Here is a 62,904-nt window from a genome sequence, read left to right as displayed (position 1 = left end):
TATATTTTTTTTTTTTTTTTTTTGGCTGCATTGGGTCTTCGTTGCCGTGCGTGGGCTTCTCATTGTGGTGGCTTCTCTTGTTGCAGAGCACAGCCTCTAGGTGCATGGGCTTCAGTAGTTGCAGCACGTGGGCTCAGTAGTCCAGTAGTTGTGGCGCATGGGCTCAGTTGCTCCTTGGCATGTGGGATCTTCCTGGACCAGGGATCGAACCTGTGTCCCCTGCATTGGCAGGCGGATTCTTAACCACTGCGCCACCAGGGAAGTCCCTTTTTTTTTTTTAGCTAGGTATATTTAGAATGGGGAAGGGGAAATCCTGAAAGCTTTTTGCTCTCTTCCTTTCTTTTTTTGAACCAAACATAATCTTTACTTTGAGTTTTATTTTCGTCATGATACAGTTATTGCTCAAAGCAGGAACTGATGTTCGTTTCAAAGCCTTTTACCAGTTGCCCCCTGCCCATACTCGTACGCCAGACTTCACATGGGTAGCTCCACTGCTTGCTCTTCCTGCTTTTATGCTTTCACACGGGCTTTTCTTCCTGCCTTGATGCATCTCGCAACCTTCTTTAATATTTACTTTCTTCAGAAGGTCTTTCCTGATTTATTCTTCCTAAGGTATTAGGGCATAGTGATTTATGTTATTTTGCACTTACTGCTTTATGTGTACTTTTCCTTATACAGTTTGGTAGATGTTCTGTTTCCCTCTCTCCTTCCCTAAAAAATAAGAGGAACATAACTCCTATTTGTTTTACTCATCAGCTCTTCTAGCGTCCAGTACAGGGTTTGATGTCAGATCTGGATTTGAATTTTAGCTCTGTCGCTTTCTGTCTGCATTGCTCTTGGACAAGTTATAAAATTTACCCGTGCCTGAGTTTTCTCATCTGTGAAGTGGAGATGCGAATAGCCACTTCACAGGGTTGTTATCAGGATTAAAGGAAATGATTGCTATAGAGAGCTTAGCACAGTTCCTGACAGAGTAAGTGCTCTTACTCTGGCAATAAATGGCTGTTGTTACTGATATTTATTATTCCAGTTACCCTAGTTATGGCAGTAACATCTTAATGTTTGTGAATATAGCTTTATATGGTCTCGATGTTTGTTTGCTTTTGTCTTTTGAGCAAGATAATTACCCAGGCATTATATGTCAGGCATTGAGTCAAAGCAAGATGGATAAAACATCGTGTTTCCCCAGGCCAGTAAGCTTGTTGTTCCAAAACACTATAAGAGTATTAATGGAAAAATAGAAAGATGAGCAAGGTTCCGAAGTGCTACAGAGGAGGAAGTGGATGGTTTTATCAGGAGGGTTTAGGAAAGGATGCATAGAGGAGGTGAAACGACTAGAACTTCATAGGACGAATAAGTTTGCCAGCGGACAAGAAGAGTAAGCGCTTTCTATGCAGAGGGAACAGCATGTGCAGAAGCACAGAGGTGTGGAGCAGTACGATGTGTGGGTGACCAAGGGCATGACTGGATTTGGAGTGGTTGACGTAAGAAGAGGCATGAATGGTTTTGGGAACCAGCTCATGCAGAGCCTTGAACGCCCTGCTGAGGAGCCTGGGCTGGAGGTGAGGGGGAATCTCTGAAGGACTTTAATCAGAAGAGTCCCACGATTAGACTTGAACTTTAGAGATCTCTTTCTGAAAGCTGTGAGGGGGACTGATCAGAGTGGCAGGGAGACCAGTCAGAACGCTTCCATAATAATACCCTTACCCAGAGCTGAGGAGGAACCAAACAGGGCAGTGGTAGCAGGGGTAATCTTTTGTGTATGTTCTTGTGACGTTTCTTTCTCATAACTGTATCTTGTCTCCTCAGTTACATTTGAAGCTCCCTAAAAGATCCCTCAATTTCCTTTCAAATGCTCCCCTTGCCAGTAAATGGTGGGTACCATATTTCAAATACAAAGTGTAGTTGTCCATTGTTTGCTTCAAAGCCCTGGGAGTTCCTGGAGGTTGGGAGCCTTGCCTGGCTGGCCACATCGTCTCCAGCTTCTCCCTTGCTGGCATCTAAAAGGGCTCAGTAAATGGGGTGGCCACTGCCAGGTGTTGGCTCAGTTAGGAAAGACTTGCACAGAACCAGCCACCCTCTCACCTCTAAGCCTCTTTTTGACCAGGAGGGGTTAGGGATAGCAGTTTCCTCTGTGTGCAGATAACTGTCCTGTAAGGTGGGGAAGCGTGCCTTGACCTTTCAAAGACAATGCTAGTGTAGCCAGGCCAATCTCGCAACTTCTGAGTAAAAGTATTGGCCTAGTCTCTGTCCCTCTGCAAGCGTCGCAGAATTTGCTGATGTGACCATAATTCATATTAAAATCTTTTCACTCACAGCTGCCTTAAAAATAGTCAGCAGAAATAAATAAACAAACAAACAAATAAGTAAATTTTTTTTTAATTGAAAAAAAATAGAGTCCGTGAGGTCATTAGTGGTCCCTCTTTCTTACTCTTGCTGGAGATGGCCTGGAACTTCTCTTACCTTCTTGGTCACTTGTTAATTTGGTTCTTGGATCACCTTATCCACCAGCCACCCCAGCCCCACCCTGGGGGAAGGTATTGGACAGATCCCAGCAGGCTCAGGCACTGTTGCCCACCTCTGTAGCTGGGGTTGTAAATAACGACCAAAACTAAACAGTCAAATAACTGCATTTTGAAAATTGCTAAAAGTAAAAAAAAAGTCACTCTGATCCTGATTCAGTAGCAGTTCTTCTCCCACTCCTGCCCTTCATCTCCCCCTTTCTTCCACTTATCTACCTCCCTTTCCCCATCCAAGCTCCCTAGGGAAGCCCATCTGAGCACAAAGCCCTCATACAATGAAGACATCCTTTTCCTTATTTGACAGGGCCAAAGCCTCCAGGGCTGTAGTTATAGTTACGCAAGCAATGTTGTTATGGCAGCAGAGGCCTCAGGGCAACATATGTTCCTGGGTGGTAATTGGGTTTGCTTTAACAGACTGTCTCTCCCTAGGTTCTCCATGCCCAAATTCACTTATCAAGAAAACCAGGGAGGGGGCTCCCCTGGTGGCGCAGTGGTTGAGAGTCCACCTGCCGATGTAGGGGACACGGGTTCGTGCCCCGGTCTAGGAGGATCCCACATGCCGCGGAGCGGCTGGGCCCGTGAGCCATGGCCACTGAGCCTGCATGTCCAGAGCCTGTGCTCCGCAACGGGAGAGGCCACAACAGTGAGAGGCCCGCGTACAGCAAAAAAAAAAGAAAAAAGAAAACCAGGGAATTGCTGTTATGGATGGGCCTTCTTTTTTTATTTTTAATTCTAGCAAAACCAGATTCTTTATTCCCCAGGATGGAATGTGCTCAGTGATCATGGGTTGAGACTTTTAGACTGCAGGCATTTTCATTTATTCATTCAACTTATGTTTATTGAGCATCTGATAAGTGCTAGGCATTGGGTAGGAGCTGAGTGCATGCTGTGAATAAACACACATGGTCTTTTCCTCCTCCAGCTGATGATTTAGGACAAGTGTGTATAGGAGGGGGCTGGGGGAGTATGATGTTCACCGGCACCAACCCCCTCCACCTTTTCAAAAGTTACTAATGCAGTATAATAACACTAAATAAGTGTCTGAAAAAATAAAGGACATCCTTAATCTCACTGGTGCCAGAGAGCTATTTTTATTTTTTGCATATTGCCTTCCAATTTTTCTCCACATGTGTACATTTTATTACATGTACACGTTTTTTTGTATAAATGCACTCATTGTTTACATGAAATTTCATAGTTTTTACACATTCTCAGTATTTCCCATGTTTCTCTGTAGTCCTCATAATTGTAATTGTAATTGCCGTGTGACATTGCAATGTGGCTCTGTGACATAATGTGCTCTTACTCCCTATTTGGGATTATTGAGCATCTTTTAAGTCAAATAATGCTGCGGTGAGGGTCTGCATGCATCTGTAGCTCTCCTGTTTTTATTTCTGCCTCTTATACATTGCTTTATTTCTTTCCCCAAAGACTTGCCCAAATTTAAAGTGTCACCATCATTGTGGGAGGATACCAATTTTAAGATGTTCCCAGAACTGAGTGTTACCACTTAATAAAATCTTGCAAGTTTAGTAAAAAATGAAAACTGCACCTCAAATGTGCTTTTCATTTTATTTCTAGTTAGGATAGACTTCAGTCTTCCATGTGTTTCTTTACTAGTCCTGTTTCCTCGTCCATGAAATCCTATGTGTTACTCATTTCTCTACTGAGGTCTTGATGATTTTCTTTTAAGTTTGTATGAAAGATGCTTTGTCTGAGCCACATTCAGCTATGGAATCAGTGTTACTAAGAAAGCAGAAGATTTGCTTCATAATGATTTCTCTAGTAGTTTCTCCTCACTCTTTCTCTCTGGCTTCCCTGTTACCTCTAGTGGTAAACTCTCTGTCAAGTATGCATGCTATTAAGAAGGAGAATGATATTATGAACAGAATGTGTAGGTGACATGGATGAGAGCAGTGGGGAGGCAGGTTATGTCTTTCCTCAGCAAGAACCGAGGGGCCGCTTTAAAAGCTGCAGTCACTCTTGCCCACTATAGAAACTTTGAAGATGGTCGTGTTGACACTATTTTCCTGATGACCTAGGAGAAACTGAGTACTAGGAAAAAAATTCGCAAACCAGTCAACTTCAGGAGGATGAAAAATGACCCTGCCTTCTGCCGTTTGTAAACTGAGGGTCATTTCATTTGTTGGGAGATGCTTTCCCAGGAACTGGGGCCAGGAATGGTTCTCTCTGAGTCACTTACACATGCTCAGTCTCCCTTGTGACTAACTGTACCCAAATGTGAATCAACTGCCAGGGTGAGGGATGCGAGCTACAGCTAGGAAAATAATTTCTCTATTTAAGGTAAATCAGCACATAACATGGTCCAAACTCACAACCCTGCTCTTCTTAGTCTTGCTGTAACCAACTGAGGTTACTGACCCAACCCAATCTCAGGGGTTAAGGATGATTTTCTTACTAGTCTGGAAATTACTTGAGGATGAGTGGGCATCTGGTCCTTTTTTTTACCTGCCTAGCCTTGCCAGTAGATGTCACTACACCAGACCACATTCTCCAAAGATAGGCCTGGAAGGAAAGAGAGGGCTTCAGAAAGGCCAAGTCCAGCCATCATGACCCTATTCTCCCATGGCTTCCATTAATAACTCCAAACTATCAGGGATATGTGTATACATGGTTCCAGACAGTACTAAGGCCTGAACTCAGAAGGCCAAGACCTCAGGTTCTGGACAGAGTCAGAGTTCTTATCCAGAGGCCTTCCCCAGATTGGGTGGGGCACACAGCTGCTGTAGGAAGGGTGGCAGGGTGAGAAGACCATTTAAACGGGGGCGGGGTACACATGATAGACTTATCAAGGAACAAGAGCCATAGGCTTGGGGCTGTTCCAAATGTCACTGTGGGGCTGATACCTCAGGCAAAGCACTCCACCCACCCTCCACCCCTGCCCCTCTGTCCATACTGACTATGTCCATCCCTTGCCTGAGGGCTGCCAAGCTGGGGCCGGTTCATCAGCTTTGGGCCTCCCCAGGGCCAGCCAGACATAGCCACACCATGCCAGGAAACTGGGAAAGTTCCTAATAGTTCAGACTATCATTACTGTTCCCCTTCAAGACAAGTATAAGCAGCATTAATAATCTGGCACAAAAAGCTCTTCTGTAAAGACTTTGGTTCCATGATCTTCTGTAGGATAAAGATTGAAATTCTTACCTGGCCTGCAGTGACCTGCATGATCTGCCCTTTGGTTAATTCTCCAGCCCATCCCACGCAACCTCATTCTCTGTGCTTTAACCTCATTGACCTTCCTGCAATTCTCAGGCGTCCCCTGGTTCCTTCCACCTCAGGATCTTTGCACATACTCTTTACTCTGTCTGGAATGTTCTTTCCTCATTCTCTTCTTCACCTCTTTCCACTAATCCTTCAGATCTAAGGTCAAATGTCATTTCCTCAGGAAACTATTTCCCAAAGCTTCCAGACTAGACCAAAGCCCTTATTTCTATACTGTTACAGCACCCGGCGTTTTTCTTCATGACATTTGTCTCAGTTTATAATTATATATCTATTTGTGAGACTGTTTGGATTCTTTGCTTCTGTCCTCCCAACACATACCCAGACTAGGTGTCATGAGAGCAGTGTCCGTTTTACTTACCATTGCATTCTCAGCACTCAGCACAGTACATAGTGCTTAATAGGTGCTCAGTAACTATTGGATGTATGAAAGAATGGCAATAATGATAAATGAACGAAGCTAGACAACATAGCATTACTCTTGTACACACATTCATATAGCATTTGTATATGAAATATGGTGTCTAATTCTGGTCACTCAATGCCTAAGAAGACATACCAGAGTCCAAAGAAATTTATCTAAATTGGTCAAGGGGAAAATGGAGGTTACCATATGAGGCAAAATTTTAAAGACTGTGGCCTGGGACTGAGATCCATGCATATGAAAATATAAAGGGGGGCTTCCCTGATGGCGCAGTGGTTGAGAGTCCGCCTGCCGATGCAGGGGACACGGGTTCGTGCCCCGGTCCGGGAGGATCCCACATGCCGCGGAGCGGCTGGGCCTGTGAGCCATGGTCGCTGAGCCTGTGTGTCCAGAGCCTGTGCTCCGCAGCAGGAGAGGCCACAACAGTGAGAGGCCCGCGTACCGCAAAAAATAAAAATAAAAAAATAAAGAGGATAGATGCAGATTTATTTACCAAATCCGAAAAGTCAGTGTGAAGGAAAATCTTTCAAAAACTAGACTGTGGACTCCCCAGAGAAGAGACTGTGTGTTATTTATCTCTATATTCCCAGCATCTAGCACGATGCCTGGCACATAGTAGGAGCTCAAGAAATGTATGTTGAACTATTTTGTTGTTGAAGCTTAAAAGAGGTAGACTTGGGTCTGGGGATAAAGTAGAATATGATTTTCACTTGGGAAATCCCAGAGGCAGAAGAGTATGAATAGGGTCAAGAAGGGTTCCTTTACATGTATGGACAATAGCTATACAATAGACTATTTCAGGGACATTAGGGCTATTCAAGGCCCATCCCTTGACCTTTTGAGATCATCCTTATGGAGGGCAATTACCATATACTCTCACAAAATGCATCTTCTCTCCACCAGCAGGGACCAAACTCTAAACTATAAAAAGCACTGATCTCACCCTGCCTCACATTGTTATCTCCAGTGCCCTCCAGACTCTTGGGCACATGCCCCATTGGTTCACTGGGCATATTCTACTCAGGTTTTCACCAAAGAAGGGAAAATCCCAGAAGGTGGTGCCCTTCAATCAGAAGTAAAAATGGCTGCATCTCTCAGGGCAACCAGAGCCTGGAGCTGGTATTCCTGAGCCCACAGCAGGGAGGCCAATAGCCCTGGTTCCAAGAATCCCTGCAACCAGCCTCCCTGGCATTTAGCCTTCAATCCCTGGCACTTACCCGCCCCCCGCCCCGGCCCCTTAAGCAGGGACATTTCAAATAGTTTTTCTTAGAGCCATGGAGGGTTCATTAAAAAAATAAATCCTCCAAAAGCAACTATTGAGCTGCTCATCCTCACTTATTTCTTCCCTCTCCCAGCAGTGTGTGGCTTAAAGGTTGAGGATTTGGTTGTGTGTTCATTTCCAAGCCAGCTCTGCTGGTCTCTCCTACCTGGTACCAGAGGGGTAAGGGCTGTATCTTCTCTCAAAGATGGGCCTGAAGGCACAGGCATCAGGAAAATACTTAGACTCTTGTCAATGGTGTGCTGATGCATCATGGAAACTAGTCCCAGGGGCTTCCCCTGTCTGACATCACCCCCCCTCCCCTTCCAGCAGCCTATAAATCACTAAGGATTAAATACTGTCTGGAGGACCCTTCTCTCCCACCCCTATTCTGGGGCTCCCTGCCAGGCAGAAGGCTGCAAACTAAGCAGGGAGAAAAAAAGAGAATGGGCAGCAGGCAGGGGTGCCCATCATTTATCAACCAAATGCAGCGGTCAGTGGCTCTTTCCAGCAGCTCTCTGGCAGGCTAGGCAGGCAGTGCAGCCAGTGTTTTGTGTCAAAATGGAGAGCACAGTCCGGCAAGAGTTCCCCTTATTTGGCTGTCCCACCCCGGACGTGGGGAGTCAAGGGGTGAGCCCCTTTCTTTTTTTTTGGTTTTGGTGGGTTCAGAATTAAACCACACTTTTGGTCCTGGATAGAGTCTGACTTCCTTCCCACCCTTTTCTGCCAAGTCTTCCCTAGGGCCTCCTCTTGTAGCTCCTCTTTTGACCCCAAGAAGAGCTTTCTCACTTTACTTGGCACCTTACAGAAGTTTCTTGAGAGTCCAAGTTCCAGAGCTCTGGCAGCCTTTCTTAAAGGGCAGCACCACCGTCCTACCTCCTTTGATCATCTCTGGTTTCTCCTAAATGGAAATCTCCCAGCTTCCCCATCTCTCTCCTTCCCCAAGGTAGGAAGCTTGGAGAAAAGAAGTGCATTTAGTCCATGCTTTTTTCAAGGAGGAGTTCCAAAAACTGTTCAACTCCCTCACCAAGAACAGCTGGAACCTGCCAGACTAACCTCCATAATTTCTGAGCACTGCTTCTCTGCACTATAAACAAAATCAGAGTTCTAGAGAGTTTAGGGCCAGGGGAGGTGACGGGGAGGCAGGGAAGTGGGTTATAGGGTCTGGTCTGTATTCCTAACTCTGACCTTCAACTTCTGGGTAAGGGTGGACCTCTAGGTCTGCGTCCCTCTGACCTAGTCCACTGAACCCCCCAGTAGTGGTTATACAGTCTTTGAAAGCAGGTGAACCTGTCTTCTCTAGCTAGATAATCTCCAATACATTTCCTAACCTTTCTGAGCCTCAGTTTTCTCACCTGTGAATTGGGGATAGTTACACCAACTGGATAGGATATAATAACTAAGACTGAGGGTTAAATAATATTATATGTGCAAATTACTTAGCCTATAGGAAGCTCCCAGTAAGCAGAAGTAATCTTCTATGCTGTGTCGTTGGGGCACATGGTCTATAGCATCCTAACTATATTACCTTCTTTCCGAGGCCCTGATGTTAGTGTCTCCACAGGTGGCACAAGCTTCTTGGGCATTCTGAGGAATGCAGACCCACCACAGATTCAAAGATCCCAGGAAGAATTTTGGGGGAAGAATTCAAAATTGTGTGTATACGGCCAAAAAATTAACAGGGTTGAGATCTTGACCCTGACTTGACATTCTGGGTAAACACCCAGTAGGTCAGAGAATTGGATGGAGCTTCTGGGTGGGACTTCCAATGAAGGTGCCAACTTGTATGATACTATCAGAGTGGCATGGAAGAAATAAGACCAAGCTGCTTCCTACCCCAGCAGAATACATGCTACTTTGTAGATTACCAGGCCTTTGCCCAAGTTGAATAGAAGCAGGGGTCACAGAGGCCACTGGTGGAATGTACTGGAACATTCCAGGCCCTTCTGCTGCATAACAACACAACTCCTTGAGGCTTTGAGCCATCAGGGTCTTCCAGGAAGAATTGGATACAAGGTCCTCACCCTCCACCATGCATAGCAAGAAATCACCTGCTCTGAAAGGAGCATTATTCTAAGTGCCCCAAGTTACTAAGTGGGAGGAGTGTTAATCCAACCCTTTGGGACTTTTTCACTAAATAGAGAGACTTGGCTGCCAAGGCCATTTTGTTGAGCCAGAACCTTCTTGTGGAATAGATGTGCTGGGTACAGGGTATCCACAGGAAAAGCCAGGAATAGGCTCCTGATCATTCAGGGCTGAAGAGTTGGATGGGATGTAACCAGGCTTCATGTTTTTTCAGTTAGAAACAGATTTACAATGAAGCTAATGAAACGTAAGAGTCAGAGCCCCTCACTTGCACAGAACCCTTCCAAGTCTTTCTCCCTAATTCTATAATTATTTTACTATTTAAGTTAAAGAGGAACCCCCAAATTATATAAGTATTAGACCTCACAGAACCTGGAGCCTTCCCTACTTTTAGTCTGTAGGGCTTTTATTTATTTTTTTAATAGTGTTGCTTTATTTATTATTTATTTATGTATTTGGCTGTGCTGGGTCTTAGTTGTGGCACGTGGGATCTTTTAGTTGTGGCATGCGGGATCTAGTTCCCTGACCAGGGATCGAACCTGGGCCCTGTGCATTGGGAGCGTGGAGTCTTAACCACTGGACCACCAGGGAAGTTCCTGCAGGGCTTTTAGCCTCAGCCTTCAGGAGTGATCAGAAACATTAGTTGGAAAAACAACCAACATTGCCTCAACATCGCCGGACGCAGTGGCTTGCACTAGTAGCTGACAAGAAATAACAGAGCAAATGGGTCCCTTTGCTCAGAATTGGGGAGAAAGGACAGACATATATAAAATGACTGAAGAGGAATTATGAAGCTACCCATAAGGTAGCACAAAATAATGGGCTAAAAACCGAACACTTAAGTCCTGGGGGCATCATTAGTGCCTCACAGGGTCAGTTGAGGAATGCTAGAAGGACCTGAGGTCTGATTGGAAGTTGAAGCTGGTGATGAAGATGGTGGAATTGCAGGGAGGGAGGGGGAATATCACATCCAAGTTTCAGAAGATAAAACTGAGGATGCATCTGTGGTGATGTTTTGCAGTTGTCTCTTACAAAAGCCCTTTAGACAGTATTCTTGGCTCTGAAAACCAGTTCTGAACCTCTGCCCTAGGACTGAAGGAAATTAAACTACAGACCAACTTTTATATCACTTGTCCCTTCTGTTATAATATATTTGAACTGGCTTTCATGGTACTTGATTCCTGATTTGGCGCATGGTGTGCGGGGAAGGGAAAAGGATTAGGTGTGGAATTAGATGAAGAATGTTTAGGGTATTGTAGCTTATTTGCTCCAGGGGTCATTGTATTTTTTTTTTTTTTTTTTTTTTTGCAGTACGAGGGCCTCTCACTGTTGTGGCCTCTCCCGTTGCGGAGCACAGGCTCCGGACGCGCAGGCTCAGTGGCCACGGCTCACGGGCCCAGCCGCTCCGCGGCATGTGGGATCTTCCCAGACCAGGGCACGAACCCGTGTCCCCTGCATCGGCAGGCGGACTCCCAACCACTGCGCCACCAGGGAAGCCCAATCCTTTTTTTTTTTTTTAACAGATTGATTGAGGCATAAATTATATACCATAAAATTCACTTATTATACATGTATAATTCTATGATTTTTATTGTTTATAGAGTTGTGCAACCATCACCACATTCCACTTTTAGATCATTTCCATAACCCCAAAAAGTTCCGTTGTGCCTGTTTGCAGGTCATCCCTGCTTCTACTCCTAGCCCTAGGCAACCACGGATCTGCTTTCTGTCTCTATAAATTTGCCTTTTCCGGATAGTTCACATAAATGGAATCATACAATATGTAGTCTTTTGCATCTGGCTTCTTTTACTTAGCAGAATGTTTTTTAAGGTCCATCCACATTGTAGCATATATCAGTAGTTTATTCCTTTTTATTGCTGAATAGTATGCCATATAAATTGTTTTGGAAGTTATTTATTTATGTTTTGAGGCAACACTGACCAGGATTCAGGAGCCCTGGTCTCCTGTCCTGCCTCTGATTTGCCAAGTGGCCTCTGGCAATTCATTCCCTTGTCTCGGCGCCCACTTCTCCATTTGTAAAATGAAGGGACTGGATCATATACAGTCTCTAATGTCTCCTCCAGTTCTTCCAAAAAGATCTACTTTGTATTTTTCATGGAGCGCCACTAGGTCCTCTATTCCAAAATTTTGATGTCTCTGATCCCACATTTACCCTTTACCTATTTTAAAACATCCAACAAATCCTTTATTGTTCAACACGAGGAAGTTTCAGTTTTAAAAGGCTGCAGTTTAACGGGAAAATCTGATTCCCACCGAGAGGAAAAGAAGAGTTAAGGAGTGAACATCACCCAGTCTGAAAGAAGGAGAATGAATAAGTGAGATAACTAAGCAGAGGATAGAAAGTGGTGGGCCGCAGCAAGGGACAAAGTGTGTCAGGGTACTGAAGGTCAAAATCCAGGTCACGGTTACCTTGGGAGTAAGGGGGCAGGGATGTAGGGAGAGGGAGGCCACCGGAGTGGGAGAGAGGTTGAGGGCTGGGCCCCCCTCCCCACTCTGTTCCCATAACCTCGTTCGCTCCCTCAACACTCCTTCCCGATCCCTCTCAGGCTGCTCCGCTCCTTCAGCTCTGACCCCATTTCCTCAGGATCTCGTTCCCTGAGGAGCTGGGCCTGACATTTCAGACAGAGGCTGAGGGAAGGAGGTAGGTCAGAAAGAGACACTGTGTGTCTGTGTCATTTTATGTTTCATTTTTATCATTTTGGAACCCAGGGGCCAAAGACGTAAGTAGTTAGACATTTACCAGGAAGTTCAGAGATAGTCCCCCAGGTCCCAAGGAATGTCAAGACTTCTCTAGTCCCTGCTGAACAAGTGCTACTGAGTATCAGATTCTGAAGGGTAAAAATGGTGATTTAGAATCTCCATTCTTGTTGGTTATTATAGAATAAATGCACAGGGTGAGGGTCAAGTTGCCCTGGAAGTAGGGCCGGACGGCGCCTTCGGAACTGGAAAGCTTCTCTTGGCTGTGACAACCCCAGCCTTCTCTTAATTCAGTAGCCAGCAGGATAAGGCCTCCCTGTGGATCCTCTGATCCTCCAGAATTCTCCACAGCCTTTCATCCTTGGTAGTCCCTCAGACTTCTGCAGCTTTGAAGGACCCCAGGCCTTATAGGGACTGTTTGGGGAGGGGCTGTATCTCTGACTCACACTTGTAGGAAAAATAACTCCAATTCCTTGAGTCCTCATTTATTTGTGACAGCTATGGACATCCCAAGATCAGTCTGGGATCAAGGGACTAAGCATTTGCTGTTGGAACCCTCTAAGGCAAGTAATTCTCCCATAGATGAAAAACAATTTATTGATATACTTGGTGTAGGTAATCCTCCACTTCTGATGTTTTTGAGTGCCTGCCTCTGACCTCCCTGAAAGCAGGACCCAGCTCATGTCTCAATCAGAACAGCATCTAGACCACTTCTGCTTACAGGCTTCAAGACCTGCTGGGCTGTGAACTCCAGAATAGGAAGTATGTCTCTGAACATTATTGTCATTCCTTAGTGCCTAGCTCTATGTCTGGCACATTGTGGTCATTTCAGTAAATTTGTGACAAGTGAATTAATTAGTGACAATTATGTTGATAAAGATGATAGGGGGACAGTGACAAAGGTTTTCTTGCAAGCTAGAAGATGCTTTGTAAGGCAAGACATCTCCCCTTAGCAGCATGCAGCTTCCTCAAAGCCATGGCTTTTTTAATTGGAGGAAACAGACAGGGGTTTATCTTCAGATGAGGACTTTATCCTCCCATCATGCCCATGCCAGGAGAAGCTATCAGTGATAGAGAAGGGAATAAGAGACAGCTGGTTGGGCATGATACCTGGGTAAGGAGAGGACAGGGATCTTCTCTACATGCCTGCCTTTGCATTCTTCCAGCTAGGTCAGTTTAGTGTCTTTTGCCAGCTTATCAAGAAGGACCACGACTCTCTGGATTCAGAAGATCCAATTCTTCAGCTGTGCCACCTCCACTAACTCTTCTTCCACTGTCCAGGCTCTCTACTCCTGGTACTTCTGCTTTAGAATAAAATTTAAATTCCATATCCTTGAGACTACCCACATTACCCTTCTCTCCAAGGGAAGAACGCCTCTGTCCAATAATATGCCATTTTTTCTTTTTTTTTTTTTTAATTATTTATTTATTTATATTTGGCTGCATTGGGTCTTCGTTGCTGCGTGCTGGCTTTTTCTATTTGCGGAGAGCAGGGGCTACTCTTCACTGCAGTGTGCGGGCTTTTCATTGCGGTGGCTTCTCTTGTGGAGCATGGGTTCTAGGCGCGTGGGCTTCAATAGTTGTGGCACTCAGGCTCAGTAGTTGTGGCTCGTGGGCTCTAGAGCACAGGCTCAGTAGTTGTGGTGCACGGGCTTAGTTGCTCCATGGCACGTGCGATCTTCCTGGACCGGGGCTCGAACCCATGTCCCCTGCGTTGGCAGGTGGACTCTTTTTTTTTTTAACTTATTTATTATTTATTTGTTTGTTTGTTTGTTTGTTTATTTTTGGCTGAGTTGGGTCTTTGTTGCTGCGCGTGGGCTTTCTCTAGTTGTGGCAAGTGGGGGCTACTCTTCGTTGCAGTGCACGGGCTTCTCATTGCAGTGGCTTCTCTTGTTGCGGAGCACGGGCTCTAGGCGTGCAGGCTTCAGTAGTTGTGGCTCAGGGGCTCAGTAGTTGTGGCTCGCAGGCTCTAGAGCGCAGGCTCAGTAGTCGTGGCACACAGGCTTAGTTGCTCCGCGGCATGTGGGATCTTCCTGGACCAGGGCTCGAACCCGTGTCCCCTGCATTGGCAGGCGGATTCTTAACCACTGTGCCACCAGGGAAGCCCAGCAGGTGGATTCTTAATCACTGTGCCACCAGGGAAGTCCCGCCATTTAATCTTTAGAACAGCTCTGTGAGGTTGATGAAGCACAGTTGATGCTGGCATAGAGAAAGGAAGCCATTTGTCCAAAGTATTTCAAGATTCCTCACTGCAGGGCTTTTACCTCTAACACACACTGTATGGCCCAACCAATAAAAATCACACATCATCTTCTAAGACTGCCTGAGAATTTACATGTTGGGTCCTAAAATGCACAAAGTTGTCAGGTAAGAACAGATTTCAAGAGACTAGCTGGCTCACACTTTGGCTCTCAGGCAGGTTAGTGGTCTAGAAGTTGAGTGTTTGTTGGGAAAAACTTGAATCTGAAGTCAAAAGACCTAGGATGTTAGTCCTGGGTCTGCCATTTACTAAGTGGAAAATCTCGGGCAAGTCATCTAGCCTCTGTGACTTAGCCTTCTGTAAAATAAGGACAATAATATCTGCATTTCCTACCTATTGTACATGTAATATTCTACCTATTTTTGAATTTTATTTATTTTTTTATACAGCAGGTTCTTATTAGTCATCAATTTAATACACATCTGTGTATACATGTCAATCCCAATTGCCCAATTCATCACAGCACCACCCCCACACCCCCGCAGCTTTTCCCCCTTGGTGTCCATACGTTTGTTCTCTACATCTGTGTCTCAATTTCTGCCCTGCAAACCGGTTCATCTGTACCATTTTTCTAGGTTCCACATATATGCGTCAATATATGATATTTGTTTTTCTCTTTCTGACTTACTTCACTCTGTATGACAGTCTCTAGAGCCATCCATGTCTCAACAAATGACCCAGTTTCGTTCCTTTTTATGGCTGAGTAATATTCCATTGTATATATGTACCACATCTTCTTTATCCATTCATCTGTCGATGGGCATTTAGGTTGCTTCCATGACCTGGCTATTGTAAATAGTGCTGCAATGAACATTGGGGTGCATGTGTCTTTTTGAATTGTGGTTTTCTCTGGGTATATGCCCAGTAGTGGGATTGGTGGATCATATGGTAATTCTATTTTTAGTTTTTTAAGGAACCTCCATACTGTTCTCCATAGTGGCTGTATCAGTTTATATTCCCACCAACAGTGCAAGAGGGTTCCCTTTCTCCACACCCTCTCCAGCATTTGTTGTTTGTAGATTTTCTGATGAAGCCCATTCTAACTGGTGTGAGGTGATACCTCATTGTAGTTTTGATTTGCATTTCTCTAATAATTAGTGATGTTGAGCAGCTTTTCATGTGCTTCTTGGCCATCTGTATTCTTCTTTGGAGAAATGTCTATTTAGGTCTTCTGCCCATTTTTGGATTGGATTGTTTATTTTTTTAATATTGAGCTGCATGAGCTGTTTATATATTTTGGAGATTAATCCTGTGTCCATTGATTCATTTGCAAATATTTTCTCCCATTCTGAGGGTTGTCTTTTCATCTTGTTTATGGTTTCCTTTGCTGTGCAAAAGCTTATGTTTCATTAGGTCCCATTTGTTTATTTTTGTTTTTATATCCATTACTCTAGGAGATGGATCAAAAATGATCTTGCTGTGATTTATGTCATAGAGTGTTCTTCCTATGTTTTCCTCTAAGAGTTTGATAGTGTCTGGTCTTACATTTAGGTCTCTAATCCATTTTGAGTTTATTTTTGTATATGGTGTTAGGGAGTGTTCTAATTTCATTCTTTTACATGTAGCTGCCCAGTTTTCCCAGCACCACTTATTAAAGAGACTGTCTTTTCTCCATTGTATATGCTTGCCTCCTTGTCATAGATTAGTTGACCATAGGTGCGTGGGTTTACCTCTGGGCTTTCTATCCTGTTCCATTGATCTATGTTTCTGTTTTTGTGCCAGTACCATATTGTCTTGATTACTGTAGCTTTGTAGTATAGTCTGAAGTCAGGGAGTCTGATTCCTCCAACTCCGTTTTTTTCCCTCAAGACTGCTTTGGCTATTCAGGGTCTTTTATGTCTCCATACAAATTTTAAGATTTTTTGTTCTAGTTCCATAAAAAATGCCATTGTTAATTTGATAGGGATTGAATTGAATCTGTAGATTGCTTTGGGTAGTATAGTCATTTTCACAATATTGATTCTTCCAATCCAAGAACATGGTATATCTCTCCATCTATTGGTATCATCTTTAATTTCTTTCATCAGTGTCTTATAGTTTTCTGCATACAGGTCTTTTGTCTCCCTAGGTAGGTTTATTCCTAGATATTTTATTCTTTTTGTTGCAGTGGTAAATGGGAGTGTTTCCTTAATTTCTCTTTCAGAGTTTTCATCATTAGTGTATAGGAATGCAAGAGATTTCTGTGCATTAATTTTGTATCCTGCAACTTTACCAAATTCATTGATTAGCTCTAGTAGTTTTCTGGTGGCATCTTTAGGATTCTCTATGTATAGTATCCTGTCATCTGCAAACAGTGACAGTTTTACTTCTTTTCCAATTTGTATTCCTTTTATTTCTTTTTCTTCTCTGATTGACGTGGCTAGGACTTCCAAAACTATGTTGAATAATAGCGGTTAGAATGGACATCCTTGTCTTGTTCCTGATCTTAGAGGAAATGCTTTCAGTTTTTCACCATTGAGAATGATGTTTGCTGTGGGTTTGTCATATATGGCCTTTATGATGTTGAGGTAGTTTCCCTCTATGCCCACTTTCTGGAGAGTTTTTATCATAAATGGGTGTTGAATTTTGTCAGAACCCTTTCCTGCATCTGTTGAGATGATCATACGGTTTTTCTTCTTCAATTTGTTAATATGGTGTATCACATTGATTGATTTGCTTATATTGAAGAATCCTTGCATCCCTGGGATAAATCCCACTTGATCATGGTGTATTATCCTTTTAATGTGTTGTTGGATTCTGTCTGCTAGTATTTTGTTGAGGATTTTTGCATCTATATTCATCAGTAATATTGGTCTGTAATTTTCTTTTTTTGCAGTATCTTTGTCTGGTAATATTCTACCTATTACATGCCTATTGTGAAAATTAAATGACATGATGTACATGAAAGCTGTGAAGTACTAGACAAGAGTTAATTTTAACATCTCAGCCAAATTGCATCTTTGGAGACTCTTTATGTAAAATATACATAGTAATCCTTCTATGTTCATAAGAAAGTTTTAAAGGAATAGAGATTAGGATTTCAGCTCTGGAGTCAGGCTGCCTGAATAACCTGGGGCAGTAAGTAATCTTGCTTCAGTCTGAAGCCTCAATGAAGAGGAGATAATACCCATCTCATAGGTATCATGATGAGAATCAAATGAGATAATGTATGCAGGATGCTTAATATATACCTGGCATGGAGAAAAGAACTCACTGAATGTTATCAGCTACTATTACTGATTTTATTAATGAAGATGTGAGGCAGGGTGGTGCAATAAGATCTGATAGAGATCTGAGCTAGGAATCAAAAAGATTCACCTTTTGGGACCTCAGTTTCTCTACTTGCACCATAATAAGAATCCATGGTTTTCTTTTTCTAGATTGTCATGGGGATTTAAAAAAAAAAAGTATATGAAGACTTTGAACTAATTGGAATTGAGGAATGTTATAAATTGCAAGATTTTTTTTTAAAACTGAGTTAAGTTTATAAAGACTGAATTTTTATCAGTTCATCAATTTTTGTTCATTCCTATCTGCCTTTGGTAAAGTTGTCATCTTCATGGAAAAGGAGTACAGCATCTCCCTGTCACTAAAAAAGATTTCAAATGTCAGACCTCGAAATAAATTTTTCAAATCTGCGAGGATATACTCTTTGCAAAGAAAACCTTTCTTTAGGACATTCCATTGCCTCAATTTGTTCTCTGTACATAGGCTGATTTTAATATTCATCCAGTTCATGAATTTCCACTTTGGGTATTTTCTGCTTTCAATATTTAATCCCAAGAATGACCTCTCCTTGCCTTGCAGCAGGCTCCCAGATTACCTCCTTTTCTCTGATTAGTTAGTATGGCTTCAGGGAATACCTTCATTTTAACGTTAAGCCGGGCAAAAACAGAAATAGAAAGATAAATCTGTAGCAAGATCAAAAATAGATCTCATGGCTAAATATAAACCTGGAGGGAATTATCTAATTATTTGGATGGTCCCTTATCACAGACAATCCAGGGTTGATTGCCTTTCACTTTTTCCATATAAGAGAACAAAATGGTTAATGAATACCACGAGTAACAATTTTTTCTTTTGAAGAGTAATAATTTTAAATAGTAAGTTAAACCCTCTTTTCTTCCCCAAATCTCGTCATGTGTATTATAGTATATGATTTTCACAACTGCGTGCATTCTTTTTGGGGACCGTCCAGTCTCATTTTGACTTGTAGGTCAGAGAGCATTGAACTGGGAAGACCAGGATTTGCTTATGGAGTCACTGTGCAAATTTGGACAACTTTCTCAGTCACTTTGTTCCTTCCACTCTGCTGAGCTAGAGTTAGAATGGACGACTCTGCGCCTTTTCAGTCTCAATTTAATTTACAGGCTAGCAGCTGCTTTTTTTTAGGTTGGACCAACACCAAGTAAGGACTTGGAAATGCGAAGAAAGACAAATGTGGTGTCACGTGAGGCACAGTAGCCATTAAGTTCACGGATATAATGCAAATCGCATGCAAATGTTATGAAAACTTTGCATTAGTTTGTAGAAACTTACTTTGGAGCTTGCAAGCAGCGTTGAGATCCTATGAGGATTCAAAACTAATGTTTTTAGGTTAAACCAAAAGTAAGGCTTTTTGAAGTTATTAGTTTCTCCATACTTGCCGGGACTCAACTGCTGAAAGTTTGACACTCCTCCCTGCCCCCCATAATGATTTCACTACTGCTTGATTCCATTTTACACCCGGTCCCGCCCCCGCTTAGCCTGACGTCACGTGATATCGTATTTGCATACTACCTGGGACTGGGTGTGACGCTCCCCTTTTCTGCATCTTCTCATTGGCGGCGCCGGAAAACCAGCCCTCTTCCGGACGGACCAATCAGCGGACCCTCGGACGTGGGACAGCAGGCAGGGGTGGGGTGGAGGTGGGGTCTTGGGTTGGATCGCTAAGGTTATCGACCAATCATCCTCTGGTATGGGAAGATCAAGCCGAGGATTGGTTGGGAGGAGGGGTCTGGGGATCCGTAGGCCAATGAGGGCTCTGGGCTGAGGGGGGCCGGTCTCCACCTCCTAGGGCAGATAAGCAGCAGCAGCGGGGGTTGGGGGGCTGTGTGGGGCTCGCTGTGGGGCCGAGGCAGGCCGGCAGTCGGGCGGGCGATGGCGGGGGCCGCAGTGGGCGGCAGAGGCGGAGGTGCCTGGGGGCCGGGGCGCGGAGGGGCAGGGGGGCTCCGGCGGGGCTGCTCTCCCCCAGCCCCCGCCGGCTCCCCCCGGGCTGGGCTGCAGCCGCTCAGGGCCACCGTCCCCTTCCAGCTGCAGCAGCCTCACCAGCGCCGGGACGGGGGTGGCCGCGCAGGTGAGTCGGGCCTGGAGTGGGTGCGGGGGGGCGAGGGGAGCCGTTGGGGGAGGGGGGGCGCGTGACTGGGGGGAAGGGTATGGGGAGAAGTGTGAGGGGGAAGTGGTTGGGGCGAAGGAAGAGCAAGGGGGTCGCGCAAAGTCTGCGAGGACGGAAGGAGCAAGAGCGAGGAGCCGTGAACTCGGAGTGCACCGCCGGGACAGAGTGTGCAAGGAGTCGGGGCCGAGAGGTGAGGGAAGGAACCTGGCAGATGGAGTCTGGCTTTGGGGGCATAACCGAAAAGTGGGCAGAGGTGTCGTGTGGGGGTGAGTGTAAGATGCAGGGGTGGCAGCGAGGTGTGAGGAAGGAGTGAGTGGCGCGTGATGGGGGCGCCCTATGCAGGGTTTGAGCTGGAGCGAGGAGCCGGTGGGCGCTGGATGTCTGCACGGGAAGGGGGAGGGGCATGGAGGAGAGCCCCGTGGAGCTGTGTGTTAGTTCTCCAACTTGAGTTTGGCACCAGCATCCCGTTCTGCAGCTCTAGAGTTCCTTTTCCCACCACTTCACGTGGGCTTCCCTTTCTGCCACCTCCTGGAGCTGATTTCTTCTGAGCCGTTGGAATAAGTTAGTTTAACGGCTTTTACTACCGTACAAACGCTCCGCTCCTATTCCCTACATTCCTCTTGGTTGGCCCAGAAGTTGTATGTTCCCAGATCACTGACCTGCTTAATATGGCTTGCAACCACTGTGTGTGTGTGTGTGGGGGGGTGTAGAATCTGAGTAGTTTGCCCCCTGCCTTTCCCTCCTCCCCCCATCAAGGCTGTTTTGTCCTGGGCATGTCAGTCAACGTGGCAGTGGGGTGAGGGCTACATTCAAGTACATTGTGGCAAATACCCCCACGTTCTGAACAGCACCAAAAAGATGTCTTAATAGCAGCTTAATAATGTGGTGGATATGGGGAAACTAGGGAAGAGCAAGCTTAATCTTGCTTTCACACTCAAAGTTGTAATGGATCCCCTGCAAATGCAGGCAGTTAGGAATGGGAAAAGGAACCTAATTGCATGAGGAGGTTGGCAAGAAGTTGAAAGTGAGACTTGCATTTGATTCACACCAAATGTGAAAAGATCACTGCACACTTCCAAAGCCTCAGGGTCTACCAAAGGTACAAAAGTCATGGTCCCTGCCATCTGATGGTTAATGACATTCTCTAAACCAGAGTTTCTTGAGCTTTTTGTGATGACTAAACTTAGTTTCAGCACACCCTCTCCTGAAAGTATAGCTGCTACAGTGCCTTCCTAGGTAGGAATGGGATTAAGAGGGTCTCTGAAGTAGAAAATCCAAGTCTGTCTGGACTTCATTGTAAATGTTAGCATTGCATCTTGGAATGCAGAAACTTGGTCAAATCTGGTAGCAAGATGGTAACCAACTAGTAAAAGTATGCCTAGAATCTGTAGAGCAGGGCAATGCCCAGATAAACTCATGCCTATCATGAACTGCTGTAAAGCAAACCAGAAGACTACAAACCTATTGGTTTTGTTTGTGCTTCCTTGGAGTCCAGGGAAGTTAGTAGAACAGCAAGCACCTGAAGCTTAGTTGCTTTTAGTAATAGAAATCAACAGAAAGCCTGCCTGTGTATTAGTTGGAAATCTATTAGCAGTCATATTTTAAGAGCAGTTATTTTGTGTCTACTATAGAACTAATATTTAAAGGACAAACACTGGTGGACGCTGTGGAAAGAAGAGTGTAGCTTTGGATGACTGGATTCTTCACATGGCCTGTTCCTTTTTTAGGGCCAGGGACCCTAAGATACTGGTAAAAACATAGGAAGCTAGAGCCTGCACAATTTGTTGGGTGATTTAAGGCAGATTGGGTGAACTCTTGCTTATGGATTGGGCTGATGGATTGTTTCTCCACCTATTAGTATCCCAGAGGCACTAATAAGGCACTTACCTGGTCTGTAGTGGGATTATCTATAGTTTTCAGTGAGGCAGGAGAGAGGAAAGACAGGAGGAGGGAAGAGTGGCCTGAGCCTGTGGAGTTCTTTGTGGCCAGACATTAAGGAAATGTTCCTGGCCTTTGGTTTGGGAGCACATCAGGTCTTCTGAATGTTAACTTTTACCTTTATGTGTGTTCAGATTGTTTCCATTCCTCGGCCTTGAGAAGTGGCAGAAGTGGTTTCCTCTGGGCCCGTAGGATATATGTGATAGAAGTAAAAGCCTTGCAGTCATAAACCCTTAAGAGAATGGCTTTGCGTGCCAGAGTTACCTGGGTGTCGAATCCAGGTTCTACCTTTTACTAGCTGTGTGGCTTAGAGGAAGTTAAGTAACTTCTGTGCCTCAATATCCTCATCTGTAAAGTGTGAATAATAATATCTACATCATAAGAATCAAATGAGTCAGTAGCTATAAAGTGCTTAGAACAGTGCCTGGCAAGTAGAAGGTACTCTGAAGTGTTTGCTGCTGCTTATATTGTTGTTATTCTCTCCACCCAGCCAAGGTGAGAGCACTGTTGGCCAGAGCCCATTGCCTTTTCAGGCTTCAAAGAGCAAACCCATATTGGTCTGAAACCAGTACTGCAGGTTTCAGAATTTCAGGGCCTCCCCTTGCACTTTTATTCGCTCATCTTTTAAAATGAGCTTTCTAAACAGGGCTCTGAAACCCAACTGTTTAAAAAAGCATGTGAGCTGAGACGGAGTTTTAGGAACAATTAAGTGTCGTCACTGTTTCTGTTTCCTATCTCAAAGTGACGTAGTGCTCAGGGCTGTGCAGTTATCTCTCCACCACACACCCTGTTGTGTTCTTGACTAGGTATATTAGATGTTGTTAAAAAAAAAAGGGGGTTATGGTGTAAAGAGCAGGATTTACCTTCTGTGGCCATTCATCTGTAAGGGATGTCTTCATAAAGTGAGGAATGGCTTCATTTTTACAAGCCTGGGCGAGTGGTGTGTAAGGTAGAAGAGAGTGGAGAGAAAAATGAAGGTCAACTCTAAGAAGCTAAGAGCTACTAGTGGGTAGCAGAAACCCAGGATAAATTTCTTACTGCAATTTCCCCTTTAAATTCTCGTTTATGTCTTTAGTCACTTGGAGGCTGCTGACTTTTATATTCTTCCAGGACCACTGATGATGGACAAAACGGGGCTAGGAGGTGAACTGTTCTGGGTTCCAGTCTTACCTATTCTGTTTAGTGTCTCCATATCCATGTCCAGAAGCTAATGTTCAATACAGCTTTGCAAATTCTTCTCTAGTGGACCAGCCCCACTGGCCAGCTGGGTGCTGGGGGAGTCCAGTGCTGCCTCTGAACCTCCTCTGCCCACCGGACTCTTCTTAAACGGGGTTTGGCATTATGGCCTGCAGACCAGATCCAAGCCTCTGCCTGTTTTCGTAAATAAAGGTTTATTGGAACACGTGGAGCCCTGCTCCTTCATTTAGGTACTGACTGTGGCTGCTTTTGCACAGTGACAGAATTTGAGTAGTTGTGCACAATGACAGAGCTGAGTAGTTGTGATAGAGACAGAATAGCCCACAAAACCTAAAATGTTTACTACATGACACTTTTCAGAAAAAAATTGGCCTACTCCTTGTCTTCAGCAATGTTCCTGACGAATATTCCTATTAAAAAGATGAGTTTCAAATGTGTGTAGTATACACCTCTGCAGAAAATCCTAAGGGGATAAAGAACACTAAGAAGCCTGTATCCCCACTCATATTTCAGGGAAAAAGAAAGGAGGATCATCAGCTTCCAGTCAGTTCTCAATCTTTATAGAAGATCAGCACATGTGAATCCATGCTGCCCACCCCCATCTTTGTCAGGTGACATGTGTTCGGTAGATATAAACTAGTTTGGATTTACATAAAAGCTTAACTGTTAGGCAAATTTGCATCTCCTCCCCTCTTACCCTCCTTCCAAATCTAACAACCCACAACTGCAGTGAACATATTTCAAAATCAGATGGAAATTACTTTAGGCTTATCTCCTGTTTTGGATTTTTCTCCTTTTTATTTTTATGAACAGATCATTGAGAGCTGGTGGTAGTCATGGCTGCCCTCAAATACTGACTTCCTCACAAGGACATAGGAAGGGTTTATTTCAAATGTCCGTTAGGTTCTCCAGGATGGTTGTCTCAATGAATGTAAGGCAGCATTGTTATTAAATGCTCTTGGTAATTATTAAACTCCTTTTCTTGCAGTGCTCTTGTGAACTTAGTCCTTAGGGGATGGGTGTTTAGAGAGGTATGGAACCACATAAAGGAGGTTGCTTATTAGAAGCTCTGAGACGAAGCCCTCATCAAACCATGGTCCTTGGTTTGCAACAGCCTGGAGATTAGAATAGAGTGTAACTTTTCTATGCCACGGAGCCATCTTGCTATAATGAAGCTTGGGGCTGCAGTTAAAATCCTTTAAGAGCTACAATTGTGCTTTGAAAACCTGTGATTGAGGCAGCTGCTGTTTGGGAGGCATTAAACACCAGGCACTTCCCAGCCTGACACTGCTAGCTTGCTTTTGACAGCTTTGCTAGCACTAGGCACATGGTCAGCAAAATGCACTGCTGAAATATCTGACTCTTAAATGTTATCACCAATGATGGCATCTTGAAACTGGGGGCTAAGGTGCCTAACTACTTTATCTTTTTGGTACCCAAAGGAGAGTGCGTCCATGTGTTCTTCAGTATTTTGGACAGTAAAGGATCATACATATGGAAGCTCTCCACTTAGGTCACATAGAGCGAGGATTTTTTAAACCATTTGAGGTCAGTGGAGAAGGGCTGAGAACAACAGTGGGGGGTGGCGGTAAGAGGGCCTCGTTCTCTCTGGTTCCAGATATAGATTGTCCTCTAGAAAATTTGAGGCAGGACTGCAAAATTGTCATAGTTGTGGTGGCAATATGAGCGTTGCCAAAGTGGTTGGTGGGCTTTAATAGCCAGAGAACACTTCGCCTACGTTTTCTGCTAGTTTATAATGAATGATGTGATGGGCACCAAGGCCACACTATTCCCTGGCTCTTTTTTTAATTTATTTATTTTTATTTTATTTATTTTATTTTTGGCTGTGTTGGGTCTTCGTTGCTGCGCGCAGGCTTTTCTGTAGTTGTGGCGAGCTACTCTTCATTGCAGTGTGCGGGCTTTTCATTGCGGTGGCTTCTCGTTACAGAGCATGGGCTCTAAGCATGCGGGCTTCAGTGGTTGTGGCACACGGGCTCAGTAGTTGTGGCACACGGACTTAGTTGCTCCGTGGCATGTGGATCTTCCCGGACCAGGGCTCGAACCCACGTCCCCTGCATTGGCAGGTGGATTCTTAACCACTGCTCCACCAGGGAATCCCTATTCCTTGGATCCTAATGGAGCATCGTCCTCTGGATTCTTACAGCTCTCACATAGAGCCTTGGTGCCAAAGGATTCAGACTTTAGGGTGTGACATATTCTGGGGGCAGGTCTGGTTTTTGAGCTCTTATTGACACTATCATATATATCAAATGCTATATGACACTAGCTCAAATGCTTTACTAGACTTACCTGGGCTTACTCTTATTCCACAGGCAGCTTGGAGCCCTTTGAAAGGGCTGGAAGGGAAAACCTTGTGTTTGCTTCCCATTTCAGAGTGAAGGTGGGTGACCACCAGCAAGTTAGTTTAGTGAGACTGGACTGTCTCTTCGTGAGTCAGTAAGTTTTATCCCTCTCTGAGATGGATAGAAGAGGGAGCAGGGAAGAGTGGAAGCAAAGCAAAGTTGGGTGGGGAATCTGGTCAACTTTCCACCTCTGCCTGAGTTGAGTCTTCACAGAGGCCTCCATTATTTGATTTGCTGGTTTATGAATTAACCAAACATTAGCCAAATCTAGTCACATTGTTGGGTCCAAAACAAATCCTGATCTCAGAGAGAAAAGAGTTTTGGATTATATTTGAAGCCGTAAATTATCTGTTTTCCAGTTCCTCTCCAGTTGTGTGGAGCTTGTGAAGGGGCTCTTGTTCTTGGGAACAGCTGTCTGGTGGGAAGCTCTGCACAGCTGGCTGCTCTCACCCAGGCTTCAGGCTCATGGTCCTCAGTGAAGCTCCTGGTTTTGAAAACTCTTCCTGGCACTTTGTTTTCTCCTCCACACTTTTCCTCAGGGTCACTACAAAGCTGAATGCCCAGCTTGGAGTCATTTAAATGTTTATTCTTAGGCCCTGAGTATACCTCAATCGACTTTTGCTGTGTGGGAGCACCACAGCCAATCAAGGGTGGCTTCAACGAACCTAAAAGAATGCTATCAAAGTATTTCATAATAGAAAAACTTACAACTCCAGCCCCTGGGGAACCTGGAACTGAAGTCTGGACTGTGTGCAGACACTTAACCTGCCCTGCTCTTGAGCCCCAGACAGCTGACACCAGGGGTGGCGAGTGCCTTGGGCTCAACTCTGCCTGCACATTCTAAAAGGGGGGAGGTTGGGGGAGGCCTGGGAAGACTCCTCCTGGGGCTTTGGTCGATCTGAAGCGGCAGGCTTCAGGGGTGGGGGAGTTTTCTCTCAGAGCCTGCCTGAATGTGGCTTCTTAGAGCTGGGCAGTATTTGGCAGGCAGGGTGATAAGTTTGGGGTGCCTCTTCTCTGGCCCTGTACTCTCTATCTTGCAAATGGTGGGTGGCTTTTCCGCGAGGGAGCTTTGTTAATGAGCGTAGGTCTAGATTACCACCTGCTCTGCCGCTTGCGTCCCTCATCATCTGATCCTAAATGAAAACATGCCGGAGAGCGTGGAGGTCTAACCTCCTCAAGAGGCAAAGGTAGGATTAAACATACAACTCTAAAAGCAAATTACTAACATGTGCACCAGTGAATAAAAGATAAATTCGAGCTGGAGGAGGTATAGAATGAAGGAATATTCAGTGTTAGTTAGGGTTAATTAGAGAATTACTGAGATGTCTCTAGTAGGCTTTTTTTTTTTTTAATTGGCCAGTACATTATTCTCCTTACCATTAAATTAAATTTTTACTCTCTCCCTTCCCTTTTGAAAGTGGCACTGGTGTGTCCTTGTTTGGTCAGCTGTGTTCTTTAACTTTCTCAAATCTCTTTAGTCCTTTCTGCCCCATGCTGGAAATTGTGTGCCTGCCTTTTTAAAAGGTAGAGGCACCTCATGTTTCAAGTTCAAGTGCAATGGAACTCACCTTGCAGCTTGAACAGATTTGAGTGTTTTTGCAGAGGGAGGGCCAGGGCAGATGGGGATTGTTGTGCTCAATAAATGCTTGTTGGATGGAGTTGCTGGAAAGGCAGCAAGGGTGGGGAGAGTGAACCACACTTCCCCAGGCTCATTTGAAATGGTTTTTTCCACTTCTGGCCCCCACACTCTGTGCCCCCTTTATAATACCTCTCTTTAGCTACTTACAAGGCCCCCCGCATCCTGCCCGAAGTGTTAGTGTTCTCTCTTCAAATCACTGGTCTCCCATTCATCCTGGTCATTGGGCTCGAAGCCCAGCTGGTGGCGAAGACGTAGCATTTCCATGGATGTCTTCGCTAGGCCTGTAGGTTCTGTTCCCCACACACTTAAAGCCAGAGGGTAAGCTTGGGCCGTTAGTTACCAGGTTGATCCATGGAAACAGCCAATGTTTAGGATTTTGTTGTGATTTTGTAAAAGAGCCAGGAGACCTGGCTTTAGGCTTATATGTGGATATGGGTGAGAGGCCAAGGAGACAGATGAATGCAGGATGTTCTTTCACTCCAGGTAGATTTGCACCAAATTCCTAGTAGTGCTATAATGTATAGCAAAGGAAAGCAGGAAAACAAAATCTGAATTAGCAGCTTTTCTAGGCTAGGGAGCAGAATTGCCTATTGGCTTTAGGGTGGTTTTAGAGGTATGATCAGGCAGGAAGCCCCCCTTCCCAAGCCAGGCACCATCCTTTATATGAAGCACTGCTGATTCTCCTTCTCTTTTCCCCACCAAATGGGGGAAATGCTGGAAAGAGATGCTCAGTGTCATTCCCCAAGCCCTGATACCTACAATGTCATCCATGGAGCCTGTGTTCCCCTGCCAACCACGGGCCTGGTGGCTTAGTCAAAATGGTTTTATAAACCTGCTCAGCTGTGGGTAACTTTGAACAGAATGAAAATGTGATTGCAAGGAAGGAAAGGACGCTTCTCTTCCCTCCTCCCCTCTTCTCTCCCCAACCTGCCACACTGCCTTCCCTTTAAGAGTTTTCTGTGCTCTATGTATGTTTGATCACCCACACGGCTTTGAGAGAACCGCGGCTGATAACACGTGCGCTCCCTGCCCTACACCTGCAAGCTGGCTGAGAACCTGACGCCCAGCCCCAGCCCCTGTTTGGGGGTTGTCTTTGTAACCCATGCCCATCAGATATGACACACAAACTGGAGTTGAGGGTGGAGTGGATAGCATTCGGCACGACAGAGGGGTGCAACCAGAGAGCTTTCACAACATCATGTCGTCTGCATTTCGAAGCTGGGGAGAGGAGGCCCATGTGAGGCCATCCATGTGGCAGGTGCACATCGTAATGCTGAAGGCAGCACCTGGACTCTTTCTCATTAGAACCGTAATCCTGGGGAGTTTTGTGTTCACAGGAGAAGGCTACAGCTGCTGCTTCTGTGGAAAGAGAGAGTCTGTGGATCCCAACCCTGGAAGGCCCCAAAATTCATCTGCATTTTTCAGGGAAGCTGAGAGTATGGCTAGTGTTAGTTTTGACAACGCGTTCTGCATGTTTAGCTCTTTGCGGCTCGCAGTCGGTACCCTGGAACGTTTCTCATTCAACCTTGCCACAGTCCTGCAGGTGCAGGTGGCATTTGCTTGTTTTTGCAGATAAGGAAACTGAGGCCCCGAGAGGAAGTGACTTGCCCAAGACCATGTGACTAACAAAGTCCTTTTGCTCCTGATCCAGGGCTCTTCCCACATATGTGTGGAGAGTCAGTGGGGAATTTCCCCTCAGGCTGGCATCCTCTGCTGCCTGCCCAGCACACACCCGACCTATTTCCCTTCTGCTTATATACCTGTATTCCAGGAGCAAAACTTCGTTTGTTTAACTGACCAGAAGAGAATTGGAGAGGAAAATGGGCTGCAGCGAAGTCTGTTTGTTCCTTCAGCACCCCATAAGTAACTCTCCACTTGGTGCAGCTGACTGGAGGGTGATGGTTATTACATTATGTGTGTGGTGTGGTGGCAGCTTTTGAGTGTTTCCAACTGGCTGTAGATGTGCAACTTCCACGTGGAATGAGAAGCTAACCAGGGACAGCTAGGGCCCAGGAGGCAGGGTTTTCCTGCCTCGGTGGGGTCATGGTCATGGTTACTGAGCTTGGGGCCATGTCAGGGAGATACTCTTAAGATGGAGCTTACAGGAAAGGGTGTTTTTCTTCTGCGTGACTCTGTGGAACCCCCCGAAAGCAGTCAGAAGTAAATGTGGGTGGTGCATTTCTGTGGTGGGGGGGCTAGGTGCAGGTGGCATTGTGTCATAGGTGACACTTCAGTCCTCCATGTAGGGGACGGCTGGTCCAGACCTCCCCCACCCCTGCCATACTCTGCCTGGGCGTGTCTCCCTCTCCTAGCTTTAGGTTAACTGGGAGTGGAGTCGTTGTGATACGTGATAGTGCCTTTATGAGACAAGTGTGTGCCCACTAAGGGGACCAGAAGGGACTTGAACTCAGGAGAAAGCTCCAACTAGGGACGTGGTGTCATGGAGAACTGCCTGACCTGCTTCATAGAGAAGGTTATGGGCAGCTTTTACCTCCTTATTTCTCTTACAAAACCAGATTTTGTATAGAGTTCTTGTATGTTCTAATAACCATATGCTTATGTGGAACCTTCCTTTCCCAGTTATTTCCCAACTGCATAAGGTAAAGCCCCATTATAACAAATATTATAAAAATTATTCTACATAATAAAGCTATTTCCATGCTTCATATAAATGCTTTTGTTGTTGGTTTTTCTCGTTCAGAGGAAAAAAGTGACCAACTACCTTATGTAACAAGTACTTTTCCTGGTCCCTGTCCGTGTACTCATTCATCTCTAAACCAGAACACTCGAGGGCTTGCTGTTTGCATCGGAGGCAGGGAGCGGGGAGCAGGGCTCTGGACCCATCACCGAGTAGCACGGCCCCCTTGCTTTCTTTCTTTTTTTTTTTTTTGCGGTACGCGGGCCTCTCACTGCTGTGGTCTCTCCCGTTGCGGAGCACAGGCTCCAGACGCGCAGGCTCAGCGACCATGGCTCACGGGCCCAGCCGCTCCGCGGCACGTGGGATCTTCCCGGACCGGGGCACGAACCCGTGTCCCCTGCATCGGCAGGTGGACTCTCAACCACCGCGCCACCAGGGAAGCCCCCCCCTTGCTTTCTTTTCGCCTCGAACCTCCCACCCTCCTGTCCCTCCTGGTTGTTTACAGACAGACCACCACACAAAACCCAACAAAGGACAGTATGTGTGTGTATCTGGATGTGAGCGTCTGTGTGTGTGTCTTGAGCGTGAATGTGTGGGTGCTGGGTGTGAATGTAAGGGAGAGCATGTGTATGAGTGTGTATGTGAGGAAAAGTGCATGTGAAAGAAAGCAAATGATAAAGCAAACGGGGCAAATGTTTAACAATAGGCAAATCTGGGTAGAGGGCATATGGATGTTCTGGGTACTGGTCTTATTCTTACACCTATATGTTTGAAATTATTTCCAAATAAAAAGTTTTTAAAAATGAATGTATGCTAGACTAATTTGACTGTACCAGGAGTTCTTTAAAGTCTTCTTCTCTCATCCTTATAACATCTCTTATTCTCCCCATTTAACAGAAAGAACAACCGAAGCCCAGAGAAGTTAAGTGACTCGTCTTGAGTTCACGTAGCACACTGAGGCGGAGGCAGGATTTGGGCCCAGGTATTGACTGGTATGGTAGGAGACTGCAGCTTGTCCCTGCTGCTCGAGCTGGACAAGGTTGGCATCAGATTCTGAGAACCATTGGGCACCTGCGGCCGTGTGTCTGAGCCCAGTCCGTGCCCCACACTGACCCGGCAGCGGGGTCAGCAGGGTTGCAGCAGGCTGCTGATCCACACTGAGCATATTCAGGATGTCCAGGTACCTTCTAGGGAAAACTGCTTCCTCATTCTGAGAAAAACTCTCACTCTGCTCTTCACTCAACTCTCTTCATTTTCTTAAAATACATGAAATCGGAAGGCTCTCATGTGCCAGAGCCATAGAGTAATACTACTTCGCATTTTTATGGTAGAGATCCAAGGGGAAAAGGAGTTGAGTTTTGTCTAGAAAGCAGTGTCAGGTTATGGGCCAGGCCAGACAGCTTTTTCGGCTGTGTACCAGTCGGTCTGTTGTGCCCACCGCCTTGTTAATGTACAGGAGTTTATGGCCTAGTGAGGCATGTCTTACCAAGTGGACAGGAGTTACAACTTCATACACAAAGGGAGGGCTTCACTCTTTGTCAGTGAAAACTTTCCACTAACCACAGGGCCCCAGAAGGGGTGGATCTGGTCATCACCGCTAAGCAGAGTTAGGGGTTCAGACACTACTGTTTGTTCCCAGCCCCTATTCTCTCCCTCCAAACCGCATGCTCTGCATCTATCTGTGCTCCTTGAAGGCACTTGAATTATTCCTGACATTTTTGCTTACTGACATTTCCCGCCAGCTTTCAGAATTGGGGTAAGTGAATGAGTCTGACTCTACTTCTTAACATAGAAAAAACAGTTTTTGGAGAATCTTTACTACGTGTCCTTTATCTAAAATGCCTCCCTGCAGCCGCCCTAGAGTGTGAGACTGTGGTTAAGTTAGCATCAAAGGATTTTTTCATGGATTCCAGCCAGTTCTGTGAAATAGACCCCTGAGCATTTACTGTATTGTTACACCAGTTTCTACAGTTAGATTGTTTGTCCTGAGGCAGTTACCAAGCCGTATAGGCTGTGTCTCCAGTATTCTCTTGGCTCCGTCCTACCCCAAAATCAGCGCCCGGTGGATGGCCTCCGGAATCCGGACAAGTTGCAGGAGGGTGAGAGAAGGCTGCCCCCAAGTCTTACTGGGTTGTCTGCAGTGTAGAGGTCTGTGTCAGAGCTGCCGTGCAAATGGCCAGAGCTGTCTGTTTGGAGGGGACTGGGACCACTGCGCTTTCCCTTCCAGTTCTTAGAGGCATGGATGGGGTCTTGGTAATTAACACCCCAGACTGTTTCCCTGGATCATATTCTCCTCTTGCTTCAGGAGGATAAGCCTTTTCTTTACCTGACTTATAAAAGAAGGTGTCATTACTGTTAAGCAGCTTTTGATGTAAGAGCAGATACGAAGCCCGTTGTATGTGGGGGAGATGGTGTGACTCACCATCCAGGGGTACTGTTGCCATGTCCTCCTTTGTGCCCGGAAGCACATGTGGAGAGGTGACCTGACAAGCATCCTTCTGCTGTGAAGTTGTCATTGGTCTCAGGCAGACAGTGAGGGTAGGAAAAATCTTCCCAAGGTCACACCTTTCAAGGCTCTTTCTAGAGGGACCATCTAATTTGTGTTTCAGACAAGGTTTACCCTGGAGGCACTATATAACCTTTGAGCCTCCCTTAGGAGATCTGAGCAACCAGCAAGACCAGGACTTTAAAGCAGGGGCTGCCCTGGAATGTTGCCCAGCACACACTGGGGTTTTTCCACCAGGCCCAGCCTGGGAATTTGCCTGGGATTTGGGGTCAGGGTGGATCAGTTCCAGAATGCCAGAGGCCAAGTAGGGAATCACTAGGTGGGATGTAGTGGTCTCTCAGGTATTTCCTTTGGGGACGCAGTAGAACTTAAGTAAAGAGATGGACATAACCAGAGAAGATTTTGCAAGTGGGACAAAATGATCCACGCAGGTTTTCAAAGCTTTGAAGGTTGTGCAGAGTTAACCCTAATAAGATTTTAGACCCTGAAGGCGAGGCACGTTCTGTGACTGTACCTTCATGGCCCTGAGGGACATAACTGTGTAACTGCTCCTTTAAGCCCCCCTCCCCACCCCCCAGCCCAGAGCAAAATGAACCAGAGCAGAGGTCCTGACAGACCTACTGAGGTGTAGCAAGTGAGCAAACCTGCCCTCTGAGCTCTGATGTCTACTTGGCAGTTACCACGTGACCAGCCCTTCTGCCTGTGGCGAGCCACAGGTAAATTGAGTGCTATTTATACTCTCCTGCTTGGGGGAGGAAGTGGGAGAGGTGGTCTGGGAGCCCACAACACAGCTGTCTGATCAGCCTAGGAAAGGCATATCTCCTTTTGACTTTGTGCCTTTCTTTCCCCCTTAACTAATTTTGCCCCGGATAACAGCATGGGCTCTGGGGCTTTCAATTTAGCTGAATCGGTCAGTAGCCATCTCTTACTTACCCTTTAATAGTTGGAGAATTCTAGAACTAGAGGGGGCTCAAACTCTCTAGGTACAACCTCCTGCCTTCTGAGGGGTGAATATTGAGACCTCTGGGGGCATGTAATGCTCTCTCCCTGGAGGTGTTCAGGGGCAGACTCTACAATCTCCCTCATTCATTCTGGTGAGCAGGAAGTTCTTCCTTTTATCTAGCTGGAATCTCTCCTATTCTGACTAAAGTCTCTTCTGCCCTTCCTCTTTACACTCATGCAGAAGAAGACATAAATTCTAATTCACTTCGTCTTCCTCTTGGGATCTAGCTACCTTCACTTTAGCTATTTTTACCCATCTTCCCTGGGATCTCACTGGTTTCTACGCTCCTGTAATGAATGAGCGAATGGATGCCCAGGGTAACTTGGTGGGGCATATCTGAGGTTATTTCCAACTCCAACTGTGTTTCTGGATCATAGGAACTCTTTAATTCTGCGCACAATCTGGGTCTTTCTCCTGGGATGACATACCTCTTCTTTTTTTTTTTAAATATTTTTGGCTGCATTGGGTCTTAGTTGCCGCGCGCATCCTTTCTCTAGTTGTGCCGAGTGGGGGCTACTCTTCGTTGCAGTGCGCGGGCATCTCATTGCAATGACTTCTGTTGCTGCAGAGCACAGGCTCTAGGCGCGCAGGCTTCAGTAGTTGTGGCACACGGGCTCAGTAGTTGTGGCTCACGGGCTCTAGAGCACAGGCTCAGTAGTTGTGGTGCACGGGCTTGGTTGCTCCGCGGCTTGTGGGATCTTCCTGGACCAAGACTCAAACCTGTGTCCCCTGCATTGGCAGGCAGATTCTTAACCACTGTGCCACCACGGAAGCCCGACATGCCACTTCTTTTTTTTTTTTTTTTTTTGCCACTTCTTAATTTAAAGTCTCCTTCCCTTAGTATCTTTATTCTACCTTGTACTGACTTACATCCTTCAATTCCTTGCCTCCTAGTAAGCCTCATTGACTGTTTCATTTCTTCTTGCCCACCTTCTCTTTCCCCAAATTAGAAGACCAGAACAGTGAACCAATTGAATTTGACTACAACCTGCCAAGATTGAGCTGCTAAACAGTTTAGATCCTTGCTAAGGAGTGAAGTTAATTCTGTCTTCCCAAATTCCAAATTAAGCCAGTTCTTTTTTTTTTTTTTTTTTTTTCCCTCACAGCTTTACCTTGGAAAATTTTAAACCTGCAGAAAAGTTGTAAGCCCAGTACACATCCATTTATCTTTCACCTTAGACTCACTGATAACTTTTGGCCACAATTGTCTAATCTCTCTTCCCTCCTTGTGTGTATTATGTATATGTGTGTCTAGACATACACATATGTGCATCCATAGGCACTTTTTCTGGTGAACTGTTTGAAAACAAGTTGTGAATACCTTGACACTTCGCCTGTTACTTCAAGGGCATCTCCTGAGAATAAGACCATTCTTCTACATAATGATAATATCATTATTACACATAAGGAAACTATAATTCCATATTATCTAATATCCAGTTCATTTTCAGATTTCCTCTTTGTGGCTCTTTTGTTCTTATTTTTGATCCAGGGTCCAGTCAAGGTTCTCGTTTGGTTATGTCTTAAAAAAAATCTGTTTAAAATTCCCCTCCCATCCCTGTCTTTTTGTTTTTAGGTTTTTTGATTACTGACTTATTGAAAGTGTGGACAGCCTTCTAGCTGTCCCACATTCTGGAGTTTTCTGACTGATTCCTTTCAATGGCACTTGACTTGTTCCTCCATCTCCTGTATTTCCTGCAAGTGGGAAGTTAGGTCTGGGGCCCAGTTCGACTCAGGTGAAACATCTTGGGCATGAACATTTTGTGGGTGAAGCTGTGTACTTCATAATACATCGCTTCAGGAGGTACACAGTGTCAGAGTAATGCTAAGTTGGATCACTTGAGGTGGTGACAACCAGACTTCCCTTTGTAAAAGTACATTATTTTCTTATATGTGGTACATTACGTAAGTGTTCTGTTCTCCAGTGTTTCTCCCAGTTGTTTTGGCATCCACTGCTGACTCCTCCTGACTGAGCTGTTACTTTGGGAGCTGCATAAAACCAGTTCTAAACTAACACTGAAGGACATGAGTATTGATGTGAGTTGTTCTAAAGAGGAGTACAAAAATTTTCTTTGGGCTTTTAGAATCATTGGCGGGAAGGCAACAACATGAGGCCATCAAATTCTGTCAAACTCTAGGTATTTTGTGTGACTTGGGCTGATAGTAAATTGAGTATCAGCTGTTCACACATATGTTGCTGTCTGGCAGTTTGCGTGAGGTCAGGGAGAAGGCAGGCTGGATGAAGCTAAAAATAAGTCACGGTTTGTTCACAAAGCAGAAATTATTTTGACTATTTGAACATTATCTATAATTCTATTCTTATTTCCTTTTTTTTTCTTTCACTCGATTTCCACTGTCCTCACTAGAAAAGGGATCCCTCCTTTTTAATTGTCTTCCTCCATTTGCCCTACATGCCCAGTGGGTAAAACAGTGTCCCCGAGACCCAAGTCTGATTGTGCTGGTTCCTAGTAGGGAAAATAATAGAACTCTTCCAGTCCATGGGGAAGTTCCTGAACCAAGGCAGCCAGACAATCATGACAGTTGAGTCTGACAATGAAACACAAGGGGGGAAATGCACTTTGAAAGTCTTCTGTGGGGGAAGAAAGGCCTGTGTCTCAAGTTGCTCCGTGGCGTTGGAGAAATCAGTTCACCTGTCTACACGAGGGTGTTCCTGGGCCCCCACCCAGAGAACCCCTGAGAGTGTGTGGGGCGCACACATTCAGAACAAAAATCAGAGTAGGGTTTCAATCACAGTTGTCCTCTCACAGGATTTACTGTAGATGAACCTCCCCAATCTCTGCTTCTTCCTTCGCCTCTTTTATCTTTAAAGAGCTGGAGTGGACATCATGATTTCTCCTCTACTTGATAAGAATCAGATTGTCGTCTGAAGTGAAGATACTGAAGGGTTTATGCCTGTCCTCTGAGTTTATAGCCACCCAGAAATTCATCACTCCCAAATAGCCAGGCGGTGAGGATTGCTTTTAGGGGGAGAAGGCTAGGCTATGGCTGCTTATGCTGTTCTTTAACAAAGGCCAAATAGATCCCAGAGGAAAGCATGCTCCAATCAGTAACTGCTAGTATCTTGTCCTGTTTTAAGAATGTTGAAATCCTTCAGAACTCCTCTTCATAGAATTCAGATAAAAGGTGACAAGTTCACACCACTTCCTTTTTTTCCAACTGCAGCTTCTTGAGAGTTGAACAAATGTCTAAGTAACTGCTGTTCGCTCTTCATACACACACGTGCACGCGCGCACACACACACACACACACACGTGCTTTGGGATCACCCTTTCCTTCCTTGCTGATAAGAAGAGTTAGGGTATTCCTTATTTTTTCCCCACAGTGACACTTCCAAATGGGTTTCTCCTGACCCTTCTCTCCAGCTGCCCATGGATGTGGTCTGCATCCTGGGGAGTCAGACACACAGCAAGAAAAGGTTTCACCTGAGCTACACACTTAAATGTGGAGACAGTATTAAGTACAGAGTTAATATTAAATATGGAGTTAGTATTGAGGTCCTGGCTGAGAAGTTTTTCATGTGTATACAGATATCACTCTTTCTTTCTTTCTCTTTAGGTGAGCCTTCTCGGTAAGGGAAATGTGCTGTTACTCTTTTTTTCTTCCTTCTTTTTAATCTCACTTCTTTAGTTTCTTCTCCCTGTTATGATTGAAATGAGCTATTGCTTGGGTTTGAAAGAAGTGTTCAAAGCCCCAGGTTTAATTTTCCCAGCTGGGATGGATGGGGTCTCCTTGGGCTTTCCAAGGAGGGCTTCTAACTCTTGTACGGTCATATTGAGGATTTCGGTTTGACCACAGCTTCCCTCCAAAACCCACACGTCCCTGAGTTAAGCAGTTAAGCGGCGCAGGGCCGCACGCAGCTCAGAAGACTGCTTGCACTGTTTAATCCCAACACACACTGAAGTGGAAAAGTAATCCCTGTGAAGCTGTGAGGAGGACCTTCCCCTACTTACTGCAAATCTGGTATTGGGGAATATTTAGAAATTCTGCATCCCTGTTTTACTCTGCTCCCCTCCGGGTTATCATTCCCCCCGCCTCCCCCACCCCCAACAAAAGTGCTGCATCACAGCTAGGAGGCGGGACAGGGCCGGGCCTGCTCCCTCCAACCGTCTGCACTGCCTCAGCCTCCTGGGCGGCCCTTTCCCCGACTGCTTCTCCTGAAGTGAAGATCAGGGGCTGAGAAAAGCACATTGTTAGAAAAACGTGTAATAAGACCTCCTTTTATTAAAAATACACATGCACACAGAGGTGCGCAGGGAGAGATCAGGAAGGATGTGCAGGTGGTGATCTCTGAGAGGCGGCAAGCATCGTTTTTATTTTTCAGTTTTTGCTAATCTGCATTTTTAAAATTTCCTCTAATTTCCTCCTGTATATGTACAGCTTCTGTTATAATGAGAGCTATTTTAAAGAGGGAAGGCAAGAAGATTAGTGCTAATAATGGCTCAAACCCCAGTGACATGAGGAAGTGACTGATAACTTGTTTGTTGAACCTGCCAGTTGCTGAGTTTTTGCCACCTGTGAAATCTCATTGGCTGTCTCTCTTCTTCCTTCTGTCGTCCTTCTTGGGTATTTTGGAGTCACTCAGCCTCAAGCTAATGGAGGATGGGTGGAGAGTAGCCTTGTCTTGTTTCCCAGACTTCTCTCTCCTGCATTGCCCCAAAGATAGTAAAATAAGTGGAGTAGCCCCCCTAGATTCCCAGCCAGGACCCTCTGGTCAGGGGCTGGTCTCTCCTTGTGAGCTGCTACGCCTCCGCCCCACAGCCTGTCTCCGGCCGGGTTGGGACGGGCAGCCCCAGATGCCTCACTTCCTGCGTCCTCTGCCGCCTTCCTCCTTTCCCTGCCGCCTCCGTCTAAGAGCCGTCGCCCTCCTCCTTCGGGTTCCCGCGGTGGGGGTTTGCTGGTGTGGTCAGGCCTGAGCTGATTTCCAGCCAGGAATATGAGGGAACAGCAGAGACCAAATGGTGGTCCTTCTGAAGGGTCAGTGGCTGGAGGAACCCCCAGAGGTTGAGCTGGCAGCCTGGCCCTTAGGTATCGCATCGGCCTACCCCGCTTCAGCTTGGTCAGCAGCTTCTTGTCCTGCTCCTCCCGTGTCACCAGTGCCTATCTCAGGGCTGGTTTGTGGTGGGCACCCGGAATCTGCTACTGAAGGAATCAGTCAGTCTACTGTGGTGTGCCAGGCCCCTCGTCAGCTGTTTGTGTGTTTCTGCCCTATTCACTGCCCCCCAAGGCACAGCAGACACTTGACCGCTGGTCCTCTCCACTCAGAGCCCGCTCTCCCCAAAGCCAATACAAATGTAGCAGTTGGGAGACAGGGCCAAGTGGCTCCGGAAGATAGCACCTAAGGCTTCTTATCTCTGGTGTGTGCTGTTTTGTTTTGTTGTTTCCATTTGCCGTTGCCCAAGAACCAAAGCATCCGCCACTGCTCAGCTGCATGGTGAAATGGCCTGGCCCTGTGCCAGGGAGCTTCGCCAGGTGGTTGGGCTGTGGAGCCTGCTGCATGCGATGGGCCGATAATACCCCACAGCGCTGTAAACAGGACACCCCACCCTCCCGCAGCCACCCAGCCAGGGCCCCGCAACTTGCTGCTTTGTCTTGGCCTGTCATGATAGGGGCGTCTCTTCTCAGACAGGGCAGCCCATTGTCCTGTTTCCCAAATCTGAGAGGGGTACTTTCCAGAAATGAAACCAGTTCATCTTCCGACCACAGGCAACCGTTGTGACTTCTCATCACTTCTCCTTTAAGCATAATCACACAACTGCAGGGCAGAGCCCCATCCCCACATCTTTCCGGTGGGTGCACCCGTAAGGGAGGGATAAGCCCAGGAGCCCCTATTTCAGCTGCACTCACTTGTGAGATTTCTTAGAGGATGTTCCCGACTGAGGGAGGTGCTTGGTGCTGACAGCGCTGCTGATGCCCACGCCTCCCAGCGGCTCTCTTTCGCCTGCGTCATTCGCTCCGGGTGCTGTCCTGGCGGGGTTAGACCAACACTAGGAAAGGAAAGGGCTCTGACACTGAAGCTGTGGGCCTTCCCAGGGGACAGTGGTGGCTGGAACTCACCCTGCATGTCGCCTCTTCCTTCCCCACCCACACCTTCAGTCCTAAAAGATTGTGGTGTGGGGAGGGGCTGACTGACAGTAATTGGTTTGACATGATCTATCTAATGAAGACTTTAAAGCCTTTTTGCATCTCATCTTCTGTTCTTTACAGCGTCCCTGAGAGGTAACTGAGGCTGGGACTGTGCCCCTGCCTGCGGGATGGGAGAGCAGGCCCGGTGAGGGGGGAGGGCATGAGGTGTGGGCCGCAGTCACGCCACAGCGAGGGCAGAGCTGCAGTCAGAGCCAGACCCCTCACACCTGAGCCCCTCCCAGGTATTCGGGGGCCACACCGCTCCAGCCTGTGGCCCCTTCGAGGATGGCACAGAGCATGTCAGTGTCTGGCTTTGGCTTCGGTTTGTGTTGCGTCTGGGGGGAACCTGACACCTTGGTTTCACCCTTAATCAGTTCTGGTGCCCAAATTAGCAGGTCATCACCAAACCATTTAGGGTGGGGTTTTTAAAATAAGTGGTAGATTTGTTTTCCTGTCAAAATCTCATCTTTTTAAAGTGCCCCCCTCCCTTATTTTCTGGCCGTGAAGGAAACATGGCACTTTCATCACCTGAAAGGGTCTAAGAACGTGGGGGTTTGGGAGGGGAGCTGCGGCTTTGCTGAGCGCTTTGAGACAGAAGGGAATTCCGTCACCTTGCGGCTGGTCAGGAGCTGGGCCGGCACCCTGTGCTAGGATGTGGTCATTGTAGAAATAAGTCTGAGGCCCAGCGGTCTCATTTAAGGAAAAGAAACTGAGGCGAGTCCTCCAGTTAGTCTTAGATGCAGCAACATCCTTGCAGGCCTAGCAGAGAGGAGGGGGCTGGGTCAGAGGCAGCCGGCTCTGGATTGGGGTACTTGGTTTCTCCCCATCCACCCTTCCTTCCCCCCCCTTTTTTTTTTTTTTTGTATTCGTGTTTTTGTTTTGTTTTGTTTTTGTATACGGAGGAGCAAGTCAGAACCGATGAAGCACTCAGAGTCTTTATGAATAACTTTGGTCAGAATTGGATGTAGAGTTGATCAAAATGGGTGGTTGGATTCTTATACCAAATTCCAGGATCCTGGGTCCTCCCCAACCCTGGGGGTGCTGGGGAGTAAAATGTCACCTCTGATTACTGCCCTTGAAATTGGACTCCTCCTGTAACTCGCGAATGAGGTGGGCTGTGAAGGGTATCAATGGGAAGATGTAAAATGGGCATGGTTCACTAGAATCCTTCCCACTAGGTTTCAAAGGCTTCTCCAAAACACCAACCAACCAACACCCCAAACAAAACATTGCTATGTGGTCTCCTTCCTTACTCCCCTCCCTGAAGGAGCTGCCAGGCATTTCTTTCTTCAGGTATGTAGGCAGGTGTCCTGCACCCTTGGAGGTGTTGCTGATGCAAAAGGGCCAAGAGCCCTGTGGACTGATGTAGGAAGAAGGAGGCTTGGATTTGGATGTAGGACTGCTCCTGACTTTCTGGGCGACCAAGTCCAATCTGAGACTGGACTTCTCTGTGCCTTGGTCTCCTTATCAGTCTTTCTGGAGCCCCTTTAGGAGAACAAAAGACTGTACACACACAGGTACTTTGTGAGGAGGGGGCAAAACTTGAAAGTATTATACAAACTTGAAAGTATTATACATACTTAGGGTACAAGGCACACAAACTTAGAAGAGCATACTTAGGGTCTCAGGATGGAAAAAATTCTAAAGGAGGTTTTTGCAGCAATTTCTTCTGAGGGGCTGGGAGAGGTGGCCCCAAGAAATCTTTCTCCCCAGTGCTTTTTCCTCAGCCCCGGAGTCCCAGACCTCTTCCTTCCGACAACGGTGAAGGAGCTGTTAAAATCATGGTGTCCTGGCCTCTCTGCCAGTCCCTGGCTCACCTGCTTCCCACCTGCCTCATTGCTTCTCTGTCATGTAACCTTGTAAACTTGCCTTCAAGGAAGGGCCCCCGCCTCATCAGTGGGCTCTTAGAGACAGTTTGGAAGAACCACAGGACAGCATTTTGGTGTCTGGCCAGGCTGCAGGCATGGGTCAGGATCTCCCAGAAGTATCCAGATTGCCACCTTTTGATCTTAAGCCCAGGATAGAAAAATGAGTGGTTGAAATGCCAGTGTAGGGGATGCAGTTGGGGCTTGAACCCAGCGTGCCTGTCACTAACTTTCTGGGTGACAGGTGCAGGGAGGGGAAGAAAGAGGTTGGGCCTCCCTGAGCCTCAGAGACAGGAAAGGGGACAAGCAGCTCAAGGGGATTTACTCACAGGGAGCAGGGTGAGCATGGATGTGCAAGGCACACAAACTTAGAATCCAGGTGTAATTAGGGCAGGCTCTCCCTTATAGTAACAGGTTTTTGATTTTATACAAATACTTAGGTGTCTGCCGATCTCCAACCCTATGCTTTAGATGCTGTGTGGGGTTCAAAGATAAATTAGACAGCCCTTGGCCACAGGTTGTTTATTAGCTGGGAGTTACAAATACTTGTAATCCAATAGAGGCTGGGAAGTACTAGAAGAGTACAAAGTGCTGGGAAAAATCAGAAAATCCTGAGACATTCCTTCCAGGGGACTCAGGAAGCTCCGTGGAGGTGGAGATGTTTAGGCTGGCCCTGATGGATGGATCACATTTCAGCCCTGAGCACATGTGCAAAACCTCAGAGGAGGGCAGGCCCAAGACATGGGTGAGAAATGGTGCATAGTGCAGTTTGTCCAGGACATAGAGATCTTGAAGAGGAGTGACGTGTAAAGGAAAGGTAAGTGGGACCAGAGCATGAGGCCTATGAGTACTGTCTTTGAAAGAAAGCCTTTGAAGAGTTTAAAGAGTGTTAAGGTCATTTAAAAGGGTGTGTTGTAGGTCAGTATATATTGATTTGGAAAGGTGTTTATGATATAAGGTGAAAACTCATTGCAAAATAATATGTACAGTATAATCCCGTTTTTCATTTTAAAGCATACACACACACGCACACACATACATGCACACACATAGAAGGCAGGGCCCCCAAGGATATATATCTCATAGTATTATCTGTGATTATCTCTGGGTATGGAGATTTGCAGTTTTTTCTGTTTGTTTGCATATTTCTTGAATTTTCCACAATTCACACTCCTTTTTTTTTTTTGGCCGCAACACATGGCTTGCAGGATCTTAGTTCCCTGACCAGGGATCAAAACTGGGCCCACGATAGTGAAAGCGTGGAGTCCTAACCACTGGACTGCCAGGGAATTCCCCACACTCCTTTTTTTTTTTTTTTTTGGGGGGTACGCGGTCCTCTCACTGCTGTGGCCTCTCCCGTTGTGGAGCACAGGCTCCGGATGCGCAGGCTCAGCGGCCATGGCTCACGGGCCCAGCCGCTCCGCGGCATGTGGGATCTTCCCGGACCGGGGCATGAACCCGTGTCCCCTGCATCGGCAGGCGGACTCTCAACCACTGCGCCACCAGGGAAGCCCCCCCCCACTACTTTTATAAGTCATTTTTAATTTGTTTTTTAAAATTAATTAATTAATTTTTTAAAATAAATTTGTTTATTTATTTATTGGCTGTGTTGGGTCTTCGTTGTTGTGCGTGGGCTTTGTTGTGGCGAGCAGGGGCCACTCTTCGTTGCAGGGCACAGGCTTCTCATTGCCGTGGCTTCTCGTTGCAGAGCACGGGCTCTAGGCGCGTGGGCTTCAGTAGTTGTGGTGCACGGGCTTAGTTGCTCTGCGGCATGTGGGATCTTCCCGGACCAGGCACCGAACCCGTGTCCCCTGCGTTGGCAGGAGGATTCTTAACCACTGCACCACCAGGGAAGTCCCTTTAGTTTGTTTTAAAGGAGCACATACTATATGATGGCTGAGGAAAATGACCTAGAAATATGTAAGGAATTAGACAAAACCTGAGACTAAAAGTTACCCATGCAATAACATTTATGATATCCAAATTGGGGTGGGAGGAACCTCTCAAACGTCCAATAATATGGGAGTGGCTAAGCAAACTACTGTATATCAATCAACCTGGTGGAATATTATGTAGTCTTTAAAAATGACAGATATGTAGATTGTTGATACTTGGAAATGGGTATATGAAATGGGTAGAACAAAGCAGAATATCATGTAATAGATTTTGTATTGATTATACTATGTCAAAATGTGTGTAAATATTTAAATGGATTTGGAGAATGTAGGTAGTATTATTAGTGTTTCTCTCCTTTTTTTTATTGTGGTAAAACACACATAACATAAAATTTACCATTTAACCATTATAAGTTTATGATTCTGTGACATTAAGTACACTTACAATGTTGTGGAACCATCACCACTGTCCATTTCCAGAATATTTTCATCACCCCAAGCAGAAACTCTGTGCCCATTAAATAATAATGGCCCATTCCCTTCTCCCCCTAAGCCCCTGGTAACCTCTGTTCTACTTTCTGTCCCTATGAATTTGCCTATTCTAGGTACCTCATATAAGTGGAATCATACAATATTTGTCCTTTTGTGTCGGTTTTATTTCATGTAGCATAATGTTTTGAAGTTTCATCCATGGTATAACATGTATCAGAACTTCATCCCTTTTTGAGACTCCGTTGTATGTGTAGAACACATTTTGTTGATCCATTTATCTCTCAGTGAACACTTGGGTTGTTTCTACCCCTTGGCTATTGTGAGTAGTGCTGCTATGAACATGGGTATACAAGTATCTCTTTGAGACCCTCCTTTCAATTCTTTTGTATATATACCTAGAAGCTGAATTGCTGGATGGTATGGTAATTCTATATTTAAGTTTTTGAGGAACCTGCCAACCTGTTAGTGTCTTTTTATATAAAGCTCTCCAAGTTTATTTATATCTACAGTCCCCAGTTCTTTTGCTGTGCTTAATGCACACGTGAATCATCAAGAGATTAGTACAGATGTGAAGGCATTTGGCTCTGCTGAAAGGAAAGAGCCTCACAGACCTTAAGATAGTGAGTGTGCTTTGACGGTGGCTGCGGAGAACAAACACCGACAACCCAGATGACGGAAACTTACAGATGGTTCCAGAATGCTTAGAGTTTAGCAAAAGTTTCAACTTTTACCTTCCCCCAGAAAGCTTTAATCGAGGTAAAAATAAAATAAGTGGATTTGTAACTGCTTTATTTTTGTTCTATTTAGCCAGAAGTCAGAGACAGAGGAGAGAACCAACAGATTTGGATATTCTCCTGGATCCTGGATAGTTGAAAGTAGTTATGTCATTCTCTTTGTCTCAGTCACCTAGGTTCCCTGGAGCTAATGGTCTTGAAGGAAATAGGAGGAGTCCTTCAGTTAACTGGGTTGAATTTGTACATAGGAGCCTTGCAATCAGTGCTGGAAGAAGGCAGGAGATAAAAGGAAATAAAAGGCAGGATAAAAGATGGAGGACAACTTGGTTTTTGTCCACTTCCAGTTTCTTTAATGATGGGAAACAGTCCTGCTCTCAGGAAACTCAGTGCGGAGACCTGGGAGTTCACAGTCTGTAGTCCATTAGGAACGGGGGAAAGAAGACGTGTGTAAAGTGACCCCTCGTCCAGCGTGAAATGGTGTAAATTGTTTCCAGTGACAAAGACCAGCTGGATAAGTCAGGAGAGCTTTCATCATGCTGTATGCGCTTTTATGGGCTGCTTCCAATTCTGTCGGAGGGAGGTGAGTGTGAGTGAAGATGCAGCAGTCCGCTGAGGCCTCCTGGAAGAGGGGAGGTTGGTCGCTGTGCTGCCTCCATGCTGACGTCCCGGTGTGCGGGCTGTGCTCTCTTCCAGCCAGCGTCCCGTGTTCCGTGGCCCCAGAAAAACCAGTGTGTAGGCCTCAGCCACCCCAGGTCCGGCGTACATTCTCCCTGGACACCATCCTCAGCTCCTACCTTTTGGGCCAGTGGCCACGAGATGCTGATGGGGCCTTCACCTGCTGTACCAATGACAAGGCCACCCAGGTAATGAAGCTCTCTGCTAATGGGATAAGGGATAAAGGTGGGGCGGTGGGCTGGCCGAGGAGGCCTTGGGTCGACTTACCAATACTCAGTCATTGATGTGACTTGTCCTGGGTTTTGGCTGTACATATGCACCATGTAGCTTTTCATCATCTCATGTTAACCAACTTGGTTCTCTTCGTAAATTTACCTGAAAATGAGTTTGCATTCCACCTGACTGGTGGGAGAGAGAAGGCACTCTGGGTTTATCAGTTTGGCTTTGAGTATTCACGTGTGGGTATACAAGAGTTGATTTTGGAATTTATCCTAGGTTTTAATAAATGAGATTTACGTTGCTAAAACAGACCAACATTCAACTGAGTATGCATTCCCCAGACACCTGGAAGAGGTGGCCCGAGAGTGTGTTGAGCCAGGATAGATCCCACTAGAGCAACAGGAGCGGAAAGTTCTCAGATAATGGCGAGTTGATCCCTGATCAGCAGCCCTGCTGGGATCTCGGGGGACCCATTTGAGTCCGACGGAGCCCAGGTCCCCTCTTCATTAAGGATCCTAAACTTAGAAGGGATCTCTGTAATCATCCAGTCCATTGGTCAGTTTTTGAGTAAGGTAGTGTTAGCCTGAGCAAGAAGTCATCTCATATGTGAAACTTTACAAAGATATCTCTTCATCTGACTCAGGACTTCAACGTTTTCAGCAGTTAAGTTTTTAAGAGTCAGATCTTCTCCCTTTTGATGCAGTTTAAGCCCATTCCTGTTCAACTTCAGAACAAATGAGTTGTTCTCAGGGAAGAGGAAACAGGGTGGGGAGAACACAGGCCCAGAGGAGAGGCAGCCCATGTCCTGGGGGATGCTGGGCCAGCCACTCTTCCTTTGCACGTCGCTGGAGTGTGCCCGCCCCGCCTGACTGGAGGTGGGGTGCCGGCCAAATGGGAAAGGGTTCTGTGCGCTAGCTTCCCCTGTCCTCCTCTGCGGAGCACATCTCCCAGTCCCTTTTATTTATTTTTAAAATGAGATCCATTTTCAAATGTTATTAGTGAATGTTTGAATGCCCAGTACTGTTCTTGGCATGTCAGAGTGGAGAACAAGGAAATGAGAACAAGATTTGACCTTGGTGCATCTGGATGTCGGTTCCATGAAGGCCAGTGAACAGGGAGCCAAAGGATGAGATGGGGCCACATGTCTGGCACAGTTTACAGCAGGGGAATTCTCATAGGAATATGCCACCTTGGACCAACAGGAGTTGCTGCAGTTAAAACAGATGGCACTCTTTTTTTTTTTTTTTAATTAATTAATTAATTTGTTTTTGGCTGCGTTGGGTCTTTGCTCCGTGTGTGCTTTCTCTAGTTGCGGCGAGTGGGGGCTACTCTTCATTGCAGTGCGTGGGCTTCTCATTGCGGTGGCTTCTCTTGTTGTGGAGCACAGGCTGTAGGTGTGCGGTTTCAGTAGTTGTGGCACGTGGGCTCAGTAGTTGTGGCTCACAGGCTCTAGAGCGTGGGCTCAGTAGTTGTGGCTCATGGACTCTAGAGCGCAGGCTCAGTAGTTGTGGTGCACGGGTTTAGCTGCTCCGCGGCATGTGGGATCTTCCCTGACCAGGGCTCGAACCCGTGTCCCCTGCGTTGGCAGGTGGATTCTTAACCACTGCGCCACCAGGGAAGTCCAATGGCGTTCTTTAGATCTAGGAACAGACTGTGAAGGGAGAGCACGCTCCAGGTAGCACGCCGACTTCCCGGAAGCCCCAGACACTGTTGTTCCCTGTGTCCCCTGAAAAGGGCAAGTAGGATAGGTTATACTTCCCCTTCACGTGCCTGGAGCACACACCCCTTTCTCTGTTGAGAGAGTGTTTAGTCCAAATAATGCGTCTAGTCACGGAGGGCTTCCTGGAGGAGCAGGACTTGAGGTTGCTTTGGTTGTGTAAGCTCATGATTACGTCTCCCTTCGTCAGATGGCAGGCTTCCATGCAGCCCACCTGCCTATCCCCGTATCCCCGTCACTGTCATTTCCTGCTACCAGCCTTCTAAGGAAGCCTCCATCCCACTCCTCAGATGGCGTTCTCTTTGTCAACTCCAGGCAGGGTTGGCCTCAGATGTTCCCTGGCCGGGTTTAGAGGCATGGGCTCTAGGCTGTGTGTTTTGCTCAGGCTCCAGCTGCAGGCCAGATCTTTTATATAACAAGTCCGGGCTTCTTGCCACAGCAAGACAGAGGCCAGCGATGCGCCTCCGCGGGTCTGGCAAGGCCGAGCTGTGCAGCTTTCCTCTTTCCCTGGGCTGGGCTCCAGCCCTCGAGGAACCCTTAGCAACCTGTCAATATTGTGGCTGCAGTCAGGAGGTGGGAGAATTCTGATCAACGTGGGCATCCGAACCCCAGTATGTGCTCTGCCCATCTTTCATTCCTGGCCTTCTGGGAATTTTCTGCTTCTAGGTTTTGGGCTCCATTCAAATTCTTGCTTGAGCACCCTGGTCTGGCACAAGCTGCCTCCTTCAACATCTCCCAAAGAAATTGGTGCTCCTTCCCTACTGAGCATGGCTGCATCACCCAGAAGGGACTGGAGATGAGGGAGAGGTTTTATGGGGGAGACACAAGGGGGTGCAGAGAAGCGTGGAGGGAAGGTAGGGAGGCAGGATCTACCAAAGTCCTTGAAAGCTTTTAAGTCACTAAAAATAGACGATGCCAGCACATTTCCTTAATTCCTTTGAGCTCGAGGGGGGCTGTTCCCACCCCTACCCCCACCTTCTGCGCTTTCTCTTCTAGCCACACCAGTGAAGTACCTCCACCGCACCTGGCAGGCCCTCACTTCTGCTCTCTTATCTGTGCCCCTGACCCAGCCCCACACACACCCCAGCCAACCGCCAGAGTGTGTGTTTGGAGACCTCATCAGCCTGGCACTCCCAGGGTCAGGACTTGCAGTAAGGACAGCAGCCATAGTCATGGTGTAGGCCGAGCAGCTCGGCGCCCCGCTCTGAACCCCCTAGAGCAGGCAAGAGCCCTGCAAGTTTCATATCAGAACACCTGACATTTAGATAGCCCAGCACACTGCGTCCTCAAGGCTTCTCCCAAGGCAGAAGATGGGTTAAAAGCTCTCGGTTCTCGAATTGCAGCAGGTTGCCAACAGTCCCAGTATTCCCTCCCTGGACTTAGCTGCGTTTTAAGCCCTTAGGCAGGTGCAAAGGATAGCACGGGTGGTTCCCAAGCAACTTGCAGTCTGACATGGAGAGCGGGCTCACCCAAATATTTGGGGCGAGTGAGGAAGAGAGGGGGATGGATCTTATTCGGGAAATTGGTTCTCCTAAGGAGGTGTGAATGTGGTCATCGGGGAAGGAGGGCTTTGGAGCTGCTACATGTTCTGAGCCAGGATGGGTGATGGGAGCGGGATGACCAGGTCTCCCAGAGGTCAGCTTGGTGGGTGTAAGGAACAGCTTGGGTGCAGTGGGTGCTGGGTGCAGAGGGGCCAGTCAACGAGGACTAGGAAGGCTCTTGTGTGGTGTCACCGTCATCTGGAGGTTTCTTTGTGTCTCGGAGGACTTTGTCAGGATTGTCCAGGTAAATCTGAATCTGTTTTCCCCTCTCCTGACTGCCCTCCCCCAGGTCAGCTGGTCACTCAGAGCTGGCCATCAAGTGCCGTGGGCCGGCCGCTCCTGGCACTGGGCCCGGGGCCGGGCCGGGAGACGGCAGCACATGCTGCTGGTTGCAGTTACCGCCCCCCGCTTCTTGCTGGGAGTCTTCTCGCGCTCTTCTGGAGGGAGGAAGTGGTCTTACCACAGCTGGAATGACTGTTGGAGCCAAGGTCCCCCGCTGGTGTTCTCATCCTGGAGACAGACGGGACCCTGGGTGCCTGCTCTGCCTGGCCCCCCGTTCTGCTCATCCCCAGCCCCATTTCCTCTGCAGGCTCCAGGTGAGGTAGGGATGCCCTTATGAGAGACTTTTTTTCTTTAGGCCTGAGTTACGCTTTGGGAAGAAAAATTAGCTTAAGTCCTTGACAACCTTCGTGGAGTGTCCGGAAGGGCAGAGGCGGAGGTGGCTTCGTTTGGGAAGACTCTTCCCTGTCTGTGACTTTCCCTACCTGTGTGCTCTCCTCCTCTTTTTCCCAGTCCAGTGCCTCACATTTGGTGATGACACACGATTCAGTCTGCTTATGATGGGCCTTTCTTTGCGGGTGTGAGGGCCTGGGCACAGTGCCTATTTCCCAAACCGGTGAGCAGGACCAGTTGTTCAGTATATGGTTTGACATCAGCATAGAATATTTGAAAATGGGTCCACGATGGAAAATCTGAGGGTTGCACAGTCACCGTAGGGCCACAGATGGTGGCCTTGGCCACCTGCTGCTAGAGTTCTCGGCGCTGGCCGGCAGACCACCCTCAGAGCCTTTCCTGCCTCTTTTTCTGGCCAGAGTCCCAAGAGGCTGATTCCCTGCTGAATTTCAGTTCAGCAAGTAGTTACTGAGCATATATGCTAGGCCAGGCACCACGCTGCTCTACACATCCGCATAGGTACACTGGGTTATGTTCCCAGGGCCCAGCCAAGGTCACTGGAGACAGCAAGGACCAGGACTCTTCCTGTCTCAGAATCTGGGTAGAGGCTTAGTTGAGTGGGGGGCAGAGAAAGAGGCTCCAGTTTGGAGGGTTTGGGCTCCATCTCACCCCTGCCTTCTTGTTATAAAGCTGTCCTCGCCCTCACCCAGTTATCCCACATGTTGCTCTGGGACTTCAGAATCCCAGGCAAAGCTTCCATGCTCTAACCCACATCCAGTTTTGCATAATCTGAGCATCGTCTGCATAGCTGGCTGACGCCACTCATGGCCAGTAAGTAGCCCTGCTTCTCCCTTAGCTGCTCCTCCTGGGCCAGGGTGTTAAACTAAATCTGTTCCAGTGTGTGAGTCCCTTTGACAAACATGCCTGGCCTGCTGAGCTCCAGCTGTGTCCTGCTTCCAGAGGACTCTGCCTGGGACAGTGTTGTCACACAGCCCGGCCTGGCCCCCATTGTGCCATGAAGGGTCACTCTCTGAAGGGTAACCTTCCTTAGCTGTGACTCTGCTGTGCTCCAGGGAGACCTTGGCCCAGACGTCTGTGGTGAGACCCAGGAGGGAAGGGCCTGTCCACCCAGGGGCACTGGAAGTAAGGGGCGGGCGTGGTCCCTTTCTTGATGCTCCTAGGTCACCTTGGAGGGGCCAAAGCCCATACCTGTGCATGTGCCTGCCTGAAAAATACTCAAGGCCAGCATGTAAACAGCTTCAAACACAGGATAACCTGCTGTATTAGGTTCCTGAGGCTGATGTAACAAATTACCTCAAACTTAGTGGCTTAAAACAATGGAAAGTTATTCTCTCATAATTCTGGAGGCCAGAAGTCTGAATTCATTCCGCTAGGCCAAGATCAAGGTGTTGGCAGGGCTATACTCTCTCTGGAGGCTCTCTGAGAGACCCATTCCTTGCATCTTCCAGCTTCTGGTGGTTGCCAGCATTCCTTGGCTCGTGGCCACGTCACTTCAGTCTCTGCCTCCATGGTCACATTGCCTTACCTTCTTCTGTGAGTGTCTAATCTCCCTCTGTCTCTCTCTCATAAGGACACTTTTAATGGCATTAGGGCCCACCAGGATAATCTTTGCATCTCAAGATCCTTAGCTTCATCACATCTGCAAAAACTTTACCATGTCAGGTAACATTTACAGGGTCCAGGGACTAGGACCTGATTTCTCTGGGGGCCGTTTTCAACCTGTCACACCTGCAGACCGCGTCTCCTACTACTCCGCCCCAGCCACACTGGCCTCCTTGTCATTCTCAAACCCACCAGACTGGCTCCTGCTTGGCGGCCTTGGCCCTTGCTGTCTCCTCCATCTGGGCCACTCTCACCTCTGATATCCACATGTCTCACTCCTCATCTCCTTCATGTTTTCAGCAGATGTTCCCTTTTCACTGAGGACTTCCCTGACATTTAAAATCATGTTCCCCAGCCCAGCATTCCTATTCCCTTTCTTTGCTATATTTCTCTCTTAGTACTTATCACTGTTTAAACTGTGCCTCCAGCTAGAACGTAAACTCAAAGGGGATGAGGATTTTTGTCCTTTGGTGCCTTGTTATGCCCCCGGCGCCTGAAACAGCGCCTGACACACAGTTTGCATTCAGTAACTCTTTGCTGAGTCCATGAGTGATGTGTACCCTGAACCCATCTGATGAGAGAAGCTGCAGAGTGCGGCACCAGGCCGCAGGAGGTGGACAGCGGGGAAGGGCTCCCTGATGGGGACGCTGGGAAGAGCTGGTACGGCGGGCCGTCTGAGGCGGGGAGACCAGGCTTAGAGGTCAAGGGCTAAGGAGAGAAAAAGGAGATGGAGCTACCTTTGCCTGCGGGACAGAGAGCCCACGGATGGAGGGTAAGATGGTGCTGTCTGTGGCCAGGGGTGGGTGCGGAGGCAAAGCGATGGCCTTGCAGAGGCCACAGTTGACAGAGAAGGCAATGGTTGCTGGGAGATGCTGCCGAGCAGACTGAGGTGAGATGGACTGAGAGAGGAGATGGTCCCGGCTGCCATGCGTTTTCACATGCATCCCAGCCTCCAGCGCTAGCCTACACTTCTCCTTCCAGCCCCTCGCGTATCTCAGAAGAAAGAGGCAGCTGAAGAGTTTGCAAGAGACGTTAGTAGAACCGGTGGCAACCTGAATGTGGCTGCTTTTACCTCCTTCTCACCACCCACCTGTGAGTGCAGTATCTTCCCGGAGGAAGAGAAACAGGCATCAACACCTTAGCCTTTGTCACCCTTCCTCTGTAGTCTCTGCCACCTTTCCAGGGACAACAAGCTTGTGTGGAACTCAGCTTTGATGAGCAGACCTAGTTATCTACAGGTTTGGCTTGGAGCCCTGGGAGGGGAGGAGTGTTCGTGCATCTGCCCCGCCCAGGGGCCTGGGGCTTCTCTCTTTTCTGTGTCTGCAGCGGCCTTTTCTGAGGCTCTGCCTGCCAACACCCTGAGGCACTTGGACGTAGACCAGCTGCTTGGTGTCTACTCAGAGCCAGCCCCACCTCGAGGCTTTGGGGTGTAGGCCTGAGGGTGTGCTCTCTGCCCTTTCGCTAAAGAAGGAGTAGTGGGGCCGCATCTCTGGAGGGTCTCCCTTGCGGTGCTGGCCTCAGGGAAGGGAGTCCAGCAGCTGTCTCACCCCGGCTGTGTCGCACGGCCGGGTAAAGGCCCTGATTGGTGGGCAGCTGGGAGAAGGAAGAGGCAGGAAGGCTCGGCACCCCCGTGGACCCTCTCCTCTGCAGCTGTTGTGCAGGGCAGCCTACTCCCACAGCCCCGCTCAGACTGCCATCACCGAGCTCTTCTTAACAGCTGTGGGGTGGTGAGTTGTTGGGCTTTTTCCCTCTTATCCTCCCCCTTTTCTGTTTGTAACAGCCTCTCGGGGGAGGTCAGCGGATCTGTTGGAGGAGACAGTTCCCAGGCCCTCATGGTTTTGGCAGCTTGTGCAAAGAAGTTAGAGAGGAGCTGGTTCCACCAGAGCCTTCCCCCTTGGGCCCCTCCCTTGGAATGGAAGTAGGGATGCTGGTGGGGAGGGGGGAGGGACTGTGTCCTCCTCTGCCTCGTGCTTAGAGCCAACCGCTTCCTCCCTCTGGTAGGGGCTCAGGAAGTGGGTCTACAACTCCCCCTGCCTCCATCCTGGGTCCTCTGTCTTCTGTGCAGTGGGGGAGGGAGGATGGGGGACTGAGAGTCAAGTTCTCACAGGGGCAGGGCAGGGCCCAGGAGAAGGAGCTGTGATAAAGCCAAGAGGGGTCAGGAGTCGGGGCTGAGTTCAGAATTCTGGCTGCCTCCTTTGCGAAAATCTCCCCTCCCTATGTAGTCAGGAGGGCTTTGGGGACCCTAACCCTCTGTGGACCGGGAAAAATCACGGAACAAGCTTGAGGTACTGCACTGCACAGACGTCTTCTGCTTCGGTTCAGGATGGAGCATGGGGCACCTCTGTTGAGCTTTTTCCTGTCTTACCAATTAATGATTCCTTAATGGAGTCCCGTCTGGTCACTTGTTTTCATTAGGCTCCCAGGAACCTGGGCACATAGATGGGGAGGGAATCAAGGATGCCAGTGTTTTCCGAGCCTCCAGAAAGTGCTCTTTGGGACCTGGTTGGGTTAGGGAGGGACAATTCTGGTCCTCAGTGCTGGGGAGAAGCACTTGGAACAGTTGGGGCTATAATCCATGTGTAAAAGTTATGAGAGAGTAAAGAGCAGGTTGGCCTTATTGGCTCATCAGGGAAGGCTTCCTGGAGGATGTGGACTGGAAAAGAGGCAGTGCAGGTGGAGAAGCCTGAAAGAGTAAAAGGGGCTGGCGGTGTCCTGGAGGTTGATGCGCGGAGGAGAGAAGACTCCAGGGAGCCAGCACCTCTGTCTGGGAAACGGTGTGCCTGCGAGGCTGCTATGTCTCACTGGGTTGCTCTCCCTGCAGACCCCCCTGTCCTGGCAAGAGCTTGAAGGTGAGCGGGCCAGCTCGTGTACACACAAGCGCTCAGCGTCCTGGGGCAGCACAGACCACCGAAAAGAGGTAACTGCCCCCTTTGACTCCCTGGCCCGGGAAGCTGCCTCTCGTCTACCCCCAGCACCATGGACACGTCCGCTCCAAAGTGGACCCACATGTCCAGTCTCACCTGCCTCGACCTAGCCTTTTCCTATTGAGATGGCGCCTTCATAGCTGCCTCCCAGCCTCCTGGTGGCCTGGCTTCATGAGCCCAGACCCTCCTGCAGGCAGGGGCTTGGCCTCCAGCGGCCTAGCTCGGGGTGCGGGGACGGGTGACCATTGTTCTCACTTCACTTTGAGGGTGGATCCAGATAAGCGTTTCAGAGACTGGAGAAAGAGAGCGAGTTTCTGGGAGTTGGAAGCCCCCAACCTCATTGACTACTTAACTACTCATCCAGCCTTATTTTTAAAAGAAGAGATAAATAATGATGTGTCCTCAAACACTTCTTCCTGGCCCTCCCTCCCTCTCATGAGGGCCACAGGGGTTGAGGGTGAGAAGAGAAAGCCATAGACTGGATTCCAGGGCTCCCAACCCAGCTCCGCCTGGCATGCTGTGGGGAGCCCCCAGGAGGGCCAACTCACCAGGGGTCACCCTTTACAGGGCAGTAGCTTCTGCCCTCTTGGTTGTAAGGACAGAGAGAGAATATGAAGTATGTAAGGCTAGCGGGAAATACAAAGTATTTACAATTTGTAATTATCAGAGTATTTACACTAAGGACCAGTAGGTCCAGAATTACAAATGCGACTGGGACAATGTTTAAAATTGTTGATGACACTCCATAATTGTTACAGGATGTGAAGTTGGGACAGAAGCTGATATTCCTTCTGGAGAGGCTGCTCCTTGCTCAGTGCAGTCTGCTTTGAAATGGGGGGAAATCCTTCCATCCGTCTTGGTCCCAGGGCCTTTGAGATAGCTGTGAATGTATTTTGAGGAGTGAATTCAAAAACATCATTTTCCATTTCTATTAATAGAGTAGTATTCCATGCCTTTGGAATCTGTGAAAGACAAAAATGGTTTCAGTGTTGTATATTTTTAATTTTTCGGAACGTGAGCCATCTGTGGAATACATGGTAATTCAAAAAATCCAATAATCTGGTTACTGTGGTGTCCAGCTTGCCCGATGCGCCTGGCATCACAGTTTTGAACACCACTGAGGTGTTTTGAGATGGAAGATTAGCTTCCATCTTCCTTTTACGTATTTTCCTGGGCTCCTGGCAAGAGCCACGCCTGGGAGGCAGGACCCAGCGCGCTCTTGCTTTGCGTCACCTGCCTGTCGCCTCCCCCCTCCCTGCCGCCAGATCACCAAGTTGAAGCAACAGCTGCAGAGGACAAAGCTTAGCCGCAGCGGGAAAGAGAAGGAGCGGGGCTCCCCGCTCCAGGGGGACCATGCTGTGCGGGGAGCACTGAGGGTACGTCTCCTCCCCAGCCCTCAGCCCTCTGTCACCCTCTGGGGCGGGCCCCGTGGGGTGGGCGGGTCCTCTGAGCCCTCCTGCGCTGCAGGGCCTGTGGCCACGTGGGTGCCGGGTGAAGTTTTGGTGCAACTTTGGAAAAGGGTTTCTTGCTGTGCTGCATGTGTCTGTCCTCCATCCCCACCCCCTGCACAACTGAGGCCATGATGCAGACTCTAAAAGCACACTCTGGACCCCTCAAAGCTCTGCCTTCTTGAGAAAACCCCACTGAATGGACCTATCGCAGTTGGTAACTGTCCCCGGATTCTCCTCTCCTCACTTGGTTCTGCTGTGTAGACGTGACTGTCACCCCCTGGTCAGAGCTGATAACCGCATGGGGCTTGGTGGGGTTCAGTGATGGCCTCATTGACCTCCTCCTCAGGCCCCGCCCAGCTTCCCCTCGGGGTCCCCTGTCCTGCGCCTGAGTCCCTGCCTGCACCGGAGCCTGGAAGGGCTCAACCAAGAGCTCGAGGAGGTGTTTGTGAAAGAGCAGGGTGAGGAGGAGCTGCTGCGGGTGAGTGGGGGCCGCACCGGGATGCACGGATAGGCAGCGTCTTGCTGAGTCTGGACACAGGGAGGTGGGACTCGTGCTGTCTGGGGGCTCACAGGCTGTGCACATGTCAACAGGGAAACATGCCCCAACCACCCCATGGGAGGAACACAAATTGAGTTTATTAGACTCAGATGGACTTGACCACAGGAACAGCAGAGCTGGGTGGGTGAAGCTGGGGAAGACGTTGGGGCGTTGAGTGGAAAGAGAAGGAGCCGGGGGTCGGCAGGGAGGCAGGCACCTACCTGGCTGGGAGGAAGGGACCTGGCTGAGAGGAAGGCACCTGGCTGGGAGGAAGGGACTAGGCATCCCTTCAGCCAAAGCAGCAGCTCAGTGTTCCTGGCACGCTCATCACTGTCACTGTCAGCGTCACCCAGCTGTGCCTCAGTCCAAGTGGCCCCAGTACTAGTTATGCGTCCCTTCCCTCCGTCTCCACCTGGTGACATGCGTTCATCCTTCATGCCCAGTTGCCTTTGTGCAGCCTTCTCCCCCGCTCCACTCCCAGGCAGAATTATTTGCTCCCTTTTCTGCAGTCTCAGGCACATTGTTATATGACACAGGACAATTGGGGAATGCCAGTTAGGCAATATTAATATAATTCTAATGGGCACACTCCTCAGTTTATGATTTACTTGCTGGTTGATTGTTAATGTGCGTATATGTAGGATTTTACACGTGCACACAGACTGGTGAGCTGTGGACACAAGTACCATTGAATGTTAAAAAAAAAAATGAGGGGGGGTGTCTTTAATACATGGTAACAATCTGCACATTTGTCCTGCAACGGCCTGGGGCTGTTACAGTGTCCTGGCGGTTTGCCCCCTCTTGTGCCCCCATGTGTTACTCACCTTTGTGTTCCCAGAGCCTGACACACAGGAGGCCCCTGCCCTCGTGAGGCTTACAGCCTTGTGGGGGCAACACCCTGATGAAACCATAAAATAAGTATGTAGTCATAAAGTTCTATCTAGAGGGGAAGAGTGAAGCACTCTGGGAGAAGCAGGAGGCCGGGTCTCTTGACGGGGGTTGGTGGGGAAGTCAGTGACGTGAGGAGATGCTGTCCTGCTGTTACCGTGTGTTGTGAGGAGAGGACAAGGACAGTGGCAAGGGGGTGACCCCGAGGTCACCGCAGCCCTGCCAGCCTGACCCCCACTCTTCCTCGGCAGATCCTTGAAATCCCTGACGGGCACCGTGCCCCAGCTCCCCCCCAGAGCGGCAGCTGTGATCATCCCCTCCTCCTCCTGGAGCCTGGAAACCTTGCCAGCTCTCCCTCCATGCCCCTGGCATCCCCCCAGCCTTCTGGACAGACTAGCCGTGAGGAGCATCAGGGTGCAGCCGAGGAGCTGACGTCCATCCCCAGTGACAAAGGTGAGCTGGGGAGGCCCAGGCTGCGGGGCCCACATGGGGTATGGGGTCGTCTCCGTGCCCTTTTCCAACTCTCATCAATTTCTGGCCAGGCATCTTTTACTTACTAACCAACTAGAATATCTTTGGGAGTCATCTATATTCCATCCGTTGTAGTGGTCCTTGATATAGATTCTAACTTATAATGTATATGAAGTTTCTGCACTTACAAATTTATTTAATCCTCACTGTAATCCAAAGAAGCAATCCCCCCCCCCCCCATTTTTTGGCTGAGGCTCAGCATGCCGTCGTGGAGAGCCCACGAGCCCGTTCAGGTGTCCACCGGACCCATTACCAGCAATACATCTCAAGGCGGGTGTGAACGCTGTAAATAAAAGAATGTGGTCTTTTGCCCAGGGTCACACAGTTTGACCCAAATCGAAACCCAAGCTTTCTGACTCCAAATCTCCACTTTCTATTCTGCCGTGGCTGCGTCACTGAGAGGACAAGATAAGAGTCATAATGATCCTGACATTCTAAAGCACTGTTGCCTGCATCACCTAACTTGATCCTCACAGCAACCCCATGAGGTAGGCTGGTCAAAGGCATGATCTAACAATACCGAGGTAAACAGAGCATAGAAAATAAAGAATAAATGTGAGATAAATACAGATAAAGTCAATATTTGCAACCTAGGCAAAGTACATTTGCTGTGTGGAAAGTGAGAGGAATCTTATCCCACAAGTTGGGTTGAGTAAAGATTGCTTGTCTGAGTCAGTACAAGAGCTCTTCCTGGAAGAAGGGATAGATATTCAAGACCATGGAAAGGAAGAAGCTGTGGTATGTTGGCAGGCAGGGCGGTGCAGTCTTGGAAGAAGGCAGAGATAGGGATGTTTCAAGTCTGAGACTTGGAGTTCCAGTCGCAGTCTACCTCCGGGGAATATGGAATTGGTATTAGACCCAACTTTTCCCTCAGTTCAACTGTAATTTTTTATCCTGTATAACAAATTCTGTATTTTTTTTTCCCTTACAATTCTGGTTTTATCTTCTCTCTTTTTTTAAAATTTTATTTTATTTATCATCATTATTTTATTGGGCCTCTTTTTATGGTATTTAATTTTTTTTTATTGGAGTATAATTGCTTTACAATGGTGTGTTAGTTTCTGCTGTACAGCAAAGTGAATCAGCCACACATATACAAGGTTTGTATTCTTGTAAGGCTGCCTCAAAGATGTTTTAAGGTAGAGTGTAGACAAACAACCTGGATTAACATAACCACTGCCGCCCACCGTACCGTATCTCCCGGTCCTGCCCCTTTACACCAAGGCCTGAGTCCGGGAAAGCGGAGCCCTTCCTTGAGCACCGTGGGGCTCAGCCTAACTCTGTCTGCAGCTTCCCCTCCAGGCCGCCCAGCCTTCCTGGAAGAGGGCAGCCCGTCTCCAGTGCTTGCCTTTGCCGCCTCCCCTCGGCCCAATCACAGCTACGTCTTCAAACGGGAACCCCCGGAAGGCTGTGAGAGAGTGCGGGTGTTTGAAGAGGCCACGTGAGTACCTCAGCCGGTCGGTGGGGGTCAGGATGTGCGAGGGAGGGACAGGCATGCGGGCTGAGCCCTGTGGCATCCCACCTGATAGGCCTCTCTTTAGTCTGACTCCCTCTTGTCCTGGAGACATTGTCAGCTGTAGATGACCAGTATTGCAGTCTTTCCATGACCAAACTTGTTGACATTACCTCCTCTGAGCACCTAAGTCTTTGCTTATCATGATCTCCATAGAAACCTGCTCTCTGCCCACATGCCAGCCACAAGCGCAGCAGGAGCTGGAAAGGAAAGAGATCTGAAACCTAAATCCTTTGTTTCTTCTATTTTTTTCCATCCCCGGGGAAGGTGTGAGAATTTGCTAGACCATAATCAGAGAGAGAACATACTAGTAATTCTCTTCAGGCAGAGCTTAGAAGCGCCTCATGCCCACCGGTGTGGCAGGGGGAGCCTAAAAACCTTTCTGCTTGCTTCTGAGTCAAATCTTCACCCTGCAGCTGCAGTGGTTCAAGTGTCATGAACTCCCAGACAGAAATTTCCAGTCCTTGCAAGTAAGGACTATGGAATATTCCCAAACCAGACTGGACAATTCAGAAGTCATTCTTAAGTAGATTTCTTTAGTACAGTTCCCTCCCATTAGCAGGGAGAATCAAGAGCCAAAACTTTCCAAATGCCCCGCAGTCCCCTTAGCAGGAGCTAAGGAGAGGGTTCATCGTATTCCCACTGCCACTGGAATGTTCATCGGGGCCGATTCACGTTGGAGGCTGTGGATTCGACGGCAGTGAGGAAGTTTAGTTATGGTGTGTGAGTGGAGATTTAGCTAGGACAGGGTGTGGGGGCTTGATGGCTCCATCTGTACCTCAGATAAGGGAGAGGACAACCCATGGTAGTAGCAGGAGGTACATATATATATAACCCGGAGTGGGAATTATGGAGAAAACCAGGGGCACTGAGGGTTTGCTCCCATCATCACTGTTGCCTGGCATCTCTCCCAAGAACCCTCGATCCTCTGGGGTCGTGTGGGGGGAAGAGGCCAGATCTCGTAGCTTAAGCAGACTCTGGGCTCTTGTACCCTTCCCCGGTCCACAGTATAGTTGAGTAATTACCACCTGCAATTGCTTGTGGCAGTTAGGCTGTTGCTTGTCTTTATTCTTTTGTAGGCTCGTAAGGCCAGAAGAGGTTTAAAGTCATCTCATCCAGCTTCCTGCCCCTATGTTAACCCTTTGAGAGAGGTGGTGATCCATCAGTTACTTTCTTAGATATCCTGGGATAGAAATTCTCAGCTCATTGGTGTCTCTTCATTGTATGAACTTTCCTACTGGGAAGTTCTTGTGTTTAGTGGTTCCTCTGCCACATTTTCCTCTTCCTGGCTGCCCATCGTGTGAGATTCCCAGGGAGGGAATCAAGCCGTTCAGGGTCACGCTGGTTGCCCTCACGTCCTTCGAGTGTTACTTGGTCTCCCCTGGGTCACCCTCCTCGTGCATGCATGCGCACACTGAGAGCATTCCCTCTCCTGCCCATCCGTCACCTCTTCCTAAAGTGGGATTCTTTTAAGCCCTGCTCGGTCAGGGGGCACCTTGCCGCTGCGGAGTCCTCTGGGACCCCAGGCTTCCAAACACACCCTGCACACGGGCCTTCGCTTCCCTCTACCTCTCCTCCCGTCTCTCACGCTGGGCCGACATCTGCCCTCCTCTGCGTGCCTCGCTCTTCTTCCTGGGTTTGCAATGATTAGAATTCTACAGTTAAAATAGTAATCGATTTGTCACGCTGTACACTAAGTGCGTTCTTCTGTATGTGTACATTACACTTCAAGAAAAAGTTGGGCGATGGGAAGCATTGGTGCAGAGCTGGACTATCTTCCCACACTTCTGTCTTCTCGCCCGGAATCCTCATAACCAGCAGCTTCTCAGGGCTCCTCACCCGTGAAGCATGGCCAGACGTTCTTCCTTTTTCATCGTGAGGATTCCTTTTACGCTAGAACTCTCTGACCCGACCTCTTCTAATCCGTTCATTTCCCCGACATGATCAGAAGGGTAGGGATTCTTTCCGCGTTAGAGGTGAGGCAGGTTAGGCCAAGAGCACCTGGTGGATTAGAACCTAGATCTCCTGATAAGGTCTAGCTGCTGTCCTTTCCTCCCAGCAAGGGTTTTGAAAATCACACCTTTCAAATCTGCTCAAGAATTAGATTCTTGAGGTCAGTAGATTTCAATGGGGGATACTTTTCCCCCCAGGGGACATCTGGCAATGGTTGTCACAATTTGGGGTGGGGTGCTACTGGTGTATGGTGGGTAGGGCCCAGGGATGCTGTTAAATATCCTATGATGCACACGATAGCCCCCACAACCAAGCATTATCCAGCCCCAAATGCCAATAGTGCTGAGGATGAGACACCCTGCTTTAGGCTATAAAAAGTCTAAGTCACTCTGCTTGGATCTCTGCTTTCAGGCAAGTGTCTGCCGCTAAAACACTGTTCAGTGATGAAACCTCTCAAATTAAAAGATCTCTCGGTCTCCTCTTCTAGAATCACACTGTCAGGAAGTTCTCCTTCCCGTCTAGCTTTAATCCCTCCTGTTTTTAGCTAAAGTAGATTTCCTGTTGTTTAGCCATATTTCTAAACCATGGAGAGCTGAGGGGCCTACTGAGCACTGGTTGTTGCTCAGCAGCCTGTCGTTTTTTTGGTCAAGTTACCAACATGTTGGAACAGAGACCTGGCTCCCTTGCTCCCCCGGCACTGTGACACCTCTCGCCCCTTCTCACTGGCTGTTTGTGTGCACGCACACATGGATGTCTGTGTCTCTCTCTCCGTCCTCCAGGTCCCCAGGTCCCGACCTGGCCTTCCTGACTTCCTGTCCTGACAAGAACAAAGTCCACTTCAACCCGACCGGCTCGGCCTTCTGCCCGGTCAGCTTGATGAAGCCCCTCTTCCCCGGAATGGGCTTCATCTTCCGTACCTGCCCCTCAAGCCCGGGATCCCCCCTTCCTCCGGCCAGCCCCAGGCCACCGCCTCGGAAGGATCCAGAGGCCCCCAAGGCCTCCTCGCTGCCATTTGAGCCTTGGCAGCGCCCCCCACCGTCAGAAGAGCCCGTGCTTTTCCAGAGCTCCCTGGTGGTCTGAGGGCCCCACCCCCACTTCACCATGGAGACCAGTGCCTTGGTGGCAGGCCCCTCCCGAGCTCCCCCGAGATGGGGGATGAAGGAGCCCTTCCCTCCTGGCCTTTGAGCACTTTCATTTATTGTGTCAAAGCCCTGGGTCCTCTTTCCGATGGACCCCTGCCCCTTCGAATGTGAGGGGACCTGCCTTCTCCACTAGCAGCTGGGCAGCTCACAAGTCACACCCGTGTTCTTGTCACCTCTCTCACTTGGTGGAAAACTCACCCAGAAGGTCTTGGGTCCCCCACCCCTGGGTGTGAGTCCGAAGGACTGTGTATGGGGCCCTTGTCTTTATCATGGCCATGATTAAAGGAGAGGGGACACCACAGATTTCCTTACCTCTCCTCCCCAGACACAGATGAGGAGACCCGAATAGATTCCCCCGTCCTCTCAGGCCCATCCCCCTCCCTCCCTCTCATTGGAGGAGCTGACCAAAGCAGCCCGAAAGGGCCATAACACTTGACCAATCCAGCTGCTGGCAGAGGGGGAACCAAGCGTTTTCCTAAGTGGCATTTTCATCTCGCTTTCACTCTAAGATTGTCTTAAGCAGCAGCCCAGCCTGCCCAGCCCCAGGTGGGCAGTAGGGGAGAGGGAGAGCTGGCATTCCTCCGGGTGGCAAGTGGTGACTCTCCACCCTCCACCTGCCCCAGGACTGGGTTGGATTAGAAAAATGCCTATTTTTCTTGTATCGATGTAGAAACTCTATTTTCTCCCAAAGACACTATTTTTGCAGCTGTTTGAAGTTTGTATATTTTCCATACTGCAGAGCTTACACAAAATTGAAGAAGAATGTTAATGTTCAAGTTTTATTATCCTGTGTTTAGAAGTTGTGTTTTTTTGTTTGTTTTTTGTTTTTTGCAGATCTTGGTGTTAATAGACCAAATAAATAAGTATTCCCAGCAGCTTGAGGTTCTGTTAAATATTTTTGGGGCGAGGGAGCGGGATGGAGATTGAGGGTATCATATTAATCACTTCATCCTTGTCTTTAAGAGGAGCCTTTACTTAACACATAATGTTGGGTGGATGGATCCAGAGTCTGTGTCCTCAGGACAGCAGGCTTGCATTCTCTACTTGGACATAGAAACAGTGGGGCCAGGGAGGGTCTGTCTAGAATGAAGAGTGTGGTGGAGGTGGGGTGAAGGAGTCAGTGGGGAAGTCATCCTTTCTTGGGTGAGTCTGGAAAAACGCCCTAAGGGAGAGTGGATTTTAGCAGGGACATAAGGGTGACCAAGGGGAGACAGTTGGACATTGTGGGTGCTCCTTGCA

At 47.9% G+C, this 62,904-nt stretch overlaps 1 protein-coding gene across 3 annotated transcripts; it reads left to right on the top strand.

The window, feature by feature from the left end:
* Positions 1 to 19,594: 19,594 nt before the first annotated feature.
* FAM117A (family with sequence similarity 117 member A) lies at positions 19,595 to 62,540 on the top strand. 3 transcript variants are annotated; one of them, XM_081218166.1, is made up of 8 exons: positions 19,595 to 19,825; positions 44,972 to 45,141; positions 53,547 to 53,642; positions 54,915 to 55,025; positions 55,447 to 55,578; positions 56,778 to 56,979; positions 58,360 to 58,498; positions 61,303 to 62,540. In XM_081218166.1, exons 1-8 carry the CDS (start codon positions 19,630 to 19,632, stop codon positions 61,601 to 61,603), a joined length of 1,347 nt encoding a protein of 448 aa, XP_081074292.1. In that variant the 5' UTR covers positions 19,595 to 19,629; the 3' UTR covers positions 61,604 to 62,540. The 3 variants fall into 3 exon arrangements, with proteins under 3 accessions (XP_081074292.1, XP_081074291.1, XP_081074293.1); XM_081218165.1 differs by having other exon boundaries at positions 58,348 to 58,498; XM_081218167.1 differs by lacking the exon at positions 53,547 to 53,642 and having other exon boundaries at positions 58,348 to 58,498.
* Positions 62,541 to 62,904: the final 364 nt, after the last annotated feature.

This window comes from Mesoplodon bidens (assembly GCF_964165515.1).
Source record: "Mesoplodon bidens genome assembly, chromosome: 19".
Taxonomy (NCBI): Eukaryota; Metazoa; Chordata; class Mammalia; order Artiodactyla; family Ziphiidae; genus Mesoplodon; species Mesoplodon bidens.
The sequence above is the reverse complement of the archived record's forward strand: the minus strand, read 5'-3'. Positions and strand labels throughout refer to the sequence as shown.

Excerpts from the sequence above, each read along its gene's own strand:
- FAM117A (XM_081218165.1), top strand. The coding sequence starts at position 19,630 with ATGGCGGGGGCCGCAGTGGGCGGCAGAGGCGGAGGTGCCTGGGGGCCG. Across the intron at positions 53,643-54,914 it reads GCACAGACCACCGAAAAGAG|ATCACCAAGTTGAAGCAACA; the intron begins GTAACTGCCCCC and ends CCCTGCCGCCAG. Across the intron at positions 55,579-56,777 it reads GTGAGGAGGAGCTGCTGCGG|ATCCTTGAAATCCCTGACGG; the intron begins GTGAGTGGGGGC and ends CTTCCTCGGCAG.